The sequence below is a fragment of the Erpetoichthys calabaricus genome, chromosome 16, assembly GCF_900747795.2.
Source record: "Erpetoichthys calabaricus chromosome 16, fErpCal1.3, whole genome shotgun sequence".
NCBI classification, from domain to species: Eukaryota; Metazoa; Chordata; class Cladistia; order Polypteriformes; family Polypteridae; genus Erpetoichthys; species Erpetoichthys calabaricus.
The window spans coordinates 89,009,875-89,081,963 of NC_041409.2; positions in this window are offsets into that span (position 1 = coordinate 89,009,875).

The following is a 72,089-nucleotide window of genomic DNA, read 5'->3' on the forward strand; positions in this document are numbered from 1 at the left end:
CAGTGTAAGAACGCTAGGGGTCGCTGTCGCCCCGTTAAGCACAACAGACAGACACGCGGACACAGGGTAAAAGCACTAAGAAGATATTTACTCTTTTTTTTCTTTAAATCGTGCTCCTCCAGCACCACAGCCACCAATAAACACAAATAAATCACAAAGCACAATAACACACAATATTCTTCACCTCCCAGCAAGCTCAGTCCTACTTCTCCCGACTCCGGCTTGCTTGCTGGATCCCCAAAAATTCTTTCTATACTCCTTGACCCGGAAGTGCTTCCATTCTTCCATCCCTGTGACTTGCCAGCACTTCCGGGTCAGATGAAGAATCCCAACTCTTCAAATCAGCCCGGAAGTGCCCTGGGGCTTCCGTCCTCATGACTTCCAATCACTTCCGGGCTGCAAGGGAAGCATGACTCCCCAGGTCCTTTCACAGCTCCCCCTGGCTGTTCTCACACGACAAAATAACCAGCAAACAGTAGACAGGAATGTAAAATCAAACACGGATATACAGTAATCACTTTTCGCGGATTCACGACTTCGCGGATTTTATATGTAAGCATATCTAAATTCATAACGCGGATTTTTCGCTGGTTCGCGGGTTTCTGCGGACAATGGGTCGTTTTACTTGCTTCCTCAGTTGGTTTGCCCAGTTGATTTCATACAAGAGATGCTATTGGCAGATGGCTGAGAAGCTACCCAATCAGAGCACGCAGTTAAGTTCCTGTGTGCTGCTGATTGGCTCAGCGACGGAGTGCTGCATTAACCAGGAAGTGTCATCTCACTCATTCATCATTAACGTGCTAATGCTTCAGGGGCCGTGTCCAAGCACCAACAGAAGATGCAAATGATTGCAGAAAAGGTAAAAGTTTTGGATATGTTGAAGGAAGGGAACAGCTACACCGCTGCAGGACATCGATTCTTTTTATTTAAAAAGGAGGAAAAGCATATAAGATCTACGGCCGCAGTGTCCTTTAACCAGGGTGCAAAACGAGTTGCAAGTGGACATGATAAGGCAGTAGTCTGGATGGAATCTGCTTTAGGAATCTTTGCAACAAGGTCGACGACGTCATGACCGCCTACAAGCTGCTACGTGTACTTCGCTATACAGTAAGTGTAAACTTATCTACCGATTTCATATTGCTTAGCAGTTGTCCCTGTTTTTAACAGAGTAAATGGTGGGTTGTAAACAATACAGGGAGGGTTTAAAAACGTCCAAATACACGTTAAATAATGGAATAAATATAGTGTCCCTACTTCGCGGAAATTCAGTTATCGCAGTCAGCCTGATTACTGTATCGTAAATGGATGAGACAAACAGATATTCAATAACGTAGATATGTGCGCGTAAAACACCACTATCCCAATGACACCAGTGACTAATTACTATATAAAACACGAATATACCAATATTTACAAAAATCCTCCCTTGCCCCTAAACAGTAAACAGAAACATGGAACACAAATACAAACACAGATTAGTTAAACACAGCGATTGAAATGTGGTGATAGATGAGTCCAAAAGAAAGTCCAGCGGTACTGATACTGGCTGCAGTGTTATTGTGCTCCAATCCCGCAAAAACAAAATAACCTCACCGTGAAAATTCCTGGCAATAGCTGGTATGAATCCGAACCCCGGGGTTTCTCGGCACTGGCTGTCGTGATGATGAATCGGATGTTGAAAAAGGAAAGCAGTGGAATGATGTGATAAACGGCAGTGATGAGTTTGTAAATGAACGGGTAAATCGGCTCCTTTCTCCTCCTCTCCTCTCGCCTTCGCTCCTCTTCTTTAAATGCAGAATGTCCCGGATGTAACTGGTGGATCCAACAGGTGATTTCCGTCTTGGGTTGTGGTCTCCCTGCATCATCCTTCCCCTCGTCGCTTACGGGGACAACATATACTGATGCACAGTAAACGGGACGATGCAAACAAAGCACACTCAGCGCAGACAAAAAACAAATACTTATTATTATGTAGTCCCGCTACAACTTTTTTTGTTTGTTTTTTTTAAGAGAATGGATTTCGGACCTTACGATGATCTGTAGAGTAGGTTGAGGTCTAGTACTGATTTCTGTGTAATCCCTGATCGTGAAACGTCACTGATTTTGAGGCTTCTTTGACATTTTTGCCAGGAGGACTGAACTGAATGAAACACCTTTGGCTTATTTACTGTTTTTTGACGAGACAATCCTGTAAATAACACCATTTTTCCCAGTTAAACCTGCCGTCCAGTGGCAAATGAGTACCTTGTTCACCGTCCTTTTCCGTGATTTTAATTCCTCTTTTGCATATGCTTATAAACACTTTTACCGTAGTTTGCTAACATATACAAAGCGGCATTTGGGGGTGGCAAGTGGGGTGACCGCCACAGGCCCCACACTTAAGGGGGCCCCGCTTTTGAGGTCCCATTCGAGCAGATTTATCAAGTTATATTCTCCAGTATATACAGTGCATCCAGGCTCTACCTATTTTAGGAAGGGATTATACTGGCAACCCTTTACGGGCGATGAAGGTGGACTATGAAATGTTTTCAAAGATGTTCATGTATGGAATTTGACTTTGAAGAGGATTTTTAAAGGATAGCTCTCAAATATATATACAGTGCATCCAGAAAGTATTCACAGCGCATCATTTTTTCCACATTTTGTTATGTTACAGCCTTATTCCAAAATGGATTCAATTCATTTTTTTCCTCAGAATTCTACACACAACACCCCATAATGACAACGTGAAAAAAGTTTACTTGAGGTTTTTGAAAATTTATTAAAAATAAAACAATTGAGAAATCCCATGTCCATAAGTATTCACAGCCTTTGCTCCATACTTTGTCGATGCACCTTTGGCAGAAATTTCAGCCTCAAGTCTTTTTGAATATGATGCCACAAGCTTGGCACACCTTATCCTTGGCCAGTTTGGCCCATTCCTCTTTGCAGCACCTCTCAAGCTCCATCAGGTTGGATGGGAAGCGTCGGTGCACAGCCATTTTAAGATCTCTCCAGAGATGTTCAATCAGATTCAAGTCTGTGCTCTGGCTGGGCCACTCAAGGACATTCACAGAGTTGTCCTGAAGCCACTCCTCTGATATCTTGGCTGTGTGCTTAGGGTCGTTGTTCTGCTGAAAGATGAACCGTCGCCCCAGTCTGAGGTCAAGAGCGCTCTGGAGCAGGTTTTCATCCAGGATGTCTCTGTACATTGCTGCAGTCATCTTTCCCTTTATCCTGACTAGTCTCCCAGTCCCTGCCACTGAAAAACATCCCCACAGCATGATGATGCCACCACCATACTTCACTGTAGGGATGGTATTGGCCTAGTGATGAGTGGTGCCTGGTTTCCTCCAAACGTGACGCCTGGCATTCACACCAAAGAGTTCAATCTTTGTCTCATCAGACCAGAGAATTTTCTTTCTCATGGTCTGAGAGTCCTTCAGATGCCTTTTGGCAAACTCCAGGTGGGCTACCATGTGCCTTTTACTAAGGAGTGGCTTCCATCTGGCCACTCTACCATACAGGCCTGATTGGTGGATTGCTGCAGAGATGGTTGTCCTTCTGGAAGGTTCTCCTCTTTCCACAGAGGACCTCTGGAGCTCTGACAGAGTGACCATCGGGTTCTTGGTCACCTCCCTGACTAAGGCCCTTCTACCCCTGATCACTCAGTTTAGATGGCCGGCCAACTCTATGAAGAGTCCTGGTGGTTTCAAACTTCTTCCATTTACGGATGATGGAGGCCACTGTGCTCATTGGGACCTTCAAAGCAGCAGAAATTTTTCTGTAACCTTCCCCAGATTTGTGCCTGGAGACAATCCTGTCTCGGAGGTCTACAGACAATTCCTTTGACTTCATGCTTGGTTTGTGCTCTGGCATTAACTGTCAACTGTGGGACCTTATATAGACAGGTGTGTGCCTTTCCAAATCATGTCCAGTCAACTGAATTTACCACAGGTGGACTCCAATGAAGCTGCAGAAACATCTCAAGGATGATCAGGGGAAACAGGATGAACCTGAGCTCAATTTTGAGCTTCATGACAAAGGCTGTGAATACTTATGTACATGTGCTCTCTCAATGTTTTTATAAATTTGCAAAAATCTCAAGTAAACTTTTTTCACGTTGTCATTATGGGGTGTTGTGTGTAGAATTCTGAGGAAAAAAATGAATTTAATCCATTTTGGAATAAGGCTGTAAAATAACAAAATGTGGAAAAAGTGATGCGCTGGGAATACTTTCCAGATGCACTGTATATATATTTGAGAGCTATCCTTTAAAAATCCTCTTCAAAGTCAAATTCAATACATGTTCGTCTTTGAAAACATTTCATAGTCCACCTTCATCGCCCGTTAAGGGTCGCCAGTATAACCCCTTCCTAAAATAGGTAGAGCCCATTAGATAGATAGATAGATAGATAGATAGATAGATAGATAGATAGATAGATAGATAGATAGATAGATAGATAGATAGATAGATAGATAGATAGATAGATAGATAGATAGATAGACAGATAGATACTTTATTAATCCCAGGGGGAAATTCACATATTCCAGCAGCAAAAATATTAAATTAAAGAGTAATAAAAAAAAAAAAAAAAAAAAATGCAGATAATAAAACAGACAATAACTTGAATAATGTTCAACGTTTACCCCCTCTGGTGGAATTGAAGAGTCGCATAGTTTGGGGGAGGAATGATCTTCTTAGTCTGTCAGTGGAGCAGGACAGTGACAGCAGTCTGTCACTGAAACTGCTCCTCTGTCTGGAGATGACACTGTTTAATGGATGTAGTGGATTCTCCATAATTGATAGGAGCCTGCTGAGTGCCCGTTGCTCTGCTACGGATGTCAGACCGTCCAGCTCTATGCCAACAATAGAGCCTGCCTTCCTCACCAGTTTGTCCAGGCGTGAGGCATCCTTCTTCTTAATGCTGCCTCCCCAGCACACCACTGCGTAGAAGAGGGCAGTCGCCACAACCATCTGATAGAACATCTGCAGCATCTTACTGCAGATGTTGAAGGATGCCAGTCTTCTAAGGAAGTACAGGCGGCTCTGTCCTTTCTTGCACAGAGAATCAGTATTGGCAGTCCAGTCTAATTTATCGTCCAGCTGCACTCCTAGGTATTTATAGGTCTGCACCCTCTGCACACAGTCACCTCTGATGATCACGGGGTCCATGAGGGGCCTGGGTCTCCTAAAATCCACCACCAGTTCCTTGGTTTTGCTGGTGTTCAGTTGTAGGTGGTTTAAGTCGCACCATTTAACAAAGTCTTTGATGAGGTTTCTATACCTCATACCATTAGTCGCTGGACTGGCTTCTCCTATCTATAGAAAAAGACATTGCAGATCCAGATTGGACTATGAAGATGTCATCAACGACTTTTCCAATTGGAAGGCAAGAAAAGTGGATTTTCGGTCCCTGAACCTGGAAAGCAGTAAGAGATTTCATGATGATACCTCTACATTAATTTCACACTTCCTGTCGAAACACTGAAACTCACATTTTATTTGTAGGCCATAAACATGTCCGAATATTAATGCACAAAAACATGTATCGCTAATGCTAATGACATCAACGTGAGTTATGACTACGACATCCAGCATATCGAGACTCACAGTATACTTCTAATTTGTGGACTTTTCTAGAAGAGGCCCTGCTAATTTCTACATTGACACTGCATTGCATTTCACACTATTGTGGTATCGTCATGAATTATATATTGCTCTTTTTTAATCGATTATATCGTTATATTTTGATAAAGTCTGCGTGTTATCTTGCAAAAATGTAGTAAGAAAATCTGGTGTATGTTAACATTATTTTTATTAAATTCGGTTCACACATACCGGTAACAGCGTTTGACGTAACCGGCCTGCACACCCATAAGGCCGCCTCTGAACATATACAACACCGAACTACCTTTATTGGGAGGTAGCGATGCATGCTGTCCAGCCTCATTACCCAATTTACCAAGTTGGGATTTTTATTTTAGCAATAACCATTGCCCACACACTCATTCACTTTGAAATATCTACTTAATTACTTACTACAGGATTCAAGGACTGGTAGTCAATGGCCCCACCCAAAGCAATACGAAGGGAAAAAGGGAAATTTTAGCAAACTTGCCTTTCCCGACCTCACCTTTAAACACCAGTGTTCATCATTTCTTTCCCACATTCAACCTGGGACCAGATCTGAAACTAGCAGTCTTGAATCCCACCGCTGCCACCAATCAGAGGGGTTCAGTAAGAATTTACTTAAATAAATTAAATCAGACACTTTAAGCATTGCTAGACACCCACAAATGCCCCATGCCTTGCTGCAGCTCAGAGGGTGTGTGTGTGTGTGAGCTTGTTGCATTGAGCAGGCTGCGTTTATAAGTTCACATCGTCGTCATGTGTCCCTTAACGAGTGTCATCTCTTTGAAAGAACAAAATGATCTTGAAAACTAACAGGGAGGCAGGCTTTGAAACACACTTCATAGGCCGCTTTGCTAGTACAAACAACACTGAATCATGAAAAGCTGCAACTACTTTAGCGTCAGACCCACTAATTAGTAAATAATGGATTAATTAAACAATTAGAACATCCAGAAACGTAGAATGAAAATCAAGATGAAAATATTGCTAAAAAGAAAAGAAATACATCATTCCCATATAAGTGTTTGGTGCATTTTAATATTTTTTATTTATTTTTTTTTTATCAAACTTAGTTTTCTAATTTCTATATTGTTCCCAAAACACAGAATGTGGGAAATAACGGCTCACTTTAGTAGCCCAATTAAAAGCAGAAGCTGGTTGGAACAAAAACCTGCAGCCACAGGGGGTCCCCAGGACCGAGTTTGGGACGCACTGGTCTAAGGCAATAGATAAAAATAAGCAAACATGGGCTAAAGCAGTTATGAGCTCAAATAAAATGTAATTCAAAGCTGCCTCAGGGTTCAAACATACAATTTAACACCCCAGAGCTTCACCAACTCCAACAAAGTGTCTAAGCTTCATGGGGGACACCCATGTTGTCAAGGAGGCAGCCAGACAGTTCAAATGGGAGTGAAAGAACAACAGATAGAGAGGGTTGGAAACAAGTCCTAATGCTTTTTCCCTTTCCCAACAGACCTACTGACAAATAATCACTCTTACCAGAAGACAACAGTTTGATGACAACATTTCCAGCCCTGAACAATCACGTCACTTCCGGTCCTCAGCTGATGACATCATTTTCAGCTCCAACCAATAGCTTCACTTCTGGCCCACATCTGATGACATCACTTCTGCCACCTCCTTGTAGACATAATTTCCCATTCCTGTGTTTATGTCATTTCCAGTTCCTCTCTTTTTGTTCCAACCAATAATGTCAATTCCGCCTACATCTGATGACATCATTTTCAGCTCCAACCAATAGCTTCACTTCTGGCCCACATATGATGACATCAATTCCAGCGCCAACCAACAGTTTCACTTCCGCCCACATCTGATGACATCACTTCCGCCCACATCTGATGACATCACTTTCGGCTCCAACCAACAGCTTCACTTCCACCCACATCTGATGACATCACTTTTGGCTCCAACCAATAGCCTCACTTCCGGCCCACATCTGATGACATCACTTCTGGCTTACATCTGATGACATCACTTTTGGCTCCAACCAATAGCTTCACTTCTGCCCACATCTGATGACATCACTTCTGCCACCTCCTTGTAGACATCATTTCCCATTCCTGTGTTTATGTCATTTCCAGTTCCTCTCTTTTTGTTCCAACTAATAACATCAATTCCGCCCACATATGATGACATCACTTTCGGCTCCAACCAACAGCTTCACTTCCACCCACATCTGATGACATCACCTTTGGCTCCAACCAATAGCTTCACTTCCAGCCCACATCTAATGACATCACTTCCAGCGCCAACCAACAGCTTCACTTCCACCCACATCTGATGACATCACTTCCGGCTCACATCTGATGACATAACTTTTGGCTCCAACCAATAGCTTCATTTCCACCCACATCAGATGACATCACTTTTGGCTCCAACCAATAGCTTCACTTCTGGCCCACATCTGATGACATCACGTTCGGCTCCAACCAACAGCTTCACTTCCAGCTTGCAGGTGTTGTGGCTGCTGACCTCCTGACCGTCCTTCCAGTTCTGTGTTTGTCATAACTTTCTAGCTGGGAAGCTCTCTGCTGCCACCTACTGGTAAGGATGATCTTTTCTCTCTTTGGCCTCTGCAATTCTGGAGCAAAAACCTTTCCATGACCCCAAATTCATATACATGCCATTGTGAGTCCTGTCAATTTATATTTATCAATTTTAATTTTAAGTCACCATTAGGAGCAAACTTCATCTTGGGTGACGTTGTCACATGCTGATTTCTTTACACGTTCTAAGGGACGGAGCAGAAGACATTTTCCATCAGATGGATGTTAGAGGTGCTTTTGTGATGTGCCATGAAGGTGTATCGGAAGGGGGTCTTTCTAAACCTTTTACTTTATCTAAGATAACGTATCATCCTTCAATCCACTTAAATCAAATGCTTTGGAAAGTGGGCAAGTTCACGGCACCTATATAAAATAAATACATTTCACACAACAGAAAATGGTTGGAGGGGCCCATTGCATATAATGAAAGCAGCTTTAATGCTTAAGACCACCTCTGCACACGTTGGCAGTCTCTTCCCGCTCGCTGGAGCACTTTACACGTACAGCAGCAATGATGTTAAATGCAAGAGAACATTAAAGTCATGGGCCATGTGGCGGCTTTCAAAAAGCTGCTGCATTTTTTAAAAGGCGAGAACAATAAAGACGAGCGCTGCATGTATCAATTATGGTTTACCTGAACCAACCTGCCTCGGTGCAGCCTGAATTTAGTGCTAAAAGATAGAGCCATAATGTCTCTGCAGAGTGTTACTTTAGATAGATTGCTGTCAGCACTAGCTATCAATTAAGGTGTAATAAAAGATACGATTTCAGCAGTTTTTTCCCCCAAGTAAGGCAGGCTTTGGCACTTTACTCATTATCAAGTCAAACAGTCGATGGGGGTGCGTTTGATTCATATGTCATCTCCCCTGAAAATTGTGATGCGCACAATAACAACAGAAACAGCGGAAACCAATGCTTGCCAAATCTCAAGTGAGGGCCATCGTGAAGGGTGGGGGGGCGCTAAATGCAATGTATTGCTTTGCACTGTATTCTTTCAAGAGTTTATCGAATCAATAAAAATCTCATTCGAAACGTAATAAGAAAAAAAAAGAAAATCAATGGGTTGCATATCTCTTGATTAAATCAATATCTTCCCCAGTCCATTCCATTCATGTGAAAATGCATCAGCCAGAACAATAGAGTCTGATTCCTGCACTGTAATGGGATTACCAGTGGGCTCGGCACAGAGTAATGGGAGACTGGCCAGGAGATTAGAAAAAGAAATTGTCACTTTCAAAAGGAGCACTTCACTTAAATACATTTATACATATCTATCTATCTATCTATCTATCTATCTATCTATCTATCTATCTATCTATCTATCTATCTATCTATCTATCTATCTATCTATCTATCTGTCTGTCTGTCTGTCTGTCTGTCTGTCTGTCTGTCTGTCTGTCTGTCTGTCTGTCTGTCTGTCTGTCTATCTATCTATCTATCTATTATATAGTGCCTTTCACATCTATCTATCTATCTATCTATCTATCTATCTATCTATCTATCTATCTATCTATCTATCTATCTATCTATCTATCTATCTATCTATGTGTTATATAGTGCCTTTCACATCTATCTAAATATGTTATATTTCTAGTTGGAGGTGTGCAGAGTGAAGAGAGAAGCAGGCAGGTCTGATCCTTGTGGTGCTCCAGTGTTGTTCACACAGTCCTTATGTCTCACAAACTGCCTATTAACAGGTATGGTTATCGATTCTCCTCCAGACCACGGTTTGGCACTATTGCCTAATGTCTGCCCTTCTCCTCTCTCTGTGGGACAGAAGATTGACACCTAATCCACCTCTGAAGTCACTTCCATCATTTGAGCATCCTGGACCTGCCTGTCCCTGCCTGGATCACATGTAAACCCCTCCTACATCTATTATATAGTGCCTTTCACATCTATCTATCTATCTATCTATCTATCTATCTATCTATCTATCTATCTATCTATCTATCTATCTATCTATCTATCTATCTATCTATCTATCTATCTATTATATAGTGCCTTTCACATCTATCTATCTATCTATCTATCTATCTATCTATCTATCTATCTATCTATCTATCTATCTATCTATCTATCTATCTATCTATCTATCTATCTATCGATCTATCTATCTATTATATAGTGCCTTTCACATCTATCTATCTATCTATCTATCTATCTATCTATCTATCTATCTATCTATCTATCTATCTATCTATCTATCTATCTATCTATCTATCTATCTATTATATAGTGCCTTTCACATCTATCTATCTATCTATCTATCTATCTATCTATCTATCTATCTATCTATCTATCTATCTATCTATCTATCTATCTATCTATCTATCTATCTATCTATCTATCATTATATAGTGCCTTTTACATCTGTCTATTGATCTATTTATTTATGTGCCGCCATGCCTTCCATGAAGTTCTAGCACAAAATCCAAAGAATGGTCAAAGACAGCAATGGCTCACACAAATCCAGCAATTCACAATAATCTTAAAGGGCAGTATACACAGGAGAACCCAACACCACCATGAGCGCATTCAATGAACCGCAAGGGACTTGTTACATGGGCATCCTCTTGGCCTGGTTCAGCTACTCGGGCCCTGTGGGTCCTGTAAGTCGGACCACCCTTAGGGAATTGCGCCACATGGCCGTAGTGCCATAACTGCCGCTCCCTCACAATGCAGGTAATGTGCCTCAATCGGGACTCTGTGAGCAACACAAAGTCAAACCAGTGGTACCCATGGATTCTCTGAATCAACACAAGGAGATTTGGACCTTCATCGTTTTGCAGAGCTATCAGGAGCGCCACACACCCATTTCCAGCGACATCATGACCCCCCCAATGCTCTCCCAATCTGTCTACTGACTTCATATGAAGAGTCACCAGAGCCATCACGAATGTCATAAGCCTCTCGACGAGGTCGACACTCTCCCCGCAGACAGACACACTGCTGATAGCCGTGACCAAGATGTGAATAAAGGCCTGGATGTTGTTTTTTATCTGGACACTCACAAGTCCAAACACTCAGCCTCTTGAGAGCCCCGATCAGAGCCTCCATTGAAGATCACAGCGTCATTGACAAAGTCAAGATCAGTGAGTCTCTGTTCACCACAGCCATTGGACCCCACGACTCTGCCCACCACCCAGTCCATGAGAAGCAAAAACACATCACTGACGAACTGCAGAGTCAACTTGGGTTCTTGCGTTGAGACCAATGTTAAAAAATTATACATTTTTAAATAACATTTGCAAGAAAGAAACAGTCTCTCTATGTATGAAAACCTCTAAAAGATGTACTGTATAACATCATTTACAAAACACACAGAATCCACGTAAAAGTATAGAAAAATGTCAATCATGACGGTAACCTGTGGAAGCCCAGACCTTTTTCTGTTTTTGTAAACACACATTAGAGCAGAATTAACCTTAATGGGTAACATAAACAAATACAACAATGTAAAGTGCCTTAAAGTCAAAGTTAAGATATGACCAGATGACAATGGAGGACTGGAAAACAAAAACTCCAGAGAGGAGAGCAGAACTGAGAGAGAGCTGATGAGGTCCACAGTCATATAAAGCCTTCAATGTCACAATTCCGATGACCAGCTGGCATCTCAGTCCCTCCAGGATTTCTCTGATTTCGTAAAGCACACGCTGGACGGTCTAATGATTGTGTCATTTGTTGGTGCCCCCTGATGGGCAGGCGTGGTAGCTTGGCAGCACAGCAGAGGTGGATAATGAGAAGAGAAAGAGAAGAGTGGAGGCTCGCTAACAGGTCATACTGACTTTCATCCTTTCATTTCTGAGCAAATGGCTAACGGTGTTGCAGCATGAACTGCTAATGAGCGGCTCTGCCAGACTAAAGCAGTGACTGTCCATCCTGTGACCAAAAGAGCGTCGCTCACACAAGCACTGGGGTCCTGTTGCTAAAGGCTCGGCCATCAGTGACAGGTGTCCGCGCCATAGAGGACAGTTAGAGACACCGTTAGCTTGGTCTCCTCGGTGAAGTTATGGAAGACCCAACAGCATACATCCCTGAACGAACTGATGACACAGTTGATGTGGTGATGACCATCCTTCTCAATAGACAGCATAATTCATCTTTTTAAACACTGCGACTGTCAGGTCAGCTCCAGGACATCTGCATCAATACCTTCTTTCGTAAGTAAGTAAGGCCTGTGAAGGATGTCGTAAGTTCTGGTTGTGGTGCTTGGTGGTACCATCCCCAGAGATGATGTCAGTGTAATGGATGGGCAGTGGAGCACTGCCAGCTGGTGCAATAAGAACTGCTAGTTTGCCAGTATGCTTTGGTATTTCTCCAGTTTGGGTTGTCATGAGAATTGTAATTAGAGTGGGCAGTCATGTTGGGGACCTCCAAAATTTCTCTATGGAACTCTTGGGGGAAAACAGGCTTACCTACCTTCATCCATATGGCCCACAAAGTGCTCCTGGACTCCATTTCTGAAGCATTTAACAGGTCCATAATTAAAAGTTGGGTGAGTTTAGTGTCAGGCACACCTGGGACAGAGAAGGAGAAAGAAGAATCTGAATGTGTAGGTTTATAGCGATGGGCGAATTGGGAACAATTAGTTCTTTTTTTGAACAGCACCTTTCATTGTGTGCACGAACAAATCAATTTGGTGGAGTTTCACTGTAGTGCTAAAGCGCATGCGTATCCTTCCTGCATGAGGTTGTAATGGCCGACTCGCTCTCCAAAACCGGCAGCTACACCACCAAGACCCGTGGCCTGGCAAGTGGAGGACGTTAGACCCGACAAGCCGTACTTCTTCCAAATAAATAAATTGACAATCAAAAATAAGCCAAAAAACAAACAGTATATAAAATAATAAAGACGTGAACAAACACCAAACAAGATATATATATATATATATATATATATATATATATATATATATATATATATATATATATATATATATATATATATATACACACAGTCATATGAAAAAGTTTGGGAACCCCCCCTCAGCCTGCATAATAATTGACTCTCCTTTCAACTAAAAAGATAACAGTGGTATGTCTTTCATTTCCTATGAACATCTGAGTACTGCGGTGTTTTCCGAACAAAGATTTTTAGTGACGCAGTATTTAGTTGTATGAAATTAAATCAAATGTGAAAAACTGGCTGTGCAAAAATGTGGGTCCCCTTGTCATTGTGCTGATTTGAATGTCTGTCACTGCTCAATGCTGATTACTTGGAACACCGAATTGGTTGGATGAGCTCGTTACGCCTTGAACTTCATAGACAGGTGTGTCCAATCATGAGATATAAAGGTATTTAAGGTGGTCAATTACAAGTTGTGCTTCCCTTTGACTCTCCTCTGAAGAGTGACAGCATGGGATCCTCAAAGCAACTCTCCAAAGATCTGAAAACAAAGATTGTTGAGTCTCCTGGTTTAGGAGAAGGCTACAAAAAGCCATCTCAGAGGTTTAAACTGTCAGTTTCAACTGTAAGGAATGGAATCAGGAAACAGAAGGCCACAGGCACAGTTGCTGTTAAACCCAGCAGGTCTGGCAGGCCAAGAAAAATACAGGAGTGGTATATGAGCAGGATTGTGAGAATGGTGACAGACAACTACAGATCACCTCCAAAGACCTGCAAGAACATTTTGCTGCAGATGGTGTATCTGTACATCGTTCTAAAATTCAGCGCAATTTTCACAAAGAACATCTGTATGGCAGGGTGATGAGAAAGAAGCCCTTTCTGCACTCACGCCAGAAACAGAGTCACTTGTTGTATGCAAATGCTCATTTAGACAAGCCAGATTCATTTTGGAACAAAGTGCTTTGGACTGATGAGACAAAAATTGAGTTCTTTGGTCAGAACAAAAAGCTCTTTGCATTGCAGAAGAAGAACACCGCATTCCAAGAAAAACACCTGCTACCTACTGTCAAATTTGGTTTAGGTTCCATCATGCTGTAGGGCTGTGTGGCTAGTTCAGGGACTGGGGCCCTTGTTAAAGTTGAGGGTTGGATGAATTCAACTCAATATCAACAAATTCTTCAGGATAATGTTCAAGCATCAGTCACAAAGTTGAAGTTACACAGGGGTTGGATATTCCAACAAGACAAGGACACAAAACATAGTTGGAAATCTACAAAGGCATTCATGCAGAGGGAGAAGTACAATGTTCTGGAATGGCCGTCACAGTCCCCTGACTTGAATATTATCGAAAATCTATGGGATGATTTGAAGCAGACTGTCCATCAAATTGAACTGAACTGGAGAGATTTTGTATGAAGAATGGTCAGAAATACCTCCATCCAGAATCAGACCCTCATTAGAGGCTATAGGAGGACAGCGTCTAGAGGCTGTTAGATTAGCAAAAGGAGGCTCAACTAAGTATTGATGTCATATCTCTGTTGGGGTGCCCACATTTATGCACCTGTCTAATTTTGTTATAATGCATATTGCATATTTTCTGTTAATCCAATAAACTTAATGTCACTGCTGAAATACTACTGTTACCATAAGGCATGTCAGATATTAAAAGGAAGTTGCTACTTTGAAAGCTCAGCCAATGAGAAACAAAAATCCAAAGAATTAAGAGGGGGTCCCAAACTTTTTCATATGATTATATATATATTATACCCCAACCAACTCTGACATAACATTCAACCCTAAAAGTGTCCGGCGGAAAGTAATAATAAAAAGAAAAAGTGCAGCTCAAAGTTAATATATACAGTAATACAAACCCTCCCTCGACCCCACACTGAAAGTGAACTCAATAAGACTCCGAGCTGGGAAAGATGTGCAGCAGGTTAAGGTGATAAAGGATAAAGATGGAAACGTACTCACAAGCGAGAAGAGTGTGTTGAGCAGATGGAAAGAGTACTTTGAGAGGCTGATGAATGAAGAGAACGAGAGAGAGAAGAGGTTGGATGATGTGGAGGAGGAGGAAGTAAAGACAACTATGAAGAGGATGAAGATTAGAAAAGCCGTTGGTCCAGATGGCATACCTGTGGAAGCATGGAGGTGTTTAGGAGAGATGGCAGTGGAGTTTTTAACCAGATTGTTTAATGGAATCTTGGAAAGTGAGAGGATGCCTGAGGAGTGGAGAAGAAGTGTACTGTTGCCGATATTTAAGAATAAGGGGGATGTGCAGGACTGCATTAACTACACGGGAATAAAACTGATGAGCCACAGCATAAAGTTATGGGAAAGAGTAGTGGAAGCTCGGTTAAGAAGTGAGGTGATGATTAGTGAGCAGCAGTATGGTTTCATGCCAAGAAAAGAGCACCACAGATGCAATGTTTGCTCTGAGGGTGTTGATGGAGACATTTAGAGAAGGCCAGAAGGAGTTGCATTGCGTCTTTGTGGACCTGGAGAAAGCAAATGACATGGTGCCTCGAGAGGAGCTATGGTATTGTATGAGGAAGTCAGGAGTAGCAGAGAAGTACATAAGAGTTGTACAGAATATGTACGAGGGAAGTGTGACCGTGGTGAGGTCTGCAGTAGGAGTGATGGAGGTGGGATTACATCAGGGATTGGCTCTGAGCCCTTTCTTATTTGCAATGGTGATGGACAGGTTGACAGATGAGATTAGACAGGAGTCCCCGTGGACTATGATCTTTGCTGATGACATTGTGATCTGTAATGAGAGCAGGGAGCAGGTTGAGGAGACCCTGGGTAGGTGAAGATATGCTCTAGAGAGGAGAGAGATGAAGGTCAGTAGGACCACCAAGACAGAATACATGTGTGTGAATGAGAGGGAGGTCAGTGGAATGGTGAGGATGCAGGGAGTAGAGTTGGTGAAGGTGGATGAGTTTAAATACTTGGGATCAACAGTACAGAGTAATGGGGAGTGTGGAAGAGAAGTGAAAAAGAGAGTGCAGACAGGGTGGAATGGGTGGAGAAGAGTGTCAGGAGTGATTTGTGACAGACGGGTATCAGCAAGAGTGAAAGGGAAGGTCTACAGGACGGTAGAGAGAGCAGCTATGTTATATGGGCTGGAGACGGTGGCACTGACCAGAAAGCAGGAGACAGAGCTGGAGGTGGCAGAGATAAAGATGTGAAGATTTGCATTGGGTATGACAAGGATGGACAGGATTAGAAATGAGGACATTAGAGGGTCAGCTCAAGTTGGACAGTTGGGAGACAAAGTCAGAGAGGTGAGATTGTGTTGGTTTGGACATGTGGAGAGGAAAGATGATGGGCATATTGGGAGAAGGATGCTAAGAATAGAGCTGCCAGGGAAGAGGAAAAGAGGAAGGCCTAATAGAAGGTTTATGGATGTGGTGAGAGAGGACATGCAGGTGATGGGTGTAACAGAGCAAGATGTAGAGGACAGAAAGATATGGAAGAAGATGATCCGCTGTGGCAACCCCTAACGGGAGCAGCCGAAAAAAGAAGAAGAAGTTGATTGTTAGCTTTATAATTTATTATCACCAGCAAACTGAATGTACAGTAATTGAAACCGCTGAATATAGTTGAAATGGCTGCAGGTAATAAACTGAGATTGAGATGAATGAGTCACAGCATACGACAATGCCAACTAGAGATAGTAGGAAAAAGAGAGCCGGCGAGGTGAAAAATGTTGTGTGCCCAGCTTAGCTATGTGAGGCATGGTAGCAGTCGTACGTTGGACAGACGTAAAGCACATTGGTCATAAGTCGATGATCAGCTGTATCAACATAATGTACAAATTAACCCTTAAACCACCGCAACTGGCTATAGTTAGATTCCAATGCAATTTGTCAGCACTCTGGAGCTGATCAGTCCGTGTCGCACATATTGTTGAGCAGCCAGCTCATGACCACTGCCACCCCCCCTAGTGAACCACCGTCACCGTCTCTGAGCTGCTGCACTAGACGAGCCTGATAGCGTCAGCGTTGGACTCTGTGTGCCGGCATGCAGCCAGTTCAAGTGCAGTTGATTTACTGAATTCCATCAATGGTGTCAGTTGCACCTTGGACATATAATAAGAGATTGTTGCAGTAGTTTTTACAGTTCATTGGCAGTGTGTAAAATGATCAGGGTTGCAGTAATTGTGATGCTCTTTGCATAAAAAAATTTGGGTTCCATTTTTCTTGGTGAATTGTGACGTTTCCTTAAAAAGTGCAGCAAAAATGTATTTGGCGTCCGGGGGGGGGGGGGTGCATTAAGCCCCCCAAGTATGTGGTGGTTTAAGGGTTAAGTTGTGTATGTATGATGCAATTGGAAGAGGGCCTAAGCCCCGCCCCCCACCAGACTCACTACATACACCAGACTGTAAACGAATCAAATGAATCAAAAGAATCGATTCACTTAAACAGGAAGTTAGAAAAAATCGAAACACTCTAGTGAGAAAGTAGTAAAGAGTAAAGCGGTTTGTACTGTAGTGTAATCGAAAAAGCATAAAGGGTATTTATTTCACTCTTTGAGGGCTGAATAATTTTTCCAAAAAACATAGTTTCTGAAAAGCAATGGGTTTCACACAGAAATCAACATAAAACGTCTGTTGCTGCATGCTGTGGCTGCCAGTTTCCCAAGAAACTTGCTGCCAGGCTGTCTTTGCGTGGCTGGAACAAAGTCGCAGTGCGTTGCAATCTGGTTTCTACCTCTTCTCATTGTTACGTGGCAGTCCTCCCTGGCGAACATTGTCAGTACAACGATTAGCTGGGGACCAATCAGCTGAAGCTGGAACCTCACATTCGTTTTCAATCACTTGTATCAAAATCGGAGTCCGACAAGTCATAGTCCAGTTCAGAGATAATAGGCAAAACGTCATCCACAGAGTGTTTTGTTTGTGTTTTGATCTGTTTGCCAGATGTCAGTGCCATTTTTGCTATTGTTTGCGCCTTGCTACTCACACGAGTGCAGGAAATCTCGGTCAAACTAATGAATCTAACTTTCCTTCTAGCAACGAGAGTCCAACTAAAACATAACAAGTTGGTTTTGTCATAGTTTACAGTCGATTACCATCGTCAACTCCTCCTTTTGACAAAAGTCGACATCAGCCCTGAAAGAGTTAAAATGGAGGGGTCACCTCACCAGTTGTGTCTGGGATAAGGGGTGTAAGAAGAAGAAGGATATGTGAACCAGCCCTAAAGATCAGACGACCTGCCACCATAGTCCAGCCGGAGTGCACTTCATCGTTATTGACACCTCCTCCTCCTCCTCATTAGCGCCCTCTAGCCTTTCCTTTCCAGAACGTGCATTTGCATCTTTCAACTTTGTACACTCACACCCTACTTTATACCGCAGAGGGGTACCCGAGCGGGCAGAGACTAAAGAGAAGCTAGCATCCGTTCGTAATCAATGCCAGTTAATTACTGACAATTACAAAAATGGCAATGGCTTAAAAAAATATGCATTGGCAGATAGGGTGGCATTTCAATTTGAATCATATGGCCGTCATGACTGTCAAGCGAGTAAATGGGCTTGGCAGGATTCTCATTTCCCGATGCCCCCCACTATAATAAAGGCTTTTAAATCTGTGAAAGAAATGGCAGGTGCGTGGCAGATGTGTGACCTGTCTGTCAGGAGTTTTGGCTGCTTGGGCTGTGCCCGCTTGCCAGGTCGCTGTCCTCACACAGCGAGTTTCTACTCCAGTCAAAATCTGCTTAGGCAGGGAGGAAAAAAAATCCTCACAAGGATCAGCCATGTCAGAGATGCCGAAGCTCCGTTCCCTGTGCCGTAAGTCCAGAGGCACCACAAGGGAGCTGACAAAACTTCAAAAGATATTATTCATTTCTTGACATGCAGTCGAGGGACTCCAAGAATGCATTATTAAGGATGTTCGATTCAGAGCCCTTTGTGGCTCCTTCCCTTTACCGAAGCATAAGCTTACATCTCTCACTGCCTAAAGCCAGCATGTGTGCCATGGGAGTCGTCTCACTCCAAACAAGCCCAAGACATGACAGAAACGAGGGGAACTACCAGCCTGAATAGTAAAGCAGGGGTCTGTGTCGAGTAGTGTGGGCGATGGGGAGCTGGTCACAAGCTGGATTGGTCTTGGGCAGCGTTTAGTAGTGCAGCCCTGACAAAGTCTCCTTGAAGAGCTCCCCTCTTGCATCCGTGTGGGTTTTCTTCCACACACTAAAGATTCAGATTGAGCTTATCTGTTTATAGCGCTCTTTGCTGAGTGCTGTGACACATTCACAGGTGCGTACGAACACAGTGTCACCCCCTTGGACGTTCTCACCTTCTCTTGTCCTACCACGTTGACTCACAGTGGGTTTAATTTGGCTTTTTTGAGACACAGTGATCAGCAGAAAAAGACTCTTTAATGTCAAGACAGATCTCTGCAAAGTGGTCTCAATTATTTCTAAACAATTGATCTAAGTATTCCACCTTTGTCAGCCATGACGGCCTTGACTCTATAATTAATAATAATAATTCTTTACATTTATATAGCGCTTTTCTCACTACTCAAAGCGCTTAGCAATTGCAGGTTAAGGGCGTTGCTCAAGGGCCCAACAGAGCAGAGTCCCTTTTGGCATTTATTACGGGATTTGAACCGGCAACCTTTCCGATTGCCAGTGCAGATCCCTAGCCTCAGAGCCACCACTCCATGTGCTCAGGTCTCTCTCTATCAGCTCTGCCGTTCTTCTTTACCAAACTGTTCAGCTCTGTGATATGTCATGGAGATCCTGAGTGAACAGTCCTTGTCACGTCCTGCCACAAATTCTCAGTTAGACCAAAATCGGGACTCTGACTTGCCCACTTTAGGACATTCACATCCTTCTTTGTTAAGCTACTCAAGCTCTGTCAGGTGTCATGGAGATCCTGAGTGAACAGTCTTGGTCCAGTCCAGCCACAAATTGTCACTTGGATTGAGGTCTCGACTCTGACTCAGCCACGCCAGGACCCTCACATTGTTGTTTTGAAGCCATTCTTGTGGAGCTTTAGCTTTATCCTTGGGCTCGTTGTCTTTCCGGAACACAAATTTTCTCCCGAGGTGCAGGGTCCTTGCAGATGGGTTCCTCCATCATTTACCCCTATTTTGGTTCATCCATTTAACTCTCATAAATCTTCCAGGACCTGCTGTAGAGAAGCCTCCCCACATCCTGATGCTGGCACCACCATGTTAAACAGTGTGGATGATGTCCATAGTGGGATGGAGTCCCCCCCTTTGTCGCACCCCTTAAGTCTGAGTAGCACTTTGAAAAGTGAGAAAAGTGCTATATAAATGTAATGTCTTCTTCTTCTTCTTCTTCTTCTTCTTTTAGTGTTTGTCTCCAGGCCTTCAGATTGAAGCACATGTAGCTTTTATAAAAAGTATTCACCCCATTGGAAGTTCTCACATTTCATTGTTCTCCTACCTTGAAACACAATGGACTTAATTTGTCTTTTTTGACACCTAAATGTCAAAGTGAAAGCAGATCTCTGCAATGTTGGGCTGAATTCATTACAAATGTATAACCCAAAAGAATTGATCACCTAAAAATTCATCCCCTTCATGTCAGTATCTGGTAGACGGCAGCCATAACAGCCACGTGTCTGCGTGCTCAGGCCTCTCTCTTTCTCTCTGCTCTGCCATGATTCTCTTCTTCTTTGTTAAGCTACTCAACCTCGGTCAGATGTCATGGAGATCCTGAGTGAGCAGCCTAGGTCAAGTCCAGTCACAAATTCTCACTTGGATTGGGGTCTCGGCTCTGACTCGGCCACGCCAGGACCCTCACATTGTTGTTTTGAAGCCATTCTTGTTTAGCTTTGAATTTTTTCTTTGGACTTGTTGTCTTGCTTGAAAGCAAAAACAAATCTTCTCCCGAGGTGCAAGTTCCTTGCAGGTTTCTCCAGCATCTCCCTCTATTTTGCTTCATCCATGTAACTCTTATAAATCTTCTAGGGCCTGCTGTAGAGAAGCTTCCCAACATCATGATGTTGCCACCACCATGTTAAACAGTGTGGATGGTGTTCACAGTGGGACGGAGGTCCCCTCTTTGTCGCACCCCCTGAAGTCTGAGTAGCACTTTGAGAAGTGAGGAAAGCTCTATATAAATGTAATGTCTTCTTCTTCTTCTTCTTCTTCTTCTTCTTCTTCTTCTTCTTCCAGTGTTTTCTGTCCAGGCCTGTAGGTTGAAGCACATACACCCCTTATATAAAGTATTCACCCCCTTGGTAGATCTCACATATTATTCTTCTACAACCTTGAAACACTAAGGAATTTAATTTGGCTTTTTTGACACTGATCAACAGTTTGTCAGGTGTCATGAAGATCCTGAGTGAACAGCCTTGGTCCAATCCAGCCACAAATTCTCACTTGGATTGAGGTCTTGACTCTGTGTCTACCATGCCAGGACCCTCACATTGTTGTTTTGAAGCCATTCTTGTGGAGCTTTAGCTTTATTCTTGGGCTCGTTGTCCTGCTGGAACACAAATCTTCTCCTGAGGTGCAGGTTCTTGCAGACGGGTTCCTCCAGCATTTCCCCCTATTTTGCTTCATCATTTTAACTCCCATAAGTCATCCAGGACCTGCTGTAGAAAAGCTTCTCGACATCCTGATGCTGCCTTGGTCAAGTCCAGTCACAAATTCCCACTTGGATTGGGGTCTTGACTCTGATCCGGCCACGCCAGGACACAACCTTGAAACACAACGGACTTTTTGACACTGATAGTAGAGAAGTATCCCCAAATCCTGTTGCTGTTAAACAGTGTAGATGGTGTGTTTCTGATAATATGTTGTGTTCAAAAATGGCATTTAGCCTGATGGCCAAAAAGCTCCAAAGCATCAGACCGCAGAACCTTCTCTTAGCTGACTTGTGCTTTTCAATTGCCTTTTCATGGATCTGATTGTTGTGTTCTTTTGTCTTCATTGTGCAGGTTGGTCCACCATACTGACTCACCACAAGTTGGTCGTTCCATATTCTGGTGTTTGGACTCCAACTGTTGTCAACTCAGTTGATTGGACGTGATTAGGAAAGACACACACCCATCTGCAGAAGGTCCCATGGTTGAGAAAACACCAATCCACGAGCTCAAAGAAGTCTTAGAGACAGGACTGTGTTGAATCACACATCTGGAGAAGGCTACAAAAGCATTTCTGCAGCACTGAAGGATCTCAAGAACACAGTGGCCTCCGTAATTCTTAGACAGAAGACGTATGGACCAACCATGGCTCTTCTTAAATCTGGTCTTCAGGACAAACAGTGCAATCATGGTAAGGGAGGTGACCAGCAGCCCAATTGTTCACCTGGTTTAGCTCTAGAGAACATGTGTGCAGATGTGAGAAAGTTCCAGAAGGACAACTGCCATTACCACACTCCACTACTCTGGAATTTATGGCAGTGTGGCCAGATGATACATGAAAATTTGTTTGAAGTCTAAAAAAGAAGCACCTACCAGACTCTCACACTACAGCAAACAAGAGACTCTGGTCTGATGAAACCGAGATTGAAGTGTTTGTCCTCAGTTCTAAGCATCACGTCTGGAGGTAACCTTCATCACCTGCACAATACCATTCCAACGGTGAAATATGGTGGTGTCCTCATCATGCTCTGGGTTGATTTGGTGAGGCAGGGACTGGGAGATTAGACAAGGTGGATGGAAAGCTGAGTGGAGATAAGTGCCAAGATATCCATAATGGAAACAAACCTTAGGCTGGGCCGACGGTTCACCTTCCAACAGGACACAAAGCAACGACAGACAGCACAGGGATGGCTTAGGGACAACACTGTGAACGTCATTGAGTGCCCCCAACCAGAGCCCAGACTTGAACCCAATTGAACATCTCTGGGAAGAGCTGACAATAGCTGCCCACCCATGGTCTCCATCCAACCTGACAGAGCTTGAGAGGATCTGCAGAGAAGAAGGGTAGACAATCCCCAAATCCAGATGTGTGGAGTGGTTTAAGAAATATTCTTAGCCTTTGCGAAGTGCTGGTGTCCCAACTAGGTAGCCCACCCCCAAAAAAACGTTACTCTGGTAGCACACAAAGTAAACAGGCACTGAAATAAGTGTAAATGTCCTCAATGGCTGCAGCAATTAATGCGTTAAAAAAGGTCCGGGGAGCTCCGTCCTTCTCAGAGTTTCAGGTCCAAATGAGACGGCGACGTTTGGGGGCGTCTCCCTTTTATGCTAGAAGGGGCGTGGTCAGTTACCCTCAGGGAGAGTCTTCTTTGGAATGAATTAGAAAAAAGAGATGAGCCTGTTAGTGGCAGCGCCCCCTCTTGTCCCGGCAGGGTATCACATACCTAAGGTGAGTCTTTGAGGTGTTCGTCAGACACTCATGCGCTACAGCGTCAAACCCAAGAAGTATTCAAAGAGGCGTCAACTAAATACAGAGGAAAAGTTTTTTTAATCTCTTATATAAACGTCTATGTGTGGAAATGTGTATGTGTGTGTCTGTCTGTCCGGCCCGGAAGTGCGAGGCTACAGCATGAAGCTCAAAGAGCCGGCAAGGCGGCCCCTAAGGTCACGAGTCGGAAGAAGACAGAAGTACGAGGCTACAGGATGAAGCTGAAAAAAAGCGACTCCTTCACCAAAATGAAACCACCGAGGAAAGACAAACGAGAGAGAACCTTGAAACTTGAAAGACAAGAGGGGCGACTCTGCATTTCAATTTTTTTTCTGACAATTTCAATAGTTTCTAGGAGACCGGCCTTTTTACAGCACAGGCTTACACAGCTAGTTTTTAATAAATATCTAAAAATTCTGCTTTTGCTTTGTCGTTCTCTGAAATTGAGTTCAGCTTGATAAGGAGATAGAAATCAATTCAAGTGATTTTAGCAGAAGCCCCCAACAAATGTTTAAAAAGTGAAGGGGTCTGAATAATTTCCAAAGTCACTGAACAATTTTTTTCATCATAATGCATGAACATTTCAGAACGTAAAAGTAAAGTTTTAATGAAGCCCATAGCAGGTACAGTTAGGTGGCCTTTGCCTTCACTTTACATTTATTTCACGTGAATTGCCTCAAAGTGCTGGTGACTTTCTTTCTCTTGGTGGAGGCACATTTCTGCAGATATAAACAAATGCACTTGATTTTATATTTTCAGTGGAGTTTACAGTAAACGATCTCGCCAACAGCTGTTTTATTAGCAGACTGTGATGGCGTAACATCTGGAAATCCATGCTTCAGTGCCTGAATTTAATTTCATATTGCACTTGGCTCATGTCAATATGTCCATCCATCCGTCCTCCTTACTTGCTTACTTCTCCAGTTCACGGTGGTGGAGAGGCACAGACTACGGCAGCAGTAACACATGCAAGGTGAAGACACAACACAGATACACCAGAACTAATGTGTACTCACATAGGAGTCACTGATGAATCCGGCAGCAATTCTCCAATTGTCCCTTCTGTCCTTGCCTGCTTTGTCACTGTCATGGTGATCCACTTTGGACAGCAAGACATGGTTCATCCCAGCCATAACCCTTCTCTCACTATAAGAGAAGCCTGTCGTTTATTGAAAAGATGGCCGGTGGTGCAGTGGTACCATTACTGCCTCACTGTAAGAAAGTCATGGCTTTGAATCCTGGGTCATCTCTGCATGGAGCACTTTGAGCAGTGAGTCCTTATTATTTAGGGCAGAGTGATGGCTCTGGGGCTGGTAACACAAATGTTACTGGCAGTGACAGAAGGACCTTGAGCAAGGTCCTTAACCTACAACTGCCCCAATATAACAGATAGATAGATAGATAGAAATGCATTATATAACAATTTAAATTTATAATTTTTTAATCTAATTATTTCCAATGAATACCACATATACCACATACTATGGTCTCAACGCACACCAGAATGAATAAAAAGGAAGAAAATTTTTAAAAAGAAAGAATACTTCTGCCTTGGCAGTGCCAGTCCCAGTCCCAGTGTATTGCTGTTGATATAAAGGACCCCCCTTAGCTTTTCTGCACACACTTCTGCTGACTGATTTGTTGTCTGAGAGTCCTCAGTGTGACGGTGTGTCTCAGAGAAAGGATGTGCAGCGTTGTTCATAATGGCACTCAGTTTTGTCTTCATTCTCTCCTTTGACTTTTCCATTCAGTCTGATGAGACCCGTCCAGCATTAAAATAGTGTCTGAAATCAGAAGTGTTAGCCGGTTGTCCGCAGTACCCAAATATGACTGTATTGGAACTTGCCGTAACTCGCTATGAGATAAAGCAGTTCAAATAATGTATATTAAAGCAATGAAACATTTCTCATTATTTGAATTCAGGCCTGGTCTGAATCCTTTCCACCTCACTTTGATCCTCACTCCAGATCTTCGCCTCTTCTATCTCCAGACGAGCTTGTACTGTAACTCTTTCACTTTGGGATGAGCACCTTTTCCGATAGGCCGTGGTGATCACAGACATACCAAGTGAGTAGAGGAATGTTAAACAGGTCTCATTGTTCATTCCTCAGGGTCTCTTATCTCCTCAGATGTTATAGATGTAGTCAGTCGTCAGATCTTTTATGCTCACTGTGTGACCTTTCTTAAGTTTGCCGCTTATCTAAGAGGTGAGCTGGTGTGCGGGTGTGTGTTGACATGAGCACTTCTGCGGTTTAATTTAAAAATTCATTCAAAAATGTATAGCAACAAGCCAGAGGCCAATGTAAACATTACTAATTAATTAGTCTCGCCAGGGCCAGATACGATTCTTCAAATGAGAATACATGTCTGGAGACAACCTGTTGAAAAAAAAAATGGCAGTGAAAAGTGGAGAAATCAGGTGCTGCAGTGGCTACCCCCACAACTAAAACACCCGTCCCCAATTCCTCCAGTCTGTGCACTAAACTAAACTGTTAGGGTTCATGGAGAGAGTAAAAGAAACTGAATAAAAGACTTGATGTTGAAAGGAAATGAAAAATTAAAATTGCTGTTACCCATTCAGGAGCTCAGTAGCACAAGTGAACAGAAGCTTAATGGTTAATTAACAGTCATACACACACACATACACACACACACACACACACATGCGTAGACCACCACAGCTACATGCATTTGAGAAGACTGTCTGCTGTGATATCATTCTGTTATTTTGACTACTGCATCACCATGTGACATAACAACAGCAAACAGAGTTTAGATAAGCCTTGTGTTCCGTGGATATGCGACGTGTTAAAACTCTGTGGCTATTCTGCCAGTGGATGTTTGCTTTTCCAATTAGATGGTAATGTTGACCTACTTGAGTTATTCGTTTGGATGTCCTGTCAGATCTGTCATCAGCCTCATCAGTCGTCAGGCAGATTTGTTGAGTCCTGAAATCTGCATCTCCTGTGCCTCTTCATCATCTGCTCTCTTAATGGTGGTCCTTTTGATGGAGTGTGTGACACGCCGTTTACATCAAATACTCATTTAGCAGTTCATATTTTTGTGAATATAGCGGTCAGTTCTTTGAAGCTTACATTGACTCCTACGCTTTCGTCGTAACACTGAACAACAGAGAGCACACACAGCACCTGCGACAACGTATCGCTCACGTTTACCACTCGTCCATTGATGTCCTCGTATGTCAGTGTATAGTCTGAAGTTACAGAAGGGTTCTTCTCTTCTATCAGGTTATGCTTGTCTCCACACATGTGACTCACATTTATATGCTTACTGAGGTCTTTTTAGGACACTTTTCATTGGTTCTTTGTAATCACATGCTTGCTGTCTGTCAGACCGGGTTAACAAGAGCACAGCAGGTCACTTCAGTTCCAAATCTCCGCCCCTACACTAAGCACCGCCTTCAGGAGGCGTTGGATTGGTGTAGAAATGTGGCACTCAGTGTGCCGTCTAATTGTTCCCACCCAGTTTTAGGTAAAATTCATCTGCTGGTTGTCTCCAGACTTGTATATCATATGTCTGACCGAGCTTGGGGTAGTTTTACAAAGAAGAATGTAGGAAAATGGCAGAATGTAGATGTGCAAAGCTAACATGTGACACATTTATAAGTTTAGTCAAGATTTTTTTTAGGGGGCTTTTCGACTGTTCATTGTGATGGATGGCACGCATATGTTGGTATACCTGTCAGGATGGGTTCTGGTTCATGGCCTGGCTGGGAAGCCATGGCAGTGAGTGGCTGCAAGCTCCACTAGCATACTAGGTGGCGGCCTCCCTGGGTGACGCTGCCTGTGCGGACACCTGCATGGCATGTGGCGCAGTGGTAGTGCTGCTGCTTTGCAGTAAGGAGACTGTGGGTTCGCTTCCCGGTTCCTCTCTGTGTGGATAGCGCTTTGAATACTGAGAAAAGCGCTATATAAATGTAATGAATTATTATTATTATTATTATTAACTGTAGTCCAAACCTGGTTGTCTTGGCTCCAGGGTGGTACTGCAGGGATACGTGATTCCTACTTTGTAGGGTATCTGATTGACCTGGAAGTGCTTCCAAGCAGCTATGCCCTAGAACTAGAAGTATCCTGGGTCTAAGATAAGAGAAACCACTCAACCTGGCAGGGAAGCCTTGGCAGTGAGAGGTTACAAAGGAGGGCAAGATGTTCCCTGTCTTTGCCAGAAGATTGATAAAAGGATGCCAAAATATAGGTGGGCACGTTGGCTTCCTGGCAGGGATGGACCAAAGATCCTTACCTGACTGGAAGGCCAGTCAGATGGAAAGAAAGAGGGAGACAGCCTGGCAGGGCTTGCATGCTCCCTCACCATACTAGGTGGCAACCTCCCTGGGCGACGCTGCATAGCATGCTGGAAACTGTAGTCCAAACCTAGTCGCATTGCCTCCAAGGTGGTGCTGCAGGGATACGTGAGTCCTACTTTGTGGGGCTTCTGATTGGCCTGGAAGCACTTCCAAGCAGCTATGCCCTAGAACCAGAAGTACTCCCGGGTCTAAGATAAAAGAAGCCACTCGACCTCATCCAGGCACGTTGGAGTTGCATGTGTAGGATGGACAAAGCTCACCTGGGAGGACTGGGAGAGAAGAAAGAGAGAGAGAGAGAGAAAAAAGAATTGTGCTGTGATTACAAAGGAGCCTTTTGTAAGGTATTTGTACAAATAAATCTTTCATTTGAACTCGGGACTTGTGGTGGTTGTGTTGTGGGGTGGGGATGCTATAACACCCCGTACTGGTCACATCATCATGCTAGACCAGGTTAAGTAGAGCACTGCTGCTATTTGTAGTTCAAAATCTCCGCCCCTGCTCTCAGCCCCGCCTTCATGAACATTAGAACACTCTAGATGAGAACAGGGCGGCACGGTGGCGCAGTGGGTAGCGCTGCTGCCTCGCAGTTGGGAGATCTAGGGACCTGGGTTCGATTCCCGGGTCCTCCCTGCGTGGAGTTTGCATGTTCTCCCCGTGTCTGCGTGGGTTTCCTCCGGGCGCTCTGGTTTCCTCCCACATTCCAAAGACATGCAGGTTAGGTGGATTGGTGATTCTAAATTGGCCCTAGTGTGTGCTTGGTGTGTTTGTGTGTGTCCTGCGGTGGGTTGGCACCCTGCCCAGGATTGTTTCCTGCCTTGTGCCCTGTGTTGGCTGGGATTGGCTCCAGCAGACCCCCGTGACCCTGTGTTCGGATTCAGCGGGTTGGAAAATGGATGGATGGATGGATAGATGAGAACAGGCCATTCAGCCCAACAAAGCCCCCCAGTCCTATCCACTTATTTCTTCGAGTTTTGAAAGTCCCTAAAGTCTTACTGTCTACCACACTACTTGGTCGCTTATTCCAAGTGTCTATCATTCTTTGAGTAAATAAAAACTTCCTAATGTTTGTGCGAAATTTCCCCTTCACAAGTTTCCAGCTGTGTCCCCGTGTTCTTGATGAACTCATTTTAAAATAACAGTCTCGACTGGTTTAGAGATGTGTCACTCGGTGAGCCGCCTAATTGTCTTCACCCACTTTTAAGTAAAATTCAGTCATGGTTGGCTCCAGATATATGTATTCTGCAATAATACCATTAATTGCATTAAGACTATCAATAATTGCATTAAAAAGAGAGAACGAGAGCTCCTGTAAAGGCTGCTGCATGACAGGTCACCCGGACGTGAGGTCTGTTATTTGAAATCCGTTAGTGGAAAGACTCAAGTTTCTCCCATATATCGCCCAAGTCTCGGCTTTGACTTTTGTTTCGTTTTAGTGGTGATAATCTCCTCATCTTTTTTTGTCAGCCCTGTGTAGGTTTAAAAAAATCAGGTCTGCTTGTCCACGATGCGACTCTGCTGCTCCCCCTGGTGGCTCCAACATCCTGACATTTAAAGGAGGACCTTTCTTTTTTTTTTTCCTTGTCTTTTCCTCTTTGGCAGAACAGGTTCATGCCTCATAAACAGGAGAGCCTTCTACATTACCGAGCAGGATGAGGAGTTAATGGCAGGGCGTGAGGTTACAGCAGAGGTGCGTGTGCTGCATTTCTGGAACAGGGAGAGCAGCCAACGGTTTTCTGATGGGATCTTCACATTGTGATCATTTAACATTCTTTCTTGCTCTTCTCTATTTGATGCCCTCTATCAACACCATGGCCGTCACCCCCTGACCCTTTCAGCAACGAGATCCTTGACCTTGAGCCTTGATCTCAATCCTTCTGTCAATCAACTGACACGAGCTTTGAGGGGCCAGCTAATGTTGCCATGGTGAATGAAGCCTGATGTATTTCGCTGTCGTATTCCCAATGGTAATCCGATCGCCCGTGTGTTGCTGTGTGGAAAACGCATTCTGGGAACGTCATATACTCTTCGGTTTCCAAACAATGGGAGGACCGTTAGAAGGGTGCACACACGAGAGAGAACCATTTGGTTTGGCTAACATTTTTAGTAAACTAGTAGCTGATGTAGGTAGGGTGCCAGGGTCACAGACATCTGTATGGGCCAACCTCTGCTACAGGGGTCCCAGAATTAACCATGCTGTATGAAAGAACATTTGTTCTTTGTTGTTCAAAGAAATGTTCCTACTGCCAGACCCCTTTATATTATTTGTGAGATACATGCCTTCATCTCTGAGTTTATGTGTCTCCAGTGAACTGCAGGGAGTGATGGAGGGAGGCTGCTTGACAGCTTTTGTGGCACTAGAACAGCTGGATGTGACCTGTTGGACTGTAAAGTGCTTGAAGAAGAAAGAGATTTGTCAAATTATAATACTGAAGGCTCTTCAGCAATGACTAGTGATCTACTATATCAGGGGTGCCCAACTCCAGTCCTGGAGGGCCGCAGTGGCTGCAGGTTTTCATTCTGACCCTTTTCTTAATTAGTGACCTGTTTTTGCTGTTCATTAATCCATCCATCCATCCATTTTCCAACCCGCTGAATCCGAATACAGGGTCACGGGGGTCTGCTGGAGCCAATCCCAGCCAACACAGGGCACAAGGCAGGAAACAATCCCGGGCTGGGCGCCAACCCACCGCAGGACACACACAAACACACCAAGCACACACTAGGGCCAATTTAGAATCGCCAATCCACCTAACCTGCATGTCTTTGGACTGTGGGAGGAAACCCACGCAGACACGGGGAGAACTTGCAAACTCCACGCAGGGAGGACCCGGGAAGCGAACCCGGGTGCCCAAGTCTCCCAACTGCGAGGCAGCAGCACTACCCACTGCGCCACCGTGCCGCCCGCTGTTCATTAACTTCTTTTGAATTCATTTTATTTGACTTGCTTTTGAAGACTTAGACCCCTCAATTGTTTCTTTTTCCTTCATTAGCAGCCAAACAATAATGAGATACACAATGAGCCAAAACAGGACCAGCAAACTGTGACCATCATACAATATCTGAAAATAAAGAAAGGTGAAGGTCTCAGGAATGCTGATCTGCTCTTAGAAAAGAGAAAATCCACAATTTCGGAAATGTCTGCTATTGCACAATAAGAGGAGCAACCAGCCAAGGAATTAAAGAACGAGTTTAATTAATGACAAGACTCAGCGCCTCATTAAGCAACTGGTTGGAGTGAAATTGGTTGGAGTTTGAGGCCCTGACTTAGTTGGTCTCCTGTTGGCTCACTCACTTCACATTTCACTTCTGTTTGGGTGCCATTTAAGGAAAGAAATGAAACATTTCAGAGGAATGATGAAGAAATTCAGTGAACATTTCTTAAAAACCAAGTCAATTAAAATTAATTCAAAAGAAGTTAATTAGCAGCAAAAACAGATCACTAATTAAGAAAAGGGTTAGAATGAAAACCTGCAACCACTGCGGCCCTTGAGGACTGGAGTTGGGTACCCCTGTACTATATAATAAAACATAAAGGTCTGCGTGTCCAGTCCCTCAGAGCAACCCGATTGGTCAGTTTGGCTTTGGTGATGCAATGAAAAAGGATGTGTGAGTGTGAGACGCGTGAGGAGGCGTAAGGCACATGCTGAGAGGGTCGCCTTCACGCATGTGCCACAGAAGGAACACCTTCTCGACTCATCACAGAAATGCAATACCCCATTGGGGAAAGAGGGGCTGGCCTCATTCTTTTTCTCCTCCTCTGCAGCAGCGAGAAGAAGCCCCTTGAGGACAAATAACCCCACCCCTTCCAGCCGTAGAACTATTAAGCTCAGACGCCTTCTGATGTCGGCGTCTCGTTTGGACCCGGACTTGATGAAAAGATGGAGACTTCCTGTGACAGACTTGCTCTCAAGAGCCAAACCTTTTTCTATTTTGTGCCCTCGAGCACTGATTTTAGAATTAAAAGAGGTGACCCTGTTGGCACCTCAACACTTTTGGGACTCTATCTGCAATTATTCACCTGCCAACAGATTGGCGTAGTCGGCAGGATTATTTTACCATGATGAGTGAACTGGTAAAGCTCACAGAGTCCATTCAGCATTCAGGGGAGCAAGTTAATCAACTACATCTGGGGTCCTGTAGCTGAAGGTGATAGTGGCATAGGTTTGGAATATCCTGTGGAAGAAAAATGAGACTTAGGGGTAATTTAGTTATTGTGCATAATGTGTTTTGGCATGCTTTTCCACGTTGAAATATAGCAGCTATCCTAGACGTTGTACACAAGGGTTAATGAACATCAGAAACGCTTTCAAACATTTCAGGAAACCAGATAAAGGTGAAGTGAACAACAAAGAACAGGAAGGTTCTAGGTGATGTTTCAAGGAGTTGACTATTGTGTACTCATTTCAAACACACAGGAACTCAAGAAGTATTGAAATGTATTGTAAGGACCAAGAATGTAGTAGAAATGAGACTTTTATTTTGGGGTATGTTAGCTGGTTGGTGCTCTCTGCTGGAACATCTAATGTCTTTTAGCCAATCAGCGTGAGTGCAAGCCAGTGGACCAATCAGAGTAAGCATTAATTCAGCAGTGTTCTGTAAATTCAGTTATCTATAAATAGAGCTTTACTTTGTGAACATTCCATTACAGGCTGCTGTGATTGAGTGTATCCCTCGTCATGAAGAGAAATAAAAGACACAATGGACAAGCTTCCTCCTGCCTGGTTCTTCAGGTTGATTGTTAATAGTGTGATGGATGGCCGTGGCCCTTTCCCGGCTGGTAGGCCGATATACCGGAAGAACCGCAGGGCTTCATGGGAGATGGAGTTTGGGACAGCCCTGTTGGGAATACTAAGGGGAGCTGCAGAGCCCCACATTGGGCGTCCACCACACCTGGGAGTGATTCCAGATCTGGCTAAAGAGACACCTGGAGCACTCCCAGGAGCAGCGTAAAAGGAGCCGCCTCACTCCACTTGGGGAGCCAGAGTCGGGAGGAAGAGGGATGAAGCTGGCCAGTGGAGGTGGAAAGGAGAGAAAGAAAAGAAGGAACTGTATATTGGCGTGCTTGGCACTTTGTATTGAGGATTATTGTGTGTTCTTCTGGGTGTTCTGATTTCCTGCCACACTCCAATGACATACTGCTTAGGTGGCCTGCTGACGCTAAATTAGCCATGAGGTGATATCCCCCTATAGATTTTGTGTATCATTCTTCATTTTTGGCATCATCTTTGCAGATAAGATGCCTGTGTTGTGTTCCATTTGTTTTGTGTGTGATCCCTCTAAGAGGCGGGGCCATCTGCCAATCACCTCCAGGAACTGCCCTCCGCCCTCAAAATCTGAGGGTCTCCCACAATTCCTGAATGTGCCTGGGACTCATAAATTTACGTGTGCCCTTTTTTCTGTGCTTTTTGTGAATTCCTGGATTTTCGACATGTTTTGTTCCCTTTTTGTCCATCCCTTGGATTTCTGTATTCAAATTTCTGCATTGTTGGCCACTCCTTCTTGTCTCGTGTGAACGTTTTTTGTGGAATAAACTTTTTTATTTTATAAAGATGTGGTGCCTGTTCTTATTTACTCATTGAGGTTTGCCACCTGCCAATCACCAGCATTAACTGCCCTGCGCCATATAAATTCCTGTGGGGGGGGTCTCCCACAGGTCCTGGTGGTTCATTTGTAATGCCCTCTGGAGTTGGTGGACTATTTGTGTTTTGCTGTGCTTATTCCTTTTGTGTATTTTGGCATTTTGACCCTGTTGCTGGATTTGGGTTCTGTATTCGGACTTGAATTTCCATTTTGCCTTTGTTCTCCAGGGAGCTTTATTGTGACCGGAATACCTTTTGCAAAAAAAATTTTAATTTTTCTCATATATAAACGTCTATAAATGTGGAAGTGTGTGTGTCTGTCCGGCCCGGAAGTGCGAGGCTATAGCAGTGAAGCTCAAAGAGCTGGCAAAGCGGCGCCAAGTTAACAAGTCGGAGACAAACTCACTTAGCTACTGATAGACAGGGGTGTTGGGGGGGGGAGCTTTGGGGCACGTCTGCAAAACAAAACCACAGACTCTGCATTTCAATTTTTGTTCTGATGATTCTATAGTTTCTAGGTGCCTGGGCTTACACAGCAGGGGCCTACACAGTTAATATTTTATAAAGAGTCAGAGCTTGTCATTATTATTAGCTGGGGTTTGAGAGTGATATCTCCCTCTAGTGGCCACTACTGGGACCGTTCAGGGCTTGGGACTCCTAGTTTACGCCAGAGGTGTTATTTGATTTAAGCATGTTTGTTCATTTATTAAAGGACAAATGAGTTTCATATCCATGCAGTCCTTGCCATTCACCCCTGAGAAGAAACCATTAAGGCGCTGAATCATATCTTGTAGGCCTATGATGTCATACCCTTTCAAGCATTTAAAATTAAAGACAAATGGCAACACAACAGGGATGGAAGAAATTGAATTATGCCAGGGAAACAGATGCTGAGGAGAATTCATCACACAGCAAGTGGCACAAGGGCTCACACCGGCCACCAGTCCACCATTATGGCCAGCTTTAAAATAGACGGCTATAAGAAGTACATACTGGCATACCCACGATGCAGCTTATTTGTTCATTTTCATTTTGTTCTTTTCCTTGTTCACCACATATGCAATGCCAGATATATCCATCCATCCATTTTCCAACCCGCTGAATCCGAACACAGGGTCACGGGGGTCTGCTGGAGCCAATCCCAGCCAACACAGGGCACAAGGCATGGAACCAATCCCGGGCAGGGTGCCAACCCACCGCAGGACACACACAAACACACCCACACACCAAGCACACACTAGGACCAATTTAGAATCACCAATCCACCTAACCTTCATGTCTTTGGACTGTGGGAGGAAACCGGAGTGCCCGGAGGAAACCCACGCAGACACGGGGAGAACATGCAAACTCCACGCAGGGAGGACCCGGGAAGCGAACCCGGGTCTCCTAACTGCGAGGCAGCAGCGCTACCACTGCGCCACCGTGCCGCCCCAATGCCAGATATATACGGCTCAAAAAAAATGAAAGGAACCCTTTTGAATGAGAGTATTGCATCAAGTCAATGACACTTGTGGGCTACTGATCTGGTCAGTGAAGTAGCAGAGGGGCTTGTTCATCAGTTTCAGCTGCTTTGGTGCACTAGAGGGGCAACAATGAGATGACCCCAAAAACAGGAATGAATGGTTTAACAGGTGGAGGGAGGCCACTGACATTATTCCCTCCTCATCTGTCTTGTCACTCGTTTTGCATTTGACTACGGTCAGTGTCACTACTGGTAGCATGAGGAGATACCTGGAACATACAGAGCTGGCACAGGTAGTCCAACTTCTCCAGGATGGCACATCAATATGTGTCATTCCCAGAATGTTTGCTGTGTCTCCCAGCACAGTCCCAAGGGCATGGAGGAGATTCCAGGAGACAGACAGACAGTTACTCGAGGAGAGCTGGGCAGGACCCCTCGTAGAAGGTCCTTAACCCATCAGCAGGACCAACTGGTATCTGCTCCTTTGGGCAAGGAGGAACAGGATGAGCACTGGCAGAGCCTACAAACTGACGTCCAGCAGGCAGGCAGACCACTGGTGTGAATGTCTCTGCTCAAACAATCAGAAACAGACTTCATGAGGGTGGCCTGAGGGCCCGACGTCCTCTAGTGGGCACCGTGGAGCTCGATTTGGCATTTGCCATAGAATAGCAGATTTGGCAGGTCCACCAATGGTGCCCTGTGCTTTTCACAGATGAGAGCAAGTTCACCCTGAGCACATGTGACAGACGTGAAAGGGTCTGGAGAAAGCCGTGGAGAACGTTATGCTGCCTGTAACATCGTTCCGCATGACCGGTCTGGTGGTGGGTCAGTGATGGTATATCTGGGGAGGCATATCCATGGAGGGACGCACAGACCTCTACAGGCTAGACAACGGCACCGCAGGACTGCCATTAGGTATCGGGATGAAATCCTAGGACCCATTGTCAGACCCTATGCTGGTGCAGTGGGTCTTGGGTTCCTCCTGGTCCACGACAATGCCCGGCCTCATGTGGCGAGAGGTTGAAGGAATTGATACCATTGACTGGCCCCCACGCTCACTCGCCTGACGTCAATCCAATAGAACACCTCTGGGCGGGACGTTATGTTTGGGTCCATCTGATGTCATCAGGTTGCACCTCAGATTGTCCAGGAGCTCAGCGATGCCCTGGTCCAGATCTGGGAGGAGATCCCCCAGGACACCATCCATCGTCTCATTAGGACGTTGTCAGCCATACAAGCACGTGGGGGCCATACAAGCTACTGAGAACATTTTGGAGTTGCTGCTATGAAATTTTGGCAAAATGGACTTGCCTGCCTGTCGCATCATTTCTTCACTTTGATTTTCGGGGTGTCTTTGAATTCAACCCTCTGTCGGTTGATCATTTTCATTTCCATCCTTTCGTTCCTAACACATCACCATATCAGTCCATAGCCAGCAGGATTTTTTCCCATTAAGATCTGATGGGTTTTCAAAGTGTTCCTTTAATTTATTGAGCAGTTTCTGATTACTTTGATTAGTCAGGGATTATTGCAGCCAAGCTTTCCCACCCCTATAAGCAGATGATTGCTTGCTTTTTTTTAGAGCCTGCGAGCCTCCAAAAGCCCACAGGAGAAACATCTGTAGGCACCTTGGCCTCAGTGAGGTTTTAGCATGTTACTGGTAGAACTCAAATGGCAGCTGAAGTTCCTCCGCCCCATAGCTGTCACTGCCTTTGTGGCCACCAAGCTGAATTGTTGGAGCTGACAGTCCTGTGGAAGGAGGATCTAGAAGAGGACTCGGAGATGAAGCTCACCAGACATGTGGGACTGTGTAGGAAATATCAGCAAGAGGAATGGAGAGTCAGGTACTTCCCAGTGGATGTTGGCTGTAGGAGCTTTTCAGCCTGCTCCCAAGTTAAGACCCTTAGGTAGGTGGGAGGAGGAGGAGGAGGAAGAGGAGGAGGAGGAGAGCCATCCAAAAGATCACCAAAGATGGCGGAAAGAGTCTCTGAAGTCTCTGAAGTCTATGGCTCAAGAGTGGAGTGCGCTGGGGTCTACAAAGCATATGGTGCCAACTGGACACAAGCTGGGGTCTGATCAGCTCTAGCAGGTTCACCCGGATGAAGGTGTATGACGGTGAAACACCTGATGATTCCAGAAACCTCACCAATGATGTGGCCAGCAGCATCAGTAGAACTCATTGGAATAATCAGGGTGTCCTCTGTGTGCTCAGTGTACCTCTGACACCTGACAAGTAGCCACATTTTATTAAACTGATACCTCTTAATTGTCCCAATGTGAGTAAGTGTGCCCTACAGATAATGTCCCACCCAGGGTTGGCTCCCATATTGCACCTCACGATGCTGAACCCCCTATGATGGAATAAATGGCTTCTGAAATGATATTACTGTATGCAGGAAAGTGAAACTCCAGTCCTAATAAGAATAAGGAAGCTCAGAGAGCTGAATGGCACCATCAAGCAATGTCCATCTGTGCCAACTCCTCCTGCAGACCACTCTGACGGGTGGGCTTTTTAACGGAAACTCATGAAGTTGTTCTGCCCTCACCCATCCCGCATTTATTTACTCATAAAGCAGCCCTTTACACTTTTAATGAGATTAGCTCTACCGACCTTTGGCTTTTCCCATAAGCCGTTTCTTATCTTGATTGGAATGGATTTCCTTTTAAACACTGAGAAGGCCTCGGCTTTAGTCTCCTCATAATCAGGAACATTAGGGAAACAGACGTTAGGAGGATTTAAAAGATCTGTAATTAATATTCTTAATTCATTTACCTGATACGGCCATTGCAGACGATCTTCAAAGGCAGGTTAGAATTCTAGAGAATTGATTTCCCAGACCAGACCTGCTAACAAAAGATAGCTCTTTATACACGGGGATCCGTCAAGGCTTCGCAATTAATAATTCTTCCCAAATGGAGCGGCGCAAAGTAACAGCTTTCTTGTCGGGTCAAGCAGGCAATTAAAGGCACATTCTAATCAGTTAGCCGGCATCTCCACCTCACCTCGCGAGCAGCGGCTGGCGGACACAGTTTCATTTCTCTTCACACAAGTCTGAGCACAATTTGAATAAATAAATACATTTATAAAGAATAAAAAGAAATGGAAATCAGACGTGGAAATTAGAGAGTGCAGAAGCCGAAGAGCATTGAGCGCACATAGACACTTGCGTGCGAGAGTGAGGAAGACGGCGTTCAGGAAATCTGTGCTGCTAACTTAAGGAGGGATTTGGAATGGCAGCTCACATTTAACATTTGTCAGATTAGCAACTCTTGTAAACAACGCGTGGAGGCTGTCGCTGTTTTCATCAATGAGACTGAAGTAAAGTGAACAAGAAAAAGAGTCATTTGATACTTCAACCTGCGGTGTGCTCAGAAAACACGCGTAACTGGAGTGCTGCCATCAGCCCTGGGCCACCAGAAAAATATGACGGGTCTCACTGACACGATCTATCTATCTATCTATCTATCTATCTATCTATCTATCTATCTATCTATCTATCTATCATCCATCCATCCATCCATTTTCCAACCCGCTGAATCCGAACACAGGGTCACGAGGGTCTGCTGGAGCCAATCCCAGCCAACACAGGGCACAAGGCAGGAAACAATCCTGGGCAGGGTGCCAACCCACCGCAGCTATCTATCATTATAAATATTATTATTATATAGTGCCTTGGGCGGCACGGTGGCGCAGTGGGTAGCGCTGCTGCCTCGCAGTTGGGTGATCTGGGGACCTGGGTTCGCTTCCCGGGTCCTCCCTGCGTGGAGTTTGCATGTTCTCCCCGTGTCTGCGTGGGTTTCGTCCGGGTGCTCCGGTTTCCTCCCACAGTCCAAAGACATGCAGGTTAGGTGGATTGGCGATTCTAAATTGGCCCTAGTGTGTGCTTGGTTTGTGTGTGTCCTGTGGTGGGTTGGCACCCTGCCCAGGATTGGTTCCCTGCCTTGTGCCCTGTGTTGGCTGGGATTGGCTCCAGCAGACCCCCGTGACCCTGTGTTCGGATTCAGCGGGTTGGAAAATGGATGGATGGATGGATATAGTGTCTATCTATCTATCTATCTATCTATCTATCTATCTATCTATCTATCTATCTATCTATCTATCTATCTATCATTATAAATATTATATTTATATAGTGCCTTTCATATCTATCTATCTATCTATCTATCTATCTATCTATCTATCTATCTATCTATCTATCTATCTATCATTATAAATATTATATTTATATAGTGCCTTTCATATCTATCTATCTATCTATCTATCTATCTATCTATCTATCTATCTATCTATCTATCTATCTATTATTATAAATATTATTATTATATAGTGCCTTTCATATCTATCTATCTATCTATCTATCTATCTATCTATCTATCTATCTATCTATCTATCTATCTATTATTATTATTATTATTATATAGTGCCTTTCATATCTATCTATCTATCTATCTATCTATCTATCTATCTATCTATCTATCTATCTATCTATCTATCATTATAAATATTATTATTATATAGTGCCTTTCATATCTATCTATCTATCTATCTATCTATCTATCTATCTATCTATCTATCTATCTATCTATCTATCTATCATTATAAATATTATTATTATATAGTGCCTTTCATATCTATCTATCTATCTATCTATCTATCTATCTATCTATCTATCTATCTATCTATCTATCTATCTATCTATCTATCTATTATTATTATTATATAGTGCCTTTCATATCTATCTATCTATCTATCTATCTATCTATCTATCTATCTATCTATCTATCTATCTATCTATTATTATTATTATTATTATTATTATTATTATTATTATTATTATTATTATTATATAATGCATTTCATATCTATCTATCTATCTATCTATCTATCTATCTATCTATCTATCTATCTATTATTATTATTATAATAATTATTATTATTATATAATCTATCTATCTATCTATCTATCTATCTATCTATCTATCTATCTATCTATCTATTATTATAAATATTATTATTATATAGTGCCTTTCATATCTATCTATCTATCTATCTATCTATCTATCTATCTATCTATCTATCTATCTATCTATCTATCTATCTATCCATTATTATTATTATTATTATTATTATTATTATTATTATTATATAGTGCCTTTCATATCTATCTATCTATCTATCTATCTATCTATCTATCTATCTATCTATCTATCTATCTATCTATCTATCTACAGTGCATCCAGAAAGTATTCACAGCGCTTCATCACTTTTTCCACATTTTGTTATGTTACAGCCTTATTCCACAATGGATTAAATTCATTTTTTTCCTCAGAATTCTACACAAATAATGTAATCCACATTAATTAAAGGGCAAGTATCCGTGTGTCTGTCTGATTGCTATGTCTCTGTCATTCTAAAAGATATGCAATATAAACATATGTAGTAAAAAATTGCGTTGCATTTGTTATTCCTACAGATGGTGCAACACAAACATTTGCACTAATAAAATGCATTTCATTTGTCATTGCAACAGATGACGCATCACAGACATTAATGCTGCTTTTTTGAATTCCATACCAAGTGGCATATAACAGAGACATATGCATTGCATCTGTCTTTCTAACAGATGGCACATCACACACATTTGTAGTAATGCATTTTATTACGGTGTGATGTGCCATCTGTTGGAATGAAAAACAGGTTTACTTGGGCAAAATCAAGTAGAAGGTAATGAATACTACAAAAAAAGTGTTGGTGAAGTTTTGCAATTTTTGTCTATCAATAAAGTTTTGTTTCGGGGGCATCATGATGGAAGTCAGAAAAATGTGGTTTCTTATCAGAGGTATACAATTATTTAATATACACATTTATGAAGTTTTATTTCTAAGGTTATTCTGGGAATGACTGTGTTGAAGATTCAAGAAGCTGATTTTGAAAATTGTTCAAACTTCTCTGTTTTTCTATAACTACCTTTTTTTGTTATTAGATATGCAGTATGTTCCATCCATCCATCCATTATCCAACCCGCTATATCCTAACTACAGGGTCACAGGGGTCTGCTGGAGCCAATCCCAGCTAACACAAGGCAGGAAACAAACCCCGGGCAGAGCGCCAGCCCACCGCAGGGCGCGCACACACACTCACACCCACACACCAAGCACACACTAGGGACAATTTATTCCTTCGTGAAACCCAAAATTTCAAATGCCCACCTTGGCAGTGCACTCCAGAACTGCCCCAAGTCCAAGCCTGAAGAGACCAGAGGTGGCAGCAGTGTCACTGGTCATGAGCCGCCACACCATAGCCAAGGGTGACGTGAACGCACTGATTAGTTAGTATTAGAGAAGTGAACATGGCAGCCCAAAGGCCGCTCGCCATTAGCTCCGTTTAGCCTACTCGAGCAGAGCCCCCAATATGAAGGTCTGCCTTCAGGCGGTCTCGGATTGGATTTTTTTAAGGAGCTCATTTTGTGATGACAAAGCAGAGCAGAAGCAGTAAAGGAAGCAATATGACACGGGGTGCTGCATGCAAATTTGTGTTTTTATGTTCTCTAGCATTACAAACTAATTTATATATTTGGAAAAAAATCAATAAGTAATGGGATGTTTGTGTCTAATTTATTGAACATAAAACAAAATGGAAATATAGTTATTTCTGCATTCAGAGTGGCGACGGCGGGCGTCCCTCCCCTCGCCGTGCTAACTTGTGGTGTCTGCCTAATGTTCAATCCCACCTTGAGAGTTTGCTTAGGGGGTACCTCCTGAATCCCTCAGAATTTGAGTGGCTGGCAATCCTAACAAAGATGACTAGCTAATTAAATAAATAATAAAGCACTAAGACGGGTGTTGGTGTCGCCAAGGAGCACACAACAGGAGGAGACGTGTGTGCAGCCCCAGCATGCGAGACACACTGATATTGTATTATGTTATTATTCACTCAAGTACCCAGCATTGCCCGGGTAGATTTTGTCACACATGGGTGCTTGAGGACCATCAAGTAGGACCGAGCAGGTAATTCCACTTTGGGACAGCAGGGGGCGCTGTTACTAACTGTTCTGTTTCTTCCTGCTCACACTTCTGAGAAGATGTCATGTGAGGGGCACGTGACGTTTCCAAGAGAGACCCCGCCCCTTTTGGTTTCCTGGCATTATAAAAGACATAGAAAGGACGGTCACTGACCTGCTCTTAGATGAGCCGCGTTAAAGAGACTGCCAGAGATGGCATTGCCATCGCACACTTGTCTATTTGAGTTAAATGGCGTCCAGCTATTCCCTGGCATGTCGTGAAGTTACTTGGTCAAAAATGTGCGTAATGGCTTAAGGTAAGGAAGCAAATCTTTATGTGTTTTTTTAAAATGCTGGTCTTTTTGTCACTTCTGGCTGTCCCATCTGTCATCTCCATTACCTCACATATCAATTTGTCTTCTCTCATGAGTTGAGAATTTGTTCTTGTTGTGTCTGATTGAATTCCATAACTGTGGTATAACTCGTTGCTGGGTTGTCTACACTTCTTTCCATTTCATGACTTCATAACATGATAGATGTTTAAATATGGTGGCCTTGGGGACAGCTTAAAGGGTGTGCTGGTGGTGATAATTCCTCACCAGTGCACAAGATGGCGCTGTTTACTAATGCCTCTTCTCTTCCTTTCTCTACACACCAGATGATTGACAACCTTAAAACCTCTGATGTCACTTCTGGTGTCCTGAACCCGCCTCTTCCTGCCTGGAATGTACTTAACAGGAAATGTCGCCATTTTGGAGCAGACACTTTGAGACGTCTTTTTGCTATTTTCAAAATGTTTATAACACATGTGTTTGTCTGTGGGTGCCCCAAATACTTATGCTTGTCTGATTTTTTCATGTTGTTCTTCCCAAGTCAGACTCGGGGTGACTGGATGATTCTTCTAGTTATATTATTATTGTTCTTATTGTTCTTGATGGAAGGACTGGGGGAAAGAACATACATGGGGGATAATCTCCCCCGGAGCATAGATGGCAGCCCCCATGGGTTGCAGCCGTGCCTCAGATTCCCACAGGGCTTCATGGGAGTTGGAGTTCTGCACATCCCTGTTGCGTTCTGTGAAGCACTAATTTGTTGGGCTTCTGCCTCATCCGGAGTTCCGGACCACACTAACGGGCCACCGGAAGTACTCCCAGGTGCAGAATAAAAGAAGCTCACTGCCTTCATTCCAGAGGCCAGAGTCGAAAGGGAGAGGACGACGCTTGCCAGGAGGAGGAGTGGAGGCAGAAGAGAGACAAAAAAGAAGACGAAAAAGGCAAAGTGCTGCGTGCTTAACTGTGCTTATTGTGTTGGCTGCATGGGAAACGCTTGGGAAGATTTTCCCACAATCAAATAAAAGCCATGTGTTGTGTTGAACTTGTGTCTGCGTCTGTCTGTGTCGAGTCTGGGAAGCTGGTGCGCCGTCTGCGAGCCACACTTATTGCGAGACAGCAGTTACTACAATTGTACCACCCAGGTTACTTGAGCATAGGAAAGGCGCTATATAAATAAAACGTCTTATTATTATTACTAGACAAAGAGCCGTTTCGACAACGTAAGATGAAACGAGCACGAGTTTGTGTCAGCAGTGTATGAAGAACAAATGATAAGTACCGAAGAAGTTGTTTTGTAATGATTGTAGTCCACCTTACTCATTACTGTACAGGCTTGTACTGTTAGTTGATGAATTTTCCAGGCCTATAGTATAATATTGAATGATGAATGTTCCAGTACAATATGGAATAGTAATAAGTATAAGTACCACAAACCTGATATGGTGTATTCAATGAATGCGTAATTGAATCAGAATGCGTAATTAGGCCTCGAGCTGTAGTCGAAATCGCCTTTCAGGCCTCTAGAGCTTTAATCGAAGTCGCCTTTCTCTTTGAATTTTTGCAGCCGTAAATCCGCCGCCTGCCGCGATGTTGGGGTTGGATGTCGGTCTCATAAGGTTTTTTGGGCAGCTGCGCATTTGGCTTCGGACTGACGTGAGTGAGTGAGTGAGGAGGCAGGCAAATTATGTATTAAGATTATTGCTATTATTGCACTTGTATTATCCAGTGCCGGGAATGACGGCTTCATATCATGAAAGTAAATTCCATAACTTTGTTCACATTTTTTGTTAATGTTTTAGAAAACGCTGTTTGTGATTCTGAGAAGAAAACCAAAGTTTGTTTGTGTGTGTGTTGTCATGCATGAGTGTCAGAGGACCTCCTCTGTTGAGGTATGTAGTAACCTGCTGGGACTAGAGGGGGCGCTGTCACTAACACTGTCATCTCTTTCTTTGTCCACAGTGCTGAGAAGTGAGGGCAACTGGCTCCGCCCCTTTTGTCAAAGCCCCTTTCGTTATTGACGCGAGTAACCCATTGGGCGGAGCTCCGCCATTTCAGCGATTTTGGCCAATCAAACCTGAAGTCTGCTTTCTTTAATTAACGGGAAGTTTTACACGACGAAAAGCATTACCTTTCTGTTTTGGCTTTTTCTGTTTTCTGAAATTAAACGTGTGGAGCCGTCACTCCGGACCCGGCCACACTGTCTGTCCGTCATCCGCCATGCCGGCTCACTCAGCTCTGTTTAGGTGCGGCTGTTTCTCCTACTCATGCAGAGAGCTAATTAAATTCTGAGCACTTTGGGCTTCTTTTATTCAGTAGCTGCACACTCAGACTACACTCACTCATGCCATGATAATATTAGATTAGATTATTTTACTTTTGAGCAGTTATCTGCTCAGAGAGGAAGTGGAATGGCGAAAAGGTAATTACAAACGATAGGCAGGCAGTGGGAATTAGCGGTTAAGGCTGTGGACTTGTAGGATCAAATCATCAAATCCCACCGCTGACACTACGTGTCCATAAGCAAGCCCCTTCACCAGCCTGGAAAAAACAGAAGAAATGCATCGGAAATGTTGAAAGTCTCCTTGGAAAAAGGCGTCAACCACATTGTCGTATACACAACACTTCTGATTACCATTCAGCTCATTGCATATTCAGTAGTGCAGTGCATAACTTCATTAAAAAACTTCATTATCAACTGTAATGGAAGGCATCCCTGCCAGGATTGACTCCCTCCCCTCACCTCTCTGGAAGGCCCAAGTGGAGCAAATGAGAAAAAAGAGTTGGCAGGATGTTCCCTGCCTTAGCCAGGAAGGTGGCAGAAGATGCCAGTGCAGAAGTGGGCAACACCAGAGGAAGAACAATACCCAACCGGGGGGCCAATATGACGGAAGTTACAGGGGGAGATAACCTGTCAGGACTACCAGCTCCCTCAACAGACGGACACCCACAGGGCATGCTGGGACTTGTAGTCCTGTCTGGGTCTGACGTGCTGGGAGTGAGAAGCGATAATGGATGGACGCAAATAACACACAATATTGCAGGAGAACTTCTGCCAGTCTGCTATGAACCTACAGCTCAGGAGAAGATTCATCTTTCAAAAAAGACAAGGACCCTCGGTATGAGGCCAAAGCGACACTGAAATGGCTCAGAAACAGAAAGGTGAATGTCGTGGAAAGGCCAAGTCAAAGCCCTGGCAATGTTTGAAAACTGCTGTCCAGAGGCGGCAACCCCACCAACCTAGAGGGTCTCTAGAAATTCTGCCAAGAAGAATGAGGAAGAATCACAATATGCAGAACTGGGACACCCTTACATTACCCAAAAAGAATGAAGGCTGTTACTGCAGCAAAAGTATTCAAACACTCAAACTCACTTTGGAGTTTGTCTTCTTCATTTAAATATCTACAGAAAATGGTTCAATTGGACTTTGGAAATGTATAGTTACAGCTTAAGAGATCACATTAAAAATCCTTAATGGATGAATATGTGGACTAATCTTGTGTCATGCAGGAAATGAGGGTGACTTTTAAGGGGGTTGAATACTTTTACACGCCACTGTATCTACTAAGGAATGTGTGACTGCTGCCACTTCCTGTGACCTAAGCAGGATGACACCTGTGGTCATGTGATGAGAGTCAAGACAATTCTGAATGCGTATTTTATGTTACGTTCCTAACTTTGCACTGTCCATTTCACTGCACTTCCATTCCCTTGTGCTTTGTGGGTGGAGCCCCAGGAGGCGGGGCCACCCTGACTTCCCTCCTTCTGGCTGTTCCATCATTGCGCTTGTGTTTGGAGGGTTTGCACTGTAAGTGTTGCTGTTTGTTGTTGGGTTTACAGGTTTGGGTGACTTTCTTGATTCTGTTTAAGTATTATGTGTGGAGAATTGTGACTGAGACGCGATTACTTTCGGATTTTCACTTAGGTAACTTCTTTTGCCTGTTCTTCATCTTTTGAGCTTTTCTTTGCATTTTGTTAGTAAATCCTTTGTTTATAAAGATTCTTTGTTTACTCTTTTGTACACAATCCATTGGTTTACGGTTTTCCCCCCTCTTGTGGGGCTTTGTCTTATATATTTTGGGACATTTCTCATTATTTTACCAGGTCATCTTGGCTAGAGGTCTGCAGATAGAAGTTCAGAGACTAACTGGATTTGAGGTGAGTCTCTTCAGGCAGCTTGGTTAGGCCTTACTTTTATGGTCCTTTTAGAAGGCCTCACATATCAATCAGAACAGTGTTGATCTTCTGGTGGCAGCACACTGAGGATCTGAGGGTCACTGTGCTTACGGGTAATATCAAGACCCAACAGGAGTGGAGAGAATGGGAATGCAAACTTATGCTTAAATTCAATACTCTTCAAAATGGTCTGAATAGAGACAAGAGTTTTATGACCAGATATGTGGACTAAGAGACTGATTGACCAGCTGACTACATCAGAGGCCTATCTTACAGACAATGCACTTCAAAAAAAACCTTACTGGACTTTCTCTGGTGATGGTTGTCTTATCTCTGCATTTTATTAGTTCGTTGTTCTCTTCTTTCAGGGTTAATTCATCTAAGGTTTATTAATTTTGCTAACATTTGAACAAAAAAGGTTGTTAAGATGAAATAAAAAGAAAAGAGCCGTGTCTTCCTATTGACCAGGTCAAAATGTTCTTCGTGCCCATATGGGAAATGCTCATCTCTCCAGCAAACTCAGGAAGAAGATGAAAAATAGAAGTAGTCAGGATAACTAAACGGGTCCATTCTTACACTGGCGTAAGAAGATATAGCATGGCACACCAGCCATCTGTACCATCTGTCTCGCTTGTCTGACATGCCTACTCCCTTGATTCAGTAATTAATTCAATTGGGTCACACGGATGAGACCAGTTGGCTTGGCAGAGATCCCTGTAGGACATTACAGTTTCTGGTGTCTCCTCAACTGGAAAGAAACAAAGCAGTCACTGAGGATCACAAGAGTCTTCACTTTCTGTTCAGTTACAGCCCTAGAAATGCTAGGCTTATTCAACCTGGACCAGAAATGGTCCAGAAATGTCCTCCCAGAGGTTAGTAGCGGTGAAGTAGTATATTTGGCTGCTTTCAGCTTCTTCCCACTTGCCCTTGATGCCACTCTTTAAACCCATATTTATCAAGTGTCAGATTTGCAAAGAGTACAGTACTGTGGAGGATTACTCCCATTTTCCCATGGTCTCCTTGTCCCACTTCCATCTGGCAGAAGATGCCTTATCATGTAAACCAATTCTGCCAGATTCTGCAACAGCTGCTAGAGTATAGTATAGTATAGTATAGTATAGTATAGTATAGTATAGTATAGTATAGTATAGTATAGTATAGTGGAGTAGAGTAGAGTAGAGTAGAGTGGATAAGGGTATAGTAGGGCATATTAGGGAATAGTATAGTATAATAAAGTCGGTAAGAGTATAGTATAGTATAGTATAGTATAGTATAGTATAGTATAGTATAGTATAGTATAGTATAGTAGAGTGGATAAGGGTATAGTAGGGCATATTAGGGTATAGTATAGTATAGTAGAGTAGAGTAGAGTAGAGTAGAGTAGACTAGAGTAGAGTGGATAAGGGTATAGTAGGGCATATTAGGGAATAGTATAGTATAATAAAGTAGGTAAGAGTATAGTATAGTATAGTATAGTATAGTATAGTATAGTATAGTATAGTATAGTGGAGTAGAGTAGAGTAGAGTGGATAAGGGTATAGTAGGGCATATTAGGGTATAGTATAGTATAGTATAGTATAGTATAGTATAGTATAGTATAGTATAGTATAGTAGACTAGACTAGACTAGACTAGACTACACTAGACTACACTAGACTAGAGTAAAGCAGAGAGAGTAGAGCAGAGTAGGTTAAAGTCGAGTAGAGTGGAATAGAGTAGAGAAGGTTATAGTAGGGTATAGCATAGAATAGTACAGTATAATTGAGTAGATTCGAGCAGAGAATAGTATAGTATAGTTCTTACTTGTCTTCCAATGATCAACCAATTCTACCAAACAGGTGCTAATGATCATCAATGTCACAAGTAGGTTGAAACACAGTCATTAACTGAAACAGAAACAGCTGTGTAGGAGGCTTCAAACTGGGTGAGGAACAGCCAAACTCTGCTACCAAGGTGAGGTTGTGGAAGACAGTTTCATGTCATGGCAAGATTGAGCACAGCAACAAGACACAAGGTAGTTCTACTGCATCAGCAAGGTCTCTCCCAGACAAAGATTTCAAAGCAGACTGGGGTTTCAAGACGTGCTGTTCAAGCTCTTTTGAAGAAGCACAAAGAAATGGGCAACGTTGAGGATCGTGGACGCAGTGGTCGGCCAAGGAAACTTAGTGCAGCAGATGAAAGACACATCAAGCTTATTACCCTTCGAAATCGGAAGATGTCCAGCAGTGCCATCAGCTCAGAACTGGCAGAAACCAGTGGGACCCAGGTACACCCATCTACTGTCCAGAGACGTCTGGCCAGAAGTGGTCTTCATGGAAGAGTTGCAGCCAAAAAGCCATACCTCCGATGTGGAAACAAGGCCAAGCGACTCAAGTATGCACGAAAACATAGGAACTGGGGTGCAGACAAATGGCAGCAGGTGCTCTGGACTGATGAGTCAAAATTTGAAAGATTTGGCTGTAGCAGAAGGCAGTTTGTTCATCGAAGGGCTGGAGAGCGGTACAATAATGAGTGTCTGCAGGCAACAGTGAAGCATGGTGGAGGTTCCTTGAACATTTGGGGCTGCATTTCTGCAAATGGAGTTGGAGATTTGGTCAGGATTAATGGTGTTCTCAATGCTGAGAAATACAGGCAGATACTTATCCATCATGCAATACCATCAGGGAGGCGTATGATTGGCCTCAAATTTATTCTGCAGCAGGACAACGACCCCAAACATACAGCCAAAGTCATTAAGAACTATCTTCGGCGTAAAGAAGAACAAGAAGTCCTGGAAGTGATGGTATGGCCTTCACAGAGCCCTGATCTCAACATCATCAAGTGTGTCTGGGATTACATGAAGAGACAGAAGGATGTGAGGAAGCCTACATCCACAGAAGATCTGTGCTTAGTTCTCCAAGATGTTTGGAACAACTACCAGCCGAGTTCCTTCAAAAACTGTGTGCAAGTGTACCTAGAAGAACTGATGCTGCTTTGAAGGCAAAGGGTGGTCACACCAAATATTCATTTGATTTAGATTTCTCTTTTGTTCATTCACTGCATTTTGTTGATTGATGAAAATAAATGATTAACACTTCCATTTATGAAAGCATTCTTTGTTTACAGCGTTTTTTCACTAAAACTTTTGCACAGTACTGTATATAGTGCCTGTTCCTGTGTGGTGCTGAGGTGTCACCTGCTGCACTCGGGTCCCAATTCAGGTGGTTCATTGTGTGGTGGGCATGGCAATGTGCCATCGGCGGAGCTCTCCAACCCCTCTCTCTCTCTCTCTCCACATTCCCACGTTCAAGGCGCTTAAGTTTGCCCAACAGTATGTGATGGAACCTCCAAACCCACGGAAGACAGGTTCTCCAGTCAAATTAGACTAAAATTGAACTTTTTTGGCCATCATGGGAAACGCCACATGTGGCACAAACCCAACACCTCTTATCACCCCAAGAACGCCATTGTTACAGTGAACCACAAAAACTGGTCAGGGTGGAAGGAAAGATGGATGGCACTAAATGTAGAGCAATTCATGAGGAAAACCTGTTTCAGTCTGCCAGAGATTTGAGACTGGGATGAAGGTTTGTCTTCCAGCAGGACAATGAATGACCCTAAACAGACTACTAAAGTGATACTGGAGTGGTTTAAAGGGGGACATTTCAATATCATGGAAATTCCAAGTCAAAGCCCAGACCTCAAGAATCTGTGGCAGGACTTGAAGATGGCTGGAGACCAACACAACTCACCAAACTTGGACTTGGAGCAGTCTGGACTTGAGGCACTGTACCTGATGTCACCAGGATAGGCTTTGACATCATGCAACCCTGACCTGGACTGAGCAGGTATGGGAATGTGTGTATTTAAGGATGAAGGGGGACAGGGTGGGACGTCATGCTTCTAAACTGAATGTTTCGCCAGGGACCTGTAAATAGTTTGCCCAGAAATGGCATAGTGACTGACTTTGTGTGAGGTGATACGTACTAACAGACGTCACTGAGAGGGTTTCAATGAAGTCCAAGGCATTTTGTTATTTTTTTTTCCTGTGTTCCAGGGTCAGCCTCGTTGGCACTCCAAGGCCAGCCATTTGACTCCTCAACCAAACGCCAGCACCGGAGAGCTTCAATTAAGCCGCGTCCAACCCCTGCAGTGACAGCCACATTTAGGTATTTATGAAGCCTGGTGGGAGAGTTCCTTACTGCAATTACCCACTAATCATTTTATGTAAGGATGGTGGTGTTAGAGAGACGTGACAGAGGAAGAAGTGATTGGGAGGAGGGGGTCCAAGGAAAAAAGCCACCAAGAAATCAATAAAGTGGCAAGTTGGCAGCTTAAATCACTCTGCCTTGTATTCCTGGATAAACCTGTGCGTAATTTACAAAGCCGCCTGCGCTTTATTGCAAGTGTTTTCCAAACCAAGCTGAATTCTAAACAATAATGACTTTTTAATGTGGCCCCGTGATTACATTGTCACGGAGAAATACGATGGCCTTTGACTGCATTTGCAATGAGGGCCCAGTGTGAATTACTACAATGGCCCCGATTATGCGGGAGCAGCAGGTAAAGCAATCTTCATAAATTCAAATCTAATCTAACCTGGCCTGGCAGGCTCAACCTGTTGCCGGCAACTTCATTTGAAAACTGCTCCATTTGCAGTGACTGAGAACAAGTTGTCACACTGATTGCTACATCGAGAACAAGAGGGCGAGCCAGATGAGCAAAAGGCCGCCACACTCTCCTGCTTCCGCTGCTCTGCCTTGGTCCTTGGTTTTTTTCTTCTGGTACATTTGCTTCACTTTATTTATTTTTTTGTTTCATCTTTATTCTTTGGGAATTTAATTGAATAGAGACACATCAGCATATAAGACATCAGATAAAAGAGAAAGATAGATAGATAGATAGATAGATAGATAGATAGATAGATAGATAGATAGATAGATAGATAGATAGATAGATAGATAGATAGATAGATAGATAGATAGATAGATAGATAGATAGATAGATAGATAGATAGATAGGAAAGGCGCTATGTAATAGATAGACAGTGAGAGTGGACACAGAGGACGGATGGGCATCTTGGTTGGAAGACAGCATGACTTCGGGGCAAAATGGAAGTTTCCAGGGGTTGGGCAAGCAGAAGCTGGAGGCCAGGAGCAATTCCATCCCCAATACGTTATGCAGCAGTGGTCCACTGGAGGCGTCCCAGCTTGGATACCCTCAGGGGTTCATGGGAAATGAAGTCTCGAAGTGTAGTACTGTTGTGGTTCATGGGTGTCAAAAGGGGCACTATCAGTGGATGACATCCCAAAACTATTCATCATAAGTCATGCCAGGTCACCAGAAGCTGTTCCGGGTGTAGTATAAATGAACCCACTGCCTCCTGATTCTGACTCCCTGAGGTAAGGCAATGGGCAACACTCAACTGGGGGCAGAAAGAGACAAGAAAACTTTATTGTTTCTATGGTTTATTGTCTGTATTTCATTATTATGCTACTTGATGGATTAAAGAATCCATTATTTGAACCCATGACTCTGTTAGGTATTATTAGGTCTGGGATTTGGGGCTCAGTGATGCTCCCAACTGGTTACAATAGATAGGAAATCTATTATATGATAGATAGATAGATAGATGTGAAAGGCACTATATAATAGATAGATAGATAGATTGATGTGAAAGGCACTATATAATAGATAGATAGATAGATAGATAGATAGATAGACCCCAGCACCAATCTTTCAGTCCTGAGTTACTGTCTCGAACTTCCATGTAACACAACGACGCACATTAAGCCAAAACACCCCCATGGTCTTCAGCGCCTTCACTGTGTTCAGATGTATCTCATCCAACCCCACGGCTTTACCCCAAAGGACCTTTTGTAACCAGTGCTGCTATCTCTGTCCCAGTGAATGGTGCAATATTTTCTAACAATTTTGGTATTGCCTTCTCTGAGGGGGTCCGGTTGAGGCCAATGTTTCATCACTTTTGCTGGTAATAGCCTTGGTGACATGCCACCCACTCCTTCCTGAGTTATTGAATGCTCTTCCTGAACCTGTGTCATAGGAGGCTACATTGAGTTGATGTCCCAGCCGGGATGGATAGTGCTCCGTCCTCCGGATGTGACTATAAAATGGATAGATGGAGCAGACAGCCTTCCAACTCTATATGTTTCCCTGATACGCTAGGTGGCAGTGTTCCTGTATCAGTCCACCCAGGCACACACCAGTAGGGCATCCTGGGAACTATGGTCTCGTTGGACAGCCCTGTTGGGTCCCATGGGTACTGCCAGGAATGGCAGTCCTTACTTTGAGGAGCTGACCCAGGAAGAGCTTTCACCCTGCAGTGTCGTAGCTCTGGATGCACTCAAAGGTCCAACATTGAAGGGGCCCCTCATCTCATTTGTGAGTTGGAGGTAGGAGGTGAATGAGATTTATAGTCCTGGTGGGCAACCCTATTTGGGGTCCCAAAGTGTTTTTAAATGAAAACACGGTATTGTGGCATCTAACATCTCCCATTCCTTTTTGTTTAAACCGCTCTCTCTCTTCAACTCTTTTTTTATTTTTTGGATCTAGTGATCCCCTTCCAACTCCTGGACATTTCCATCTGACCCTTTTTCAACTTTTACATCTCTAGCAAGACCATAAATTCACACTGTCACACACACGCACTTAGGAGGCAGTCAACGAGCCCGGAAGTGAGTGAAATATTGCAAGACAGGGGGTTGATATGCCGTACTAATGCTTCTCTCTCTCTCTCTCATCAGACAAAAAGAAGAAATATAAAGTTCCTTCCATACTTCTGGGTTCCCAAGATGGCGTCCAATCGTCACTTCCACATCTGACTCCCAAGAACCACGTCACTTCCGGCGCCCTCACCATGATGTCACTTCTGGCGCCCTTGCCATGACGTCACTTCCGGCACCACATCACTTCCAGCTCCCAAAGATGACGCCACTTCCGTCTGACAGCCATGACGTCATCTCCTGCCAACTCACTTCCGTCCACCATTATTTCTCTGTATATAAACACCACTTTTCTGATGTACTTTGTTAAATTACTGTAAAGTACTTTGATCCAAATTTCTGGCTTTTTTGCATTCATTGTCCTTTGGACATTATCTGGGGACTGTCCCCAACCCCAAGTTCTATTTTCATCACAACACATTTTCAGTTTAAGATAGTGTGACAGTAACCGCATGAATAAAACGGACGCAGACACTCCTGACTTGTTACGGCCAGTTTCAGAATGTATGTTGTGTTTAGGGGCATCTTCAGGTCTTCTATGACGACTGTAATTCACAACCCGGTACACTAGTTGGCACCGTCACCTACAGTACATCTTCCTATCTTTGACCCTCAGATCCAAAGACAGTGCCAGTTTTGGAGGACCTCTGATGTCACTTCTGCTCAACAGCCAGAAGCTCCGCCTCTTCTTCCCCAGACCCTACTTAAGACCCCGTTGCACTGCAAGTCAGTAGTCATTCTGAGCAAGATGCAACACGAAGTGATCACATGGGGATTGGACTGGCCGGCGGTCTGATCCTACTTTATCTTTAGCTTTCATTTTTCAGTAAAACCCCCCGCCGTTAAGTGGGGGGGGTCCAACCTGTGGTGCCCTAATCCTTTATGGTTTGTTTCTCTGTTTCTATTACAGGATAACTGGGGGAAAACTGATCATGAGGGAGCCTATACTGGCCACAGCCATCCCGACGTCCCAGCACCCCCTTTGTTTAATGTTTCCTGACGTCAGTCTCCATGGTGGTCTGCGTACACCTGTTGCCTTTAATCCTCACATAGCCGGCGAAAAATGAAAGCAGACGAAAAACGGCGTCAACGATTTGAGGCCTGGGACTAAAGGAGAGCACACAGGGTGATTTCGCCGATCTGAAACGGGTAATTTATTCTGCCTCTCACTGTCTCCCACTCTCCATCTTTAATGTAAACACATAATGGGTTTGGAGTAATGAATTGCTTCAAGATGCTAATTAGGTCTGATGGATGGACGTAAAGCGCCCATTTGCTCTCAGTTAGAATTGATATCATGACACACTCATTGTGGCGTACGGAGCTCCTGGTATAAATTAGCAAAACGTAATCACTGATAATTACTCGAGTTGCTGAGGTAAAGGCGCCTTCAAGGAGCGGCCTTAAATATGACCTCCCGATGAGATTGCCACTAAAGCCTCGAACGTTATATTTTAGTGTTTGCTCTCATCTTCGGAATCTGCTAATGATGACTTCAGGCTTTATTCTAAATACCTAAGCCATTCGTTCATGGAAACATGTGCATGTGTTTGAATAAAATGGCTAAAGGTCGCTGCCAGCCACAACAGTGCAGCACACGGCCTGGTGAGTCTCTTGTGAAAATCCTTAAAATGGAGTCGGGAATCGACATTTAGCACTGGGGCCTCACAGCTCCAGGGACTTGGCTTTCGATTGCTGGGTCATCTTAACATATGGGCACAATGGGCACTAGCTGGGGGCCCCCATGATGTTTCTGATGCCAATGTATGCTTCTGTTTTGCTATTATGATGGACGGCCGGCAGCTCAACCCGGTCGGCATGCCCAAAGAGTGGAAGGATGGGGGAACACAGCTACTTTGGGACACTGCCTCCCCAGGACACTAGATGGCAATTATCCTGCAGCATAGCGGTGCCCCGGACTCCCGCAGGGCCCCATGGGATATGCAGTTCGGCTTCACAGCCCTGCTGGGTACCGTGGGTACTGCCAGGAGATGCTGAAGGGAGACAGGGGGATTTTTGCTTCGCGTATAGCAGAAGAATACTCTGTCGTCACTGTTACAGGCACTATCTATCTATCTATCTATTATATAGTGCCTTTCACATCTATCTATCTATCTATCTATCTATCTATCTATCTATCTATCTATCTATCTATCTATCTATCTATCTATCTATCTATCTATCTATCTATCTATCTATCTATCTATCTATCTATCTATTATATAGTGCCTTTCACATCTATCTATCTATCTATCTATCTATCTATCTATCTATCTATCTATCTATCTATCTATCTATCTATCTATCTATCTGTCTGTCTGTCTATCTATCTATCTATCTATCTATCTATCTATCTATCTATCTATCTATCTATCTATCTATCTATCTATCTATTATATAGTGCCTTTCACATCTATCTATCTATCTATCTATCTATCTATCTATCTATCTATCTATCTATCTATCTATCTATCTATCTATCTATCTATCTATCTATCTATCTATCTATCTATTATATAGTGCCTTTCACATCTATCTATCTATCTATCTATCTATCTATCTATCTATCTATCTATCTATCTATCTATCTATCTATCTATCTATCTATCTATCTATCTATCTATCTATTATATAGTGCCTTTCACATCTATCTATCTATCTATCTATCTATCTATCTATCTATCTATCTATCTATCTATCTATCTATCTATCTATCTATCTATCCTATACAATGCCTTTCTTGTTAATCTATCTACTGTACATTTTTAATCTTGCCTACTACGCCATCTATCTATCTATCTATCTATCTATCTATCTATCTATCTATCTATCTATCTATCTATCTATCTATCTATCTATCTATCTATCTATTATATAGTGCCTTTCACATCTATCTATCTATCTATCTATCTATCTATCTATCTATCTATCTATCTATCTATCTATCTATCTATCTATCTATCTATCTATCTATCTATCTATCTATCTATCTATCTATCTATCTACACTGTGACTGCTGCCCACTTGTCCCACACCAACCTGGAAAAGTCACAATGTTTTCCCTTCCTCCCTCTCTCCCTCCCTCCCTTCATTTTCAGTTGCTGGGACACCAGTACTTACCTGTGTGCCTTGGCGATGTCCCTTAATGATTTCAAAGGCTACTGTGATGGATGGCCGGCAGCTCAACCCAGCCGACACACCCAGGACGCTAGATGGCGACTTCCCTGCAGCATATTGGTGCCCTGGATTCCTGCAGGGCACCTTGGGATATGGAGTTTGGCTTCACAGCCCTGCTGGGTACCGTGGGTACTGCCAGGAGATGCTGCAGGGAGACAGGGGGATTTTTGATTTATAGCCCGGAAGCAGTCCCAAGTCATGGGGACAGAAGGACAGGAGTACTTCCGGGCTGAAGAAAATACAATTCTCCATCTGACCCGAAAGTGCTGATAAATCACATGGACGGAAAGACAGAAGCACTTCCGGGTCAAGGTCTATATGAAGGACTAGTGGAGACCCAGCAAGCGAGCCGGAGTTCGGAGGGAGTGTGACAGAGCTTGCTGGGAGGAGAGGAGGAGAATTATTGTGTTGATATTGTGTTTATTGTGGATGTGGTGCTTAGAAGGCATTATTTTTGAAGAAGAAAGAATTAAAAGTCTTCTTAGTGCTTTTAACTTGTGTCCAGAGCATCTGTCTGTTGGGTATCACGGAGCAACAGCCACCCTCAAGTGTCCACACTATCAAAATGGGTTCCTCGGTGCACTACTTTGTCCCCAGGGGTCTATGATGCTGGTAAGATGGCCCTGGCTGGAGTGCTAACTACATGGAGTCTGCTTCTGTGGACTTCTCTCCAGACTCTCGGATTTCTTGCTGCATCCCACATACAGAACATGCCACATGGGCCGGTTGCCTTGTTTGAATGGAATCAACACTGTTGGAAACCTCACACTTGACAAAGTGGATTTGGAAACAGGACATTATATCATGTGTGGCCGACGTCTCCACACTGGTAGGACTGAGGGAGGGAGCATATCCAGGGCATTAAATGAAGTAATATATAGATATATCCGCAGGGTTTACCTTCCATGGGACACTAGGGGGCAGCACCCCAGGGTTGATTTAGCACCACAGATTCCTGCATGGCACCGTGGGAGCTGGAGTTTGCAGCAGCCCTGCTGGAGTCTGTGGGGGCTGCCGAGCCCTACTATGTTGGGTTTTCACCACACCTGGGAGTGATTCCAGACCTTAGTGATGAGCCACTTGGAGCACTCCCAGGTGCAGCATAAAATGAGCCACCCGCCTTCATTCCAGGAAGCAGAATCGGGAGAGAGCGTGATGAAGCTTGCACCAGGAGGAGGAGTGGAGACAAAGGAAAAGAAACAGAGAGGGAGAAAAGAAGCAGAGAAGGTAGAGAGAAAAAGGCACTGTATTTGTTGTGCTTTATCTGTACTGTGCTACCGTGGGAACGATAGGGAAGCGTTTCCCACTTAATAAATGTGTGCTGTGTGCTGTGTGCTAAAACTTGTGCCTGGTGTTTGTCTGTGTCGGCTTTGGGTGGTTGGAGCATCCCCTGCAGACCACTATATATATATATACAGTATATACAGTATATGTATATATATATATTGTCACAAAAACGACCATAAGACGTTGCAAAGGTTTGGGGCAGCCACCCGTATAATTGTTCCCGGCTGCAAAACTGATTAATAAACAAAGACATGTTCATTCAACTGAGTCCAAAACAGAACTGATTCTCTTCAGGCAATAAGGCGGCTTTAAAGGTCAGCAAAGGAAGTGATGTCATCAACACTGGAACCGGAAGTGACGTCATTGGCTGCCCCAGAGCCGGGCAGAATTTCCCTAGAATGGTCTGCAAAAGATCGAGAGGGAAAATTAGTGCACTTCGCCACCCCCTGGTCTGGCATGGAATCACATGTATTCAAGCCATTTAGTTGTCTCCTAAACACACGTGTGTGACAATATATATATATATATATATATATATATACATGCACATACATATATACAGCTTAATAAAAAACAAATGTCAGTGTGTCTGTATGTTTGTGTGTCTGCTATGTATCTGTTATATGCCATTTTGTATGAGGTTTGTAAAAGTAGTGGTAATGTTGTGATATGCCATCCGTTGGAATGACAAATACAATGCATTTTATATTACTCCAACAGATGGTGCACTGCAGATGTCAGTTTTTAGATTTCACCCTCCTTTGATGCCAGCCAGAAATTCTTAGTTAGACTGCAGTCTGGACTTTCACATTGTTTGTTTTGAAGCCATTCTTGTGCAGCTTTGGCTTTCTGCCCTGGGTTTGTGTCTTGCTGGAATTCAAATCTTCATCCAAGGTGCAGCTTTCTTGTAGAATGCATTATTTTTTCCTACACGATTTTCTCGTACTTTGCCTTATTCATTTTCCCCTCAGATACTTGCTGCAGACCAGCATCCCCACAGCCTGATTCTGCCGCCACCATTCTTCACGGAGAGTGTGTTTTTAGTAATGTTCAGTGTAACATGATGTTTGGTTCTGATGGTCTCATCAAACCATAAAATGTTGTTCCAGCTTACTTCCCAGTCTCCCATGTGCCTTCTCCTGAGATGTCTTGTGTGTTTTATCTCTTTGTCACTCTCCATAAAGCTGTGAATGGTGAAGCACCTGGCCACAGAATGAAATGGTGCTTAGTCAAGCAAAAGTTCAACAATGAACCACACCACCCAGTAAAGAAACCTAAAGTGGTTATTTGTAATGAGTGACTGCATATTTTTGTGGATGTGGGCAGAAAACCAATACATCTGGACTCAGGAAGACCATTCGAACTCCACTGAGGTACAGGACTCAAATGCAGGCCTCTGGACCTATCAGGCAGTTGCACTGCCCGTGGGATGTGGCACGGTGTTTAGATAGATAGATAGATAGATAGATAGATAGATAGATAGATAGATAGATAGATAGATAGATAGATAGATAGATAGATAGATAGATGTGAAAGGCACTATATGATAGATAGATAGATAGATAGATAGATAGATAGATAGATAGATAGATAGATAGATAGATAGATAGATAGATAGATAGATAGATAGATAGATAGATAGATAGATAGATAGATAGATAGACTTTATTAATCCCAATGGGAAATTCACAAGGCTCCAGCTTAAGGGCTCTACTGATGATAATTACCTGCCAAGCCAGGGGCTGGCACTGTTCCGTAATGACATTTCTCTTCCTCCCTCTGCAGGATGGAAGACTGACCAGCTCAACATCTTTGACGCCATTTCGTTCATTCAATTAACGGCATTCATTGTACTGCCCCAAACCTTTCACCGATTTGTTTTGTATTTTGTTACTACACCTAAGCAGAACAATTAAATTAATTAATTTTTCAGTCAGTGAATAAAACCCTGCAGGGGGCACACCAGCCACCCAAACCTGACACATACAGACACCAGGCTCAAGTTTAGTAACACAGCACACGTTTATTTCGTGGGGAATTCCTTCCCCCTCACTCCCCTCAGCAGCACAGTACAATGGGAAAGGTGCTATATAAATAAAATGTATTATTATTATTATTATTGTTATTATTAGTTATTATTAAAGCACCAAACAGTACTTTTTCTTTCTTTCTTCTTCTTCCTTTTTTCTCTCTTTCTCTCTCTCGCTTCTTCGCCTTCACTCCTCCTCAGGTAAGCTTCGTCTTTCCCCCTCCCGACTCTGACTCCTGGAGTAGCAGCAGTTGGCTCCTTTTATTCAGGTACTCGGGAGTACTTTTGGTGCCCTAACAGGGTGGTCCGGAAGTACTTCTGAGTAAGGCAGAAGCCCAGCAAAGCAGGGCTCTGCAATCTCTACAGCACCCCCCTAGTGGCACCCCCAGAACCTAACAGGGCTGTCCCAAACTCCAACTCCCATGAAGCCCTGTGGGAATTGGTGGTGCCGCAACAACCCAGGGGAGATAATTCCCCATACCCCATCTCCCCCAGTCCTTCCACTATAAACACATCCTGGCCGGATGGGTCCTGGCAGTACACGACAATACCCAATCACATAAATTTAAAAAATTTAAATTTTGACACCCTGAGTTAGGGTATACTAATTCAGCCCTTTTATATGCTGCTGCTGATATTTTATCATCACCGGTGCTGGTGGATTAATCAATTCTGAAATACAGAGTCTCATTTCCTCCACTTGTATCCTCACATGAGGTTTACCAGATGTTGTCTCCTTCCTCGGCTGCCCTCCAATGCTACTGCCCTTCTGGTCTTCCACAGCTTCATCCATGTAGCTGCAATGGCTTTTCCACCTCTGCTTCTCCTGCCTCCTTTTTCATCCCACCGCCTCCACGTCACACCACTTAACTGGGATAAGAGGCAAAGCCGTCTGCACTCAAAATCCCACCTCTGTTAGCCGATCCAAGCCAGGATCCTTCCTGAGACTATACATTTCCCAAAGGATTTAGGCAGGGGAGTGTGTCTTGTAAGTGCTGCTCTTTAAGCTTTTGACCATCTCTCACTACGTCTGTACGTCTCTCATACATGCTCACACACACACACACACTCTTCACACAATGTCCTTCTTTCCAGGTCTCTGTGCTCTCTTCAGAATTTTACTTACATAAACACCACTGAACATGTCATTCACAAAACCAGGGACCAACCCAGAATGGGGTGCCAGTCCATCACACCTGCCACCCATGTGTGCAGGCACCCATTAAGGACCTGGAAATCCTGTAACTTGGTGATCATCCATTATCTGGGAGGCACTTGCGGCTCCACTGTTCGGTACTGACTTTATTAAACCTCAGCACCTCGTAGCCCATCATGTTAAGCGTTCATCTGCTAATTAGATACCAGACTGTCACCACGCAGAAGCTAGAGTGAACAGGAGCTCCTAGAGGTTATTAAAGGCGTTTGTCATTTGCATTGTTGTAATCCATGATTAGACTCTGTTCTGATGACTGCGCTGATGGTTTCAGGCCCGTTGAATAACAGCGGCCAATATGTGGATAATAAAGCAGTAATGCATCTCGGGGAGGGCCAGAGTGCCGTAATTTGTTGTGCTAAGACATCAATTGAAGTCTGCTGTATGATTAGATGAAACGCTACATGCGGATGAATATTACATCCTTAATTCTTGTGCAGAGCCAAAACCATTATATACTTAGATTAATTCATTTATGTCTCCACTTTATAATTATATTTATTCCAGTACAGAATTGCGAGGGAGTCAGAGCCCAACCCTGGGCAGCCATGAGACTATACAAGACATAAGAAACGAGAGGAGACCATTCATTCCATCGGACTCGTTTGTTTACCTAATAGTTGAGCGGATTCTTCTGGAAGGTCCTCCAGGTTTAGTCTTCAATTGCATGACTCTGTAGAGTGACGACACTTAGACTAAAGAAGAGCTTCTGGGCTTCAGTTTGAAATGCGAAGCCCCTTAATGTCCACAGGTGCCATCAGGTCCTGTTGTGTTACACACAAGGATTTTTCCTGGTTTGCATTTATTTTCTGTTTTATGGTTGTCTTTTTTAGAACAATCTAGATGAGGACAGGCCATTCAGCCCAACAAATCACATCAAGTCGAGTTCTGAAGGTTCCGAAAGTCGGACTGTCCACCACACTACTTGGTCTCTTATTCCATGTGTCTGTGGTTCTCTGTGTGAAGAAGAACTTCCTAATGTTTGTACAAAATTTACCATCTGTGTCCCCATGTTCTTGATTAACTTGTAATAATGCTACCTCAGATAGCCTACTACTCCCAGCAGTCCCGTCATTATTACATTACTGGGCAGACTCAGAGATTGCAGGGGTTGTTGGGAGGAAGATTAATCAACTGGGCACTTTAAAAAGGAGCCAAAAAGTCACCAGAAGGGTTTGCGATCATCTGATTTTTTTTTTGTTTCTACTCATCACACACTCCATTGGATTACAACTATGACAATCTTGGATTATAGTTTCGTCTGAATCTATGTGCTGTTCTGTGCCCACTTGTCATTGTGAATTAGTCTTGGTTGGCTTCCTGTGGGGAGTGCTCCCAATCACATCAAATCTTCATGCTTGCAGCAGGAACCTGGTAGGACAAAACTTTACCTTTCTGTCAGAGGGTTGTTCACTGAGTTTTTCATTCCATTCATTCATAATCATCTTATTTTACGGAACTGGGCTGTGCTGGACTTTTGTTAGTATTATTGTTAGTATTCATTATTTATTGAGTAGTGTTTATTGTTTCGTTTAGTTTCATGTAAGTAAATCATTATTGCTGTTGGGGAATTGGGGAGGGGAATTCTGTAAGCGTTTTTGTGTAATGTTAATCGTTAATCATTGAGCTGTTAATCAGTGTCTCTGTGTGTGAGTGTGTGTGTAACTGATCAGGGCTGGCTGTGTTTACGGGGTCCCCACAATAAATTAAACAAATCACCGTCTTCAGACAGCATGAATCTTAGTCTCTACCTGTGACCGCTACAAACTCATTTTAAAGTCACCATATCGATCTGCTGTGCTAATTCCCTTCATAATTGTAAACAGGTCAGGTCTCCTCTTAATCTTCTGTAAAGGCTCAGCTCTTTTAATCTTTCCTCAAAACTCATCCCCTGTAGCCCTGAATCAGCCTAGTCGCTCTTCTCTGGACCTTTTCTTGCACTGCTTTGTCCTTTTTAGTAGCATGGAGACCAAAACTGCACACAGGACTCCAGTTGAGGCCTCACCAGTGTGTTATAAAGCTTGGGCAGAACCTCCTGTGACTTGTACTGCACACATTAAGGTGCTATATAACCTGACATTCTGTTAGCCTTCTTAATGGCTTCTGAACACTGTCTGGAAGTCAATATTTAGTGTAGAATCCACTACGACTGCTAAATCATTCTCATGAGGTGGACTCTTGATTTTCAGACCTCCCATTGTGTATTCAAACCTCACATTTTTACTTCCTACGTGTAATACTTTACATTTACTGACATTAAATTTCATCTGCCACAAATCTGCCCAAAGTTGCCCAAGTCCTTCTGTGGTGATTCAATGGATTCTCAATTATCTTCCAATTCTCCTATCTTGGTATCATTTGCAAACTTAACCAGATTGATATTTATATTCCTGTCCAAATCATTTATATGCATTAAAAATAGAAGTAGCCCCAGCACTGCTCCCTGCTGAACACCACTATTAACCTCAGCCAATTTTGATGAGGTTCCTCACACCATCACCCTCTGCTTCCTGTGTCTGAGCCAAATCTGCACCCACCTACACACCACACCCTGAACTGTCACTTCTTTAAGTGTGATGGCCACCTTCTCATGTAGCATCTCATCAAATGCTTTCTGAAAGTCCAGATAGATTATATCATGCACTCAATTCTTTTATTGCATCTTCATAGAATTCCAGTATGTTAGTAAAACACGACCTCCCTTTTCTGACCCCATGCTGACTGTTCAGTAAAACTCTGCTCAATCTTATCCTCTTTAATAAAATCCCTTTGTGCATCCAGGTGTCCGTGTGTGTGTGTCTTCTGGTGAAGTGCGCATGCGCGGGGCACGGTGCGATGCGTGATATTACTGTCAGAGAAAGTTAGAGGCGTTTTACGGAAATACAAACCAGTATTACTGTGAGAGGAAATTAAAGGTACACAGTACAGTGACGCATATTACAGCCACATACAAGCCAGTATTACTGTCAGAGGAGATTAAAGGCATATTACCGACGCGCACGCCTGTATTACCGCCAGAGAAAATTAAAGGTATATTACGGACGTACAAGCCAGCGGACGTACAAGACAGTATTACTGTCACAGAAAATTAAAGACACACAATACACGGCGGCAGCCCACGAAGAACGGTCAGCTCAGCAAGTAAACATCAACAAAAGAAAGGCTGAAAGAAAGAAAAATACGACCAAGAAAAACAATGAGGTCAAAGTCCCTTGCCATTTAATATAGACTGTTCCTGCTAATGTTTGTGGACTACTTTTCTAGCGCCCGTTATTGTAACGGGCTAAATGACTAGACCTTAATAATTCCTTCCACTAATTTTCCTGTGATGCACGTTAAGCTTACTGGCCTATAGTTGCTTGGATCTGCCCGGTCACTCATTTTATATAACTCATTAATATTTGCCATTTTCCAGTCCAGTGTGCAGCAACTTCCTAAAAGTATGTGTCAAGGGTTTATTTATGTACAGTACTCGCTAACCTCCTTAAGCATTCAAGAAGAAATATTATAAATATTATAATTAATTATTCAATAATTATTTTTAGGTTTGTATTCTGTCTCTTTAAATGTGCTGTTATTTTCTGTGCTGTGTGGATAGAGCCACCCAGGGGGCTTAGCCACCCTGACATCACTGCTGCTGTTTCTACCTTCGTTCAGCCAGAAAGAGAACCCAGCAGTGGAGCATTGAGTTTGTGATGGAGTTATTTGTGAGTATTGCTATTTGGATTCACAGATTTTTGATTTTTGATCTAATTGCTTGTTTCTTGGATTATGTATTAAGATTTGTTAGCTTTGGGTTGCCTATACAGTGTCACACACATGTTGAGTAGGAGTCAACTAAAGGGCCTGAATAATGGCAATTCCATGTCTGACCAGGGGGCGGCGGGGTACACTAACTGTCTTTCTCGATCCCTTGCAGACCATTCTCAGGAAATCCCACAGATGTTCCGGCACCTTCGATGACGCCACTTCCGGTTCCCGGCGCCTCTGATGACGCCACTTCCAGTCCTGCCTCTGATGATGTCACTTTCCGGTGCCCGCCTCTGATGATGTCACTTCCGCTTCCGGCCCTCCTGATCACGTCACTTCCTACACTGCCCTTTAAAGCAGCCATCTTAATTCAATACTGTCAGTTCTCTTTTGGACTCAGTCTTGTCAATAACTCACAATCTTTAACTACCTTTCTGCAGCCAAGGCAGATTATTTGGGTGGCTGCCCCAAACCTTTATGATGTCTGTTTGTCATTCTTGTCACAATAGGCAAACCTGTTTTTTTTACCTCATTAATAATAAATCTAAAATAATAAATTATTTATAACGATGATTTGTGGGAATTGTCTCCTCAAGTCAGTGGTTTTTACAGAGCAGCGTTGCCTGTTTTCTTTGTGTGCACACACTCACACTCAGCCAGTTTGGGGCTTGCCAATTCACCTAACCAGCATGCCTCTGGGCAGGTGAGAAGAACACCCACAGGTAGGCCATGCAGACTCCACACTCGCAATGACCGGCCATGCATGAGTTTCCATCCCAGGATGCCAGATCTGCAAGGCAGCAGCGATGACCACCACAAAGTAAATGACAGCATCAGAGCTCACTCGTTTGTAGGGCACTTTATCACCAGCAGCCTGGAAGAGCCGACCTGGCATGAAATATTACAATATGGCAACTTCAGCTCTTCCTTTTGTTTCCTCTCCTTCACCGTATGTTACCTTAAGATGTAAGCCCCTTCGTTCCATAGCCAGCGGCAAACGATTTCCATTTTTCTAACCAAATGCTTTCCAGCAAACAGACAGCCGCTTGATATCAGCATTTGGGATTAGAAATGGCTCTTGGCAGCCGCCGGACAGAAAAGGCATTACAGATTGGGAAATTGGCATCCTCTTTTACTTTTGTGTAATTTGCTTCTGCCAGTTTCTCTTTGCACTCCAGTGCCAAGTCATTAAGCTCGACTAATTAAATATTTATTCTTCATAGTTGATAGTTTTGTAAGATACGTGAGTGGTATTCTTTGTGGGTCTGTTGTAGTATTCAGAGTAAGCGCCCCCTTTGCTGACAGAACTATTCTTTTGCCTTTTTCTCCTACCCGGCTTTGACTTCTCAACAAGAAACACAAGAAGGAATTGTAATGGGATGTCTGCATGGTGACTAAGCCAGTGCACATCACGTGTGCTGGACAATGTAGATTGGTGGAACCCAGTGCCAGCTTATGCCCAAAACAAATGGACACTTTGTAACGTCAGACCGCTTTACCCAGACTGACAACTACACTACCAAGACTATTACCTTAGCTAACCTGAGGCTTCTCAAGATTATAACAAGCCATACTCGTTACAAATAGTCCTTTTTCCCCCAAACGATGAAATAACAGGCACTACAAGTCAGCAATGTAAAATCAAGTGCAGATATATTAATAATAATAATAATAAATATATTCACACAAGGACAGACAAATACTCAATACTATATATGTGCACACGATTCACCAGTGAATGATCCATATTACTAACCGAGAATGGTAAACCGGATGGCATGGACGCAGGTACACAGCGATGGGACCATGAGACGTACTGCGCAGGCGCGTACAGCTCAACTAACGGAAATAGCAAATAAAACAACCGCCATATTGTGAGTGGCACTACTGTGGAATGAAGTTAGGAATAATGTGCTGCTTGGGATTGTACAAACCACTGAACGCTTTACACCAAATTCAAACACATTACAGCTCAACGATACAAACACGAGCCCACCTGAATAAGATCAATGAACGCAGGCGCCTACAACGCGCGTCTGAAACTGCGGAAGCAAAGCAGGCACGGGTTAAGACACTACGGGGTCCGCAAAGGTCCACAAAGATAGTACGGAATATATAAGAGCACACCGATCGTGTAAAAGCACATAGTACACACAAATCATGTGCTCTCAGCGCATATAAAGCGTATAAGGACAATACGGAGAATAGAGACCCAAAGGCATTGGAGAGAAAAAAAAGGCAGATAAGAGATTAGGAAAGCAGTGGAATTCGAAAGGCTCAAACAAACGATGGCGCGATACACATGCAGACAAAGGTACAGAATATGAAAGCAGTAAAATTCGAAAGTATTGTAGCGTCCCACCCAGGTTGAGGGCTTTTTGGTTTTAAGTGACTGTTAGGTCCGATTGAGGGAAGGCGGAGTATACAGCACGGAGGACTGATAGCGGGGTATTGATTTCATGTGGTAATAGGGGGGGCATTGGAGAGGGTGCTAGAAAGTTGTGTTTGGGGTTAGGAAGTCAGCGATTTTTCAGGTAAAACTTTTGTGACACTTTGTCACGTCAGTCTCTATAGTATCAAAGAAAAGATAGAAACGATTGCATTACCGCAAACAAAAGGTGATTAATCATCAGAACCAGGTGTAATTGAAAAAATACCAGGACAAACTGAGGTCTGAAAAAAAAGAGTAGACAACAAAGTCTTTTCGCATTCGCATCATTCAATGGACAAAACGTGGATTTACACAATAATGGACCATATGCTATGAAAATCTGTGGTCCCACAACAGTTAAAGGAGCGACAAGTTATGGGTTCTTTACTTCCTTTGTTCGTCATCTACACCTTTACACTCCAATATATCTCATACATTCATCAATGTATTTCGTGTTACCCAACCCCGGGGGTAGGCAAGCAAAGCGAGCAGGGGGCAGAGCCCCCTTGTTATATATATATGTATCAGTAATGGCACACTGTGCGATAACCTTCAGTGAATCCACTTGACTTGAGCGTTCCTAACTTTCCTCCTCTTTCTCTGTACGTTTATCATTCGTTTGCTCCGAGGTTGATGCGCTTGTTCCTTCCTGAGCAGATCTTCTTATCTCCCCCCTAGCGGCCCGCTGCTTCTCTTCTTTCATCGGCATCTTTTCGCGTTAAAACTGATTAAGTCCGTGTTTGTGTTGCAATTATTTGTTTCCTTAATTTTTCATTTAAGCTGGCGCTTAAGTCTTCAATCTGCCTCAAGAATGATTTCAGATATGAAGAGGTAGGGGAAGTGACGGCGGAGGTGGTAGGGAATGAGAATAGTGCCCATACGCATGTGCCACACGACAACCCTGCTGCGAACTGCCGAGAGTTGATTCTACAATAAAATAAAATAAAAATAAAAAGAGGGATAACCTTGGAGGTCAATCATCACCTTGAAAGTGAATAGTAGACGTCACGTAGTATATGTGTACCACATGTCAGGTTAATAGTTCAAACGGTTTGCGAGCTACAGGTGATTTAAAATCCTGGACAGACAAACGGACAGCCACGGTAGCGTATTATATTATACTAGACATTAAGCCCATTACAATAACAGGCGCTAGAACAGTAGTCCATAAACATTAGTAGGAACAGTCTATATTAAATGGCAAGGGACCTTTTACCTCATTAAATTTTTCCTGTAAAATGCCTGTAATTTTCTCTGACAGTAATACTGGCTTTGCTGTCCATAATATGCGTTTAATTTTCTGTCACAACAGTGGCCAATCAGCAGATTCTCCCCAGTAACTGATGTAATGTGCGCGAAAATAAATCTACTTTTAAAAGTCATCGTATTGTAATATCATGAAAAATCGTATATTTAGGAAAACCCCTTCAACGACTGACACTTTACACTTTACCGGGCCAAGCTTCTTAATCGCAAATCTGACATCCTCAGAGTGAACACTTACACGGCAATGGGGAAGCTGATCTCCATGTCTCAATACCCGATTGGATTTTTCGTGTTTTAGGTCTTAACTCATTTATCCGATTGGATCGGCCACGCAATATTTTATAGGTCCCGCCCTCTCTGTTTTGTGTGACGCGTCAGGCGCCCTTTGAAGCATCGCACCGCGCCCCGCGCATGCACACTTCACCGGAAGACACACACACACGGGCACTGGACGCACACAGGGGTTTTATTAAAGACGATTACCAGTAATGGCGCACTGCACACACGATAACGTGCAGTATATACACTTGACTTGATCATTCCTAGTTTTCAGACTCTTTCTCTGTATGTTTACCATTCGTTTGCTCAGAGGTTGCTGTGCTTGTTCCTTTCTGAGCAGATCTTCTTGTCCTCCACCCTTGCGGCCCGCTGCTTCTCTTTTTGTTGTCAGCATGTTTTTGTGTTAAAACTGATTAAGTCCATGTTTGTGTTGCAATTACTTAGTACGTTTTCTTTAATTTTTCACTTAACCTGGTGCTTAAGTCTTCAATCTGCCTCAAGAATGATTTAAGACATGAAGAGGTAGGGGAAATGACGGCGAAGATGGTAGTGATGAGAACGGCACCAGTACACATGCGCAACACGGTCACCGTACTGTGCTCTGCCGAGAGTTGATTTTACATCCATCCATCCATAGTTTTCCAACCCGCTGAATCCGTACACAGGGTCACGGGGGTCTGCTGGAGCTAATCCCAGCCAACACAGGGCACAAGGCAGGAAACCAATCCCGGGCAGGGTGCCAACCCACCGCAGGACACACACAAACACACCCACACACCAAGCACACACTAGGGCCAATTTAGAATCGCCAATCCACCTAACCTGCATGTCTTTGGACTGTGGGAGGAAACCGGAGCGCCCGGAGGAAACCCACGCAGACACGGGGAGAACATGCAAACTCCACGCAGGGAGGACCCAGAAAGCGAACCTGGGTCACCTAACTGCGAGGCAGCAGCGCTACCCACTGCGCCACCGTGCCACCAGAGTTGATTTTACAATAAAATAAAATAAAAAGAAAAAGAAGAATAACCTTGGAAGTCAATCATCATCCTGAAAGCGGACAGTAGACGTCACATAGTATATGTGTACCACATTTCATGTCAATAGGTCAAACGATTTACGAGCTACAGGTCATTTAAAATCCTGGACAGACAAACGAACATCCACGGTAGCATATTATATATAACAATAAATTATTTATATGAACACACAAATAAATAATAATGATATTTACAAAAAGCCTATCTTGCCCCTAAACAATAAATGAATAAACACAGAACACAAACACAGATTAATGATAAATGGCAGTTGAAATGTCTGTGGTAAATGAGTCCAAAGCTAATAAAGTCCGGCACTAATTGAATATTGGCTGAAGTGAAATTTTGCTTCTTCCCGAAATACAAAATGACCTCACTGTGGAAGTTCTTGGCAAAGATCTGTGCTGCTGTTTTGCAGTAAGGAGACTGTGGAAGATTGTGGGTTTGCTTCCCGGTTCCTCCATGTGTGAATAGCGCTTTGAGTACTGAAAAAAGCGCTATATAAATGTAATGAATTATTATTTTTATTATTATCTGATAGGAATCCAAACCCCAAACACACATGTAAGTACGGGTGTCACAGCAACGGAAAATGGAGGAAGGGAAAACATTGTGACTTTTCCAGGTTGGTGTGGGACAAGTGGGCAGCAGTCACAGGGCAGTGAGTGGGGGGCGTCAGACAGGCCAGGGCAGGGGTAAGACAGAGTTGGGCAGAGCTTAGAGGGAGATTATAGAGCTCAGAGGGAGTGACATCAGGGTGGCCCCACCTCTTAGGGCTCCACCCTTAAAGTACAAAGAATGGAGGCGATTGTAAAGATGTACACTAAATTACAAACAAACATAACAGATATCATACTGTATATAAAAGTAATGACACATAATTAACAATAACAAGCACAAAACTGAAAACAAGTACAATCCAGGGGAAAAAAAACCTGACCGTAGCACAACAGCCCCAAACTCAAGTAGCAGGATTTACTGCCTGCACAGGCCAAAGAAGACCAAACTGAAATAAAATTCATAAATGGAGGAAGATGTAAGTCATTAAACCCAAGCCTTCAAATAAAAAATAATATATTATTTAATATATTTAAAGATTTTTATCAAAAATGTTTAAATTGACAACAGACAAATACAAAAGATGTCATTGCAAAGATTAACAAAACCAAGTCCGCATTCCAAAACTGGAAATCAAATATCAAGATTGAGTTCATTAAATAGAAAATCAAAATAAAATAAAATAAAATAAAATGAACACAACTTACAAAATGTATAAATTGAATTTCAAAGCAGAGATTAACAACCAGAAGGAGAAATCAGTGCCTCAGTAGGCCATCTGACAGCCTGCTAGTCCCTTAAAAAGTGATGATTGCCATCTCATAGCTGCTGTATCAGGAGGGCCTGCCCCCTTGGGCTCCAATTACAAATATCATTGACAATAAATATCATTGACTCCATGTAACTGTTCAAAAATTGGCTGTATGAGTTTTATCCAAAATGGATTATCTGAGTGATGTCTATGACCAATAATTTGGAGGTGTTTATGTTATTCATCCCTGATGGAGTATCGCAGGAATCGTGGGGTAGAGGGGTTCTTTCATCGGATTAGCTGGCCCAGCGCTGTTTCAGGTGTAGAGGCAGGCAGCTTGATGGCCGAGGTCTCCAGGACTCTAAACAAATCCAAATCATATTATGTGATATCATCTACTGTTAACTTCTGGTTCATACTTGTAAAATTTTTATTTCTATACCGTATTGAGGATGACTTGTCTTCTGATCTGTGTATTGTATTGTATTGACCCAATTTTTTTTGACACCCGCTGCATGCCCAACCTACCTGGAAAGGGGTCTCTTTTTGAACTGCCTTTCCCAAGGTTTCTTCCATTTTTTCCCTACAAGGGTTTTTTTGGGGAGTTTTTCCTTGTCTTCTTAGAGAGTTGAGGCTGGGGGGCTGTCAAGAGGCAGGGCCTGTTAAAGCCCATTGCGGCACTTCTTGTGTGATTTTGGGCTACTATACAAAAATAAATTGTATTGTATTGTATTGTATTCCACATGTGTCACTCTTTATCTATGCATGTTCTGATCTGGCCAGTGCTGGGATGGGAGACCAACCAGGAGAAGCTTGAGTTGCAGCTGGAAAAGGTGATGGTGAGACCATCAGGGAGTGCTTACCCTGTGGTTCGTGTATAGATTCCAATGCCCCAGTGCAGTGACGGAGACAACACGCCCTTTCAAATTGGTGTCCTCCTTCAGATGAGACATAAAACTGAGCTCCTGACTCTCTGTGGTCATAAAGGACTTCTAGGCATCTTTCAAAAAGAGCAGAGTGTACCCCAATGTCCTGGCTAAATTGCCTGGTCATTCTGCCCCCCTAAACATCCCTTGTCCCTTATTTGCTAATTATCTCTCCCACCTCCACCACCTAATAATTAGTGTGTGGTAAACGTGGTGGTGCAAGAATGGCTGTCGTCGCTTCATCCAGGTGGGTGCTACACATTGTTGGCCTTTGAAGTTGTTTCCTGCTGTCTATATAACGTGATTTGAGTTGGTTAGAAAAGCACTTGAGAAAAGTAATTAATTATTTTATTAAATGCTAAAAACTAAAGCCATAGTTATTTAATTCTTGTTGTGTTAAATTCACAGACACAGTTGTGACTGCT